Genomic DNA, 72,089 nt, shown 5'->3' with positions numbered 1-72,089 from the left:
TTCAAATTCAAATGGTTTTAAGAGTTAACGAGCTAAATAGAGTAATTAACTAAACTTAAGACCAACGAGTGATTTATTATTTATTTTAACTACGTATAATGCAATAATTGTCTGTAGTAAATTTTGATGTTGGTACAAAGAATTATTTGATTTAGAGTCTTACTCTATGAATATATATGTACTAAACAACGTTTATTAATTTGTTTGCAGAAGGAGTTAAAGGCGACGACATGGAATTAAAGCCCATGATTGGGAATGAATTAAGTTATCAAACAAAAGAATAAAAGGTCTTCTTAACCAGCAGCAAGTGGAGACCACAATTATTGGAGGCGGCGGTGGCTTCTGAAGGTCACGAAACCAGAAGAAGGGGCCACCCCTGGTGGTCGCAAAGAGGCTGTGGAGCTACGTTCGGAAACAAGAAAAAGAATTAAAGAAAGCAAGCATCTAGGCACGACAACTATTTCTTTTATGAACCTTAATACTTAATTTATATTTGTTTCGTTTATAATTATGATAGGCTAAACTTTTATACTGCCCGGGTTTGGATAAATACTTTTTAGACTCGTTTTATTTTTGGTTTTGGATTAATATTGATTGGTTCATGTTTTGGTAAAGTTTTTATTTTATTTGGTTATGATGCTTATGCGTATTTGGTATTAATTTATTATCAATTTATTGTTCCATATGCGTCTTTGTGAATGTCTTTCATGTATGGATGCATATTAGGTTGCTTACTGTGTGTTTGTAACTAGTTTATGGTTTATAGTTAACGTATTCCATAGGAACGGTAATTGAGAGTTTAGAGATACCTTATATTCTGCCACTTGAGAGATCGGGAGGTAATTAAGTGTCGTCTGTTTTGATCTTTTGTGGGTTTGGGTAGCGATTGCACGGGAGTGAGTTACCCTAGATTCCTTTAGATTCTTACAGATCCGAATTATAACCGAATTCAATAGAATACCCCTTTACGCCTTAGGGTGTTTTGTGATTAGAGAGACCGGAAGGTGATTTAATCTTTGGGTACCTTAGCATAGTTAGGTAAGGTGAGACCGGGAGGTGATCTGAACCATTAACCCGTTGAGCTTTACATGATATTTAGGGTTTTTAGGTATTGTTGGTGAGACCGGGAGGTGATCTAGCTTACTATAGTTATTCCTTAAATTTCATATTTTTAGAATACGGTACCATTCATAAATCCAATTCCGAAAGTTTACGAGTTGACTAATGGGATTCCTTGCCTAGGTAGTTATTTCCCCTATTTGAGTTCTAGTTCTATTTGTTCGTGTCTAGTTTAGAGTAAGTATTATTTATTTTATATTATTTAATATTTAATAATAAAAAAAGACAAAAAATCAATTAAATATATTTATTTAAGTTATTAGTCAGAGTTTAGTTTAGGTGTCGCTAGTGTCTCGTGGTTCGATATCCGAACTTCATTAGGCTTTACTACAGTCGATAGGTACACTTGCCTGTCTAGTGGTCTAGCATTAGATGAGTCTAGATTTATAAATTTAAAACTAGAGTGACTAAGTTAGGTTAGGTTTTTTAATAGACCGTTTTGCACATCAATATGGTAATTATTACATTCACACATTTTATTTTTAGTTTACATAATCTTCTAGATATTAATGTTAACATAAATTCATTGTGACATACATTAACATTGTAGTTTAATACTTAATTGAGTAGCATGGTTTGTTTTGTTTTCATAGAATAGTAACCAAGTTTCAAAAGTGTTCTAATTAGACCACTCAACTTAAAAAGTGTTCCAATTAATTCACTCAATTTTTATATTTTATTAAATTAAAGGTTTTAACATGTTTTTTTAGCCTTTCTCTTTTTTGTTTCATATAGGAATTTTGTTTAATGTTTTTTTATGTTGACATTGAGTGGCGAAGTGAATTTTTTTTTAATTCTAGTATAATAAATGTTTTTAAAAATTTTCTAAATTTAACTACATATATTGCAGATTCGACCCTCACATCTTATCCTCCATTTCTGTCTTGACGCATACAAATCGGTGAGACATTATTTGAAGATTTAGTGACCCGATTTGAAAAAAATATGCATGAGTGACCTAATTGGAACACTTTTGAAACTTGGTTACTATTCTATGAGATATTCCCTTTCAGTATCTATAGCAACATGCTTTTGTTTTTGGACGGAAATATTTGAAGTTCATACTAGGATAATTCGGTTTAGATATTTTCATGACTTTGCTAATATAGACAAGTTTGTGTAACTATTAACTTTTTATGTAGACAATGTCACTCTCTAATATTTTGTTTAGGCCATCATAATGTTAATATATGGTTGTCTATTTATGAAATTTTATAGTTGTCTATATTGATTTTGTTGCTTATCAGTTTTCAACCCGTCTGTAACACGAGTACTATCCTAGTTGAACATTACATTTATTACAATTCAATAGCCAAAGAAATAAAAATAATGACTAAGTTTCGGTGATTTACCACATTAATGATCGCCGGTCATAGTATAATGGGGATCAGAAAATCTTCATGCATCTTTAATGATCGCCGGTCATAGTATAATGGGGATCCCAGACAATCCAAAACCCAAAGAGACGACCCTTCTTTCATCCCAATTCCCAACACTCCACTCTCATGCAAGAAAGGAAAAGAAAAGAAAGGGAATGAATTTTTTCTTTTCATTTCCTTTCTTTCTTTTACCTTTTCCTTTCTTTCCTTCCATTTCCTTCCAAATTGGAAAGAAACATGTCCCATTCAATTTACTCTTTAAAACACCTCCTTTCCTTTCCTTCCTCTCTTAAATGAAACTAGGGAACACCCAACTTTTATATTTCTTTTCCTTTCTCTCCATAAAAAAACTAAGGAACACACTCAATCTTTTCATTCTCTCCATCTCCTTTCCTTTCTCTCCATAATTGGTACTTAGGAACACATCATCAAAGTTATGGGTCATCTACATGTCTAGTGATGGGCTTAACGTCATCATATGTATATATATGTGTATTAATTTATAGAATATTTTAAAACATAAGGATTGTAATTATCAAAGATATCCATTTTTGTATTCAAACAATTATCCTAATGAATGCCAACGAATGTCATCCAAACTAATTATAACTATTGTTTTAACATTAAACATGAAAATAAGTTGTGAATTAGTCTCTATTTGAGAAATCCTCTCACATCAAAAACAATCCTGAACACGTTATTCTTTTTCAAAAAGTTAATGAGTTATTAGTTGGTAAAAATAAGCAATCCCAGTCACCCCCTTAGTTTTCGAAACGGATCAACTTGACCTCTTTATTTTCCAAGATAGAATAAAATGTTTTGCCCGCATTATATGCTTTTCCAATCTTATCAATAACTTGTTATAATTGACCAAGTGAGATCTTGATTAGTTAGGGGTCTGCAAATGGGTTTGACTCGTGAGACCTGACCTGGGTGTGAGTCTTGAAGAAACACGGATCCGATCCCCTGGTATGGGTCCTGGATCCGATGAGTCCACAGGGTAAAAAATGCGATAACTACTAACACGGTATGAGTTTAACTTCCCAAAGTCTAGTGACCGAAACCTGCAAAACAGACACCGCGAGTCTCGTTACAGGAAGGACAAGAGGGGGGGGGGGTCTTCCTGTAACCACCCTCCGGCGTGAGAATCAGTAACGTTCGTAAATATAGAAGTACTGAAGTAAACACACTAAGAGTAGTCAGAGTATATATGAGTCAGAATGATTGTGAGTGAATGAATACCTCATGCAGGTTGACGAGGTATTTATAGCCGAAGGATGTAGGAAGGTGATGGGGCCAGCTGTCCTCTTTTAGAAGATCTTTGATAACTGCCTGGACGTGTGTCCTCTTATGATAGGTTGAGCTATACGTCCCATGTGCATGGGTATAACAACCTGTACACGCGTCGTCCAATGATAGGACAAATTGCACCCTGGCCTTGTGCACGGTTATAACAACCTGGCCAGGTGTCCTCTGCTCATTGGCTGGTAGGTCACGTATTCTTCAAGTAACAATCGTGGACATTCTTCTAGAGGATAGTTAATTGGTGACAACTATCCCGCTGGTATTGCCTTCCGGTCGTTTTAGAGGACAGATGTTCTGTCCTGCGGATGACTTCTGAGGGTGCCAAGATGCTTCCGCGCGTGGTATGAGGATGTTCTTCCTCTACCGTGATATGCGGGTGATACATATGTCCCATGGGTGGTATATGAGAGGCTCCTCTATGACCCGCGGGTGGTACTTAAGGGTATTTGGGTCTTTTTGGTACCCTACCTCTATAAGTCCCCCCAGTCCAGTGTTTCTTCCGTGTGAAGTCTTTATGCGGGTGAAATTCTGGACTTAATGTATGTTGGGGGTTTTTGAATTTTGAAGTTAGGTAAAAAATATCTTCTGTTGGTGTAGATAATCATGAAAAAAGGACAAGTTGACCATTCGTAGGCGCGTGAACCGGTGATGGAACGTTTTTGACGGCTGTCACTGTACCCGACTGTGCCACTTTTTCTCTTTTTCGAATTTCCCGCATGACGTGGCGGTTGCTGATTAGGCGATGAGTTTCTCTCTCCACTGTTCATATCCCATCGCATTAATTGCGATGGGTATAAATAGGAAGAGATATCTTCTAGTCGAAGTTTTATCGTCTATAATTCTTGATTATCTTCTTGCTTTCTCTCTGATACGATATTGATATTTTCGTATATCTTCACCAAAGCTTATTATAATGTCTAGCGTTCAAACCGAGGTTGACGAGATAGAAGTCTCATGGGATCACTCTGAGTATGAGAAGTTGCTGGAAACTTATGGCATTCCACCGGAGTGGGAGCCAGAATTTCCTTCTCCGGGCTCTATAGCCAGTCTGCCGCCGCCTGGCAAGATGGCTGTCTATTCTGATTATTTTGTCTATGAGAACTTCCGTTTTCCCATAACGAAATTTTTTATGAAGGTGCTAACTTCTTATGGGATCCATTTATCCCAATTGCACCCATGTGCTGTAATGCGGATTCGACATTATGAATTCGTGTGTATGGCACGTGACATGGTACCTCATTTTGATCGGTTCCCATTTTTTTATCGGCTTACCAACCGCGACAGTTGGATTACATGCCAAGGCTTTTCCGATAGGAGTCTTGGTTATGAAGTTGAGATTTTTTGGAATTTTTGGAACCTATTTTTGCTGACTTGAATGAACGTAAGTTGTCCTTTTGCCTTTTCTTTTCCTTGAATCTTTTTATGACTGATTTTCTATCTTTTCAGGTCGGAGTTCTATGCTTAACGCCCTTTTTGAGGATAGAGGTTGCGTCCGCAAATGCATCTGTGATGCAGGGGACCAACCTATTCTTGAGAAAACCAAGTCCCGATTCCTTTTTCCAAAGAAGGTGCGAGCTGAACCTATGATTTCGGATGCCACCTTTCAAACAGGTGCGTATGTTCTAAACCCGCCTCCACTTAATGCCATTAATTCTGATGGGATGATCGCCATTCTATCATCAAGCGATGATGATGACAACACCTCTGAATTCTCCACCTCTCAAGAGGGGGGAAACTCTAATGTCGATACGTCTGAATTTTCTTTAGTCTCGCACTTACTGGTAGAGTTAGAGAAGAAGAGGGGGTTCTCGTCCGTTCAAGCGAGCGATGCAGGTGCAAGCACCGTGGAGGCCGGGGAAGGATCTTCAAAAAAGAAAAGAAAAATCCATCGTCCCAAGAAGCCACAATAGTCTAGCTGAGCGCATTGATACGGTAGAAGGTATGTATTACCCTTTAAGTACTTTACTATTTTGGAGTGTTAGCTAAGTGTAGCTTTTTATGCAAATCTGTTGATATTTACGAACGATGTGTCTGAATGGTTTCCCACTCTGACTCCCCAAACTGAGAAGCAGCCATCTCCTCCTTCAGAGAGGAATTACGGAAGATTGGCCACCATCTCTACTGGTTGAGGTGGCAACAGAAGAATGGCAACCGACTCCCCCGGTTGATACTATATTTGAGGAGCCCAACATCCAGTCTGGAGCTGATAATCGTTATGACTATCTTTTTCAAATTAGAAGTGCTACTGGTGACCAGGAGGACAATCCTGCCGTGAATGCGGAGGGTTTTAGGATTAACGAGTCTCCTCCTCGTCCTCCTCCACAACAATCGTCTTCAATCCTGGTTCGCCTTGAACCTCAGGTTCCCGCTACTATGGGGACGCGAACCTGGGGGGATAAGTTTGATTTGTTTGTCCCTCCTTGGGATATTACTAATGGGTCCCGGTTTACTGACCCCCGGGTCTGCATGAGTTTTGTTAAGCACTGCGTGCCACCAGCCGAAATGGTGCCCCGGCGTGACCTTTCTGTAGGTTCCCAGCCGGATCTACACGAGATATCACGTACTACGCAGGTGCGGAATCCCTACGTAAGACGTTACGAGTATAGAAAACAATACGATTAACACACGATAATCAAACACGTTGTATACCAACCTTAAACACGTGATACGAAGATCACTTGATTACAGACTCTCTCTGACTCGAATACACGAAAACTGTAAAACTGAATTAATGATTAATAAGCCGTAACAGATGGCTTATATAATCACGACAACTTCGCCTGGCATGTTCAGGCGAAGTTGTCACTAACTTCGCTTGTCTAACAAGTTCGCCCATATCAGCGAACTTGTTAGCAACTTCGCTTATACAAAACATAAAATATTACAAACGCAATTACAGACACTAGACACTGAACTACTGACATTATGCACCAACAGACTCCCCCTTGGCAGTAGCTTCATCTCTTTTGCTTCAATCACGTGTCTTGTAATCTTCAACCTTGTATCTTCACGCATGCACTCCTTCTCGAACACAAACCGACACAACTCTTTGATATTTCCTCGCTTCGTCTTTCCAAGCAGGAATATAAAAGATTTTCTTCTCATTGAGCACCTGCAGATCAGCTTGCGATAAGTTTACCAAATGCATCGGATCGTAAACTCTTAGCACCTCTTGTTCATCCTCGTCTTCCATCACTGCCTCAGCTGTCTCACAATCTACAAACCACCACTTTAGGTCTTTAAGCACATCCTTGGGCATAAGCTTCATCGGTACTTCTTTCAAACACCGGATCGGTTTATACTTCATGACTATCCAAGGCTTTCCATCAGCTCTCAAACCTCTATCCTTGTCTTCAACAAGTTTTCCCTTCTGTGGTTTTAACAGCTCAAATTTCTTCTCTTTTATACTTTCTTTCCATACAATTTTCCCAATAACTCTAGCCATATTATCGTCACTTCGATTGATTAACCCCAATCTGGCTAAGTCTTTCACTTCACATTCCGGCAGTGTATTAAACGATCTTAACAGTCTTTTAAAATACTGAACACCGTCATACCTTTTAATCACGAAGAGACTCAACTGCTCATCATAGATCCAGCAAATAATCCCTTTCTTCGCTTCAGCATAGTCTTTAATGTTGTAACTCTTCTTAAACATTGTAGGGACCGCCAGTTTCTTCGTTTTGACGAACCACTGAGCATAGCCTTCCTTCCACCTAGGCTGCTCTTCCCATTCAGACTCATCGCTTCCAATCTGTTCACTCATATCGGCTTTCTCAACATCTGGAATGTCATGCTCCACATTCTCTTCTACTATCTCTCCCTCTTCAATCTCTGTATCCATCACAATCTCTTCACCAATTTTCTCTATCACATCACTCGGTAGAATATCATCATCACCAACCAAGTCATCAACCATCTCCTCTACGTCCACCACCACCACATCATCACCAGCTGCAGATGTCGACTCCCCCTGAGTTGTGGAAGTTCCAAGAGCTTGAGTAGTTCTTGGTAGCTCACCACCTGCATCTTTCGACGCATTGGGATCATCGTCTCTATCATTTCTTCTCTTTGTCCTCAACTCGTCGCCTTTACAGCTCGTCTCCCCCTGAGATGCCAAGAACTCCTTGAAAGCATCTATGATTTTTCCATGTTGTACCAGGAGGGACGACTGCATCTGATTCTCTGTAACTAGGCGCTGAATAGCCTGGGTCTGGATAAGATTAATCTTTGACTGTTCTGCCACGACCTGTTCCAGTGCTGCTATTCGTTCTGAGTCTGATAGGGTTGCATCGAAATCGAACCTCATATGCGATAAATCGTGAGTGTACTGAGGAGGAATTTCCGATGTCACAGGGACCTCAGAAGTAGAAATAGACGTAACCGCAGGTGGTATCGTCATTGATAACCCTGCAGTGGTCACAACAGTCGACTCGATAAAGCGTGCCACGACCTCCGATGGAGTAACGGTCGGAGGCGGCAACGAAACGATCACGGGAGTCACCGAGGTTTTAACGACAATGATTATACGAATATGGAACCCTACACACCTTTAATCGACAATGAAATCGAGAAAGAAACACAGAATGATTGATGATAATAGAATCGATAAGTTCGCCGAGGTTTCTGTGAGTATAAGTTCGCTGGGTTTTGAAATAAATGAACAGTTTGACCTTTAAAGTCCTTTACATAGGGTCACAGATGTATCGGCGAAGTTGTGGATAACTTCGCCTCAGGCGAAGTTATGCAGAACTTCGCTGAAATTAAAAATTTTTCAAAACAAACCCCATAATTTGAACAATTTGCAACTAGGTTAGAAAACATCCTTTAAAGCGTTAAATGAAACGATCAAGACCAAGTAACCAGGTATAAAATCATACAACTCCAAAAATAAAAAAAACTTTTAAAATAAAGGTACACGGGATCAAATTTCAGTCTCGACAGGGACTACCATGTTTTAGAAAAGATCCGAACAGAAATCATACTAATTTCATGACTGTCACACAGATCCGTGTTCAGCTGTATTATGACATAAAGAAACAGGTTGTAAGCAGGTAATCTACTTAGAATGGTTTTCATCGTTTTCGTGATACGAGTTAGGTTCAATTAAGCTCAAAACTTAAGTGGGCAACAACTCAGAGATTATGATGCCTCCTATCTATTCTCAAAGCGTATTTGGCTTTCCCCAAGTCACCCCGAATTGACCTTGACCCGTAGTGTCTGATTAAGTAGTGATTACACTTCGATCTTAGACTTTGTTTCCCGTTCACCTTCTTGCGTCTTGATTGAGAATCATTAACCTTATGAACTCTAGAATACACACATTTTTTTTTAATCTAACATATATATACACAACTTCAAGTAGAAAATACCTGCAAGCACCGAATCTGGATCACTGCAGTGTCTTGACACGCTATCTTCACGGGACTCAGAACACTCACGGGCTCGTGTATGACTGGGTAATCGCTTTTCTGCCTATCATTTGGAAAGATATGTATGAAGACATGCACAACTCTTAAGGAGTTTCCACATAAAATCGAGTAGATTTAGTTAGTATCACTTCTACTTTTACGCACCATAAAAGCTACCATGACATACAATGACTGTTCTAAAGACTTTTAAGCCTAATAACTTCACTAGTTAAGCACACAGAATCAGTATATCTATCACTTTCCAAGGTTGGACCAATTTTCTGTTAAACATAGTAAAGTAACTTCTTACGAAGTAGTAGACTTGAAAAATAATTTCATCTCCCGAAAAGAAAAATTTAACTTCTATCGCCCCGACCAAATCAAGGTCTTCAGGTTAACGGCTATCCCGAAGATCCAATGGATCAGCTGGACCGACCACATACTAGTATGTGTCCTTCTAACTAAGTATGATCGACTAATTTTCAGCGAAAGAATGAAAACTCATCATAAACCGCCCCGGTCACTTTCAGTCATCTGGTTAATGGCTATCCTCATATTCTACAAGTAGAATTGAGGACCAAACATATCCTAAGACATGTCCTTCAAACTGAGGCAACCGACATAATTCTAAGCGATAGTGACGTATTTTTTTTATTTTTTTTTAAACAAACATAAGAAAGCATGGTTACTCGGGATTGATCATCCCATTCAGCTCAACAAGGTTTTGAAATCTAGATTTGTCAAACGCTTTCGTGAATAAGTCAGCGAAATTATCTAACGTGTCAACCTTTTCGAGCTCAATCAGCTTCTTCTCAGCACAATCCCGTATAAAATGATGACGTATGTCAATATGTTTTGTTTTACTGTGCTTCACGGGATTGTTAGTTACTGAGATAGCAGCAGTGTTATCAATGCAAATAGGAGTAAGTGAGAAATTCAGACCATAGTCGCGCAACTGTTGTTGAATCCAAAGAACCTGGGAGCAGCAGTTGGATGCTGCCAAGTATTCTGCTTCACAGGTTGAAATTGCGACTGAAGTCTGCTTCTTGCATTGCCACGACACCAATCTGCCACCAAGAAACTGACATCCACCAGTTGTAGATTTCCGACTCTGATTGCACCCTCCATAATCAGAATCTGTGTAAGCGACTAGCTCCAAGTCTCCTCCTCTCGGGTACCACAACCCCAGCTTCGGCTTGCCCTTGAGATACCGCAGTATCCTCTTCGCACCCTTCAAATGAGATTCTTTTGGGTTTGCCTGAAAGCGTGCACAAAGACAAACAGCAAACATTATATCAGGCCTAGAAGCAGTTAAGTACATTAAAGAACCTATAATAGCCCGATATTGGGTTGGGTCCATGTCTGCATCGTTATCTGAATCAGCACCCAATTTGTGATTGACGCAGACTGGAGTTTCATATGGAGTGCTGTCCTCCATCTTGAAGCGTTTGAGAACATCATGGACATACTTCGTCTGATGAATGAACATCCCGTCTTTCTTCTGATCAACCTGCAATCCTAAAAAGAAAGTTAGTTCACCCATAGCACTCATTTCAAATCTCTTCTTCATGACGGCCTCAAACTCCTGACACATGGTGACCTTTGATGCAGCAAAGATAATGTCATCCACGTAGACTTGCACCAGCAGAAAGTCGCTTCCCTTTCTCTTGAAGAACAACGTGCTATCAATCCTACATCTTTCAAACTCATTCTCAAGCAAGTAATCGGATAACGTTGAGTACCAGGCACGAGGTGCCTGATGTAGTCCATACAGCGCTTTACTTAGCTTGTACACGTGATCGGGAAAGTCAGGGTCAGGAAAACCCGGAGGTTGCTCAACATACACAACCTCATCGACTTTACCGTTTAGGAACGCACTCTTCACATCCAACTGAAAAACTTTCATCTCTTTATGAGCAGCAAATGCCAAAAACAGCCGAATGGCTTCCAATCTTCCCACAGGAGCAAATACTTCATTGTAATCAATCCCCTCTTGTTGATTAAAGCCTTTAACAACCAGCCTCGCCTTATTCCTGATAACAACCCCTTTCTCATCTCTCTTACATTTGAAGACCCACTTCGTGCCTATCGCATGCACATTTCTTGGTTTTTCAACCAAATTCCATACTTCCATTTTCTTAAACTGAGCTAACTCTTCTTGCATGGCTTCGACCCACGAGCTGTCCTTCAGAGCCATTTGATAGTTCTTTGGTTCAATCTGGCTGATGAAGCAGGTGTACAAGCATTCGTTGATAATGCCCGTGTCTTTAATGCTTGTGTAAACACAGGTGTGCTCATTCACGCTTTTTCTTGTTTGTACACCGGCGGACAGATCACCTATCACATTCTCCAACGGGTGATTTTTGTGAATTCTCGTAGTCGGAACCGAACTGACATTTAGATTATCTTCCAAGTTCGAAGATAGCTCATCCATGGTTGATTGATGTTGAGAGTGAAACGGATTGATGAATTCCTCTTCAGTAGAGGCAGCAGGGGTATTGACAGCATTTGACGAGGAAGGCTGACATTCATCATACTGTGGTCTTTGCACCAAAGTGTCTTCCTCATCGCATATCATCTTCGTAGCAATTCGTTCCTCATCTTCTGCAAAATCCAAATAAGGCATGTTAAAAGATTTAAAAAGTCTATCATAGTCAAAAACCCCAGCGGGTCCCGTGCTTGGTTTTGGTGATTTGTAACTTGTGATATCAGTGTTACACACCACCTCAACCTTGCTGGTCGATGTATTAAAGACCCGTCTGTTGGGAGTCCCAACAACGTATCCGACTAAGATTCCTTCGTCGGCAACTTCACCAAATTTTGAATTGGTCTTTAATATCGAACACGGGGACCCGAATGGTTCAAGACCACTCAAGTTGGGCTTTCTCCCATGCATTAGTTCATAACAGGTTTTATTTAATCTTTTAACAGTTAACACTCTATTAAGGATATAACAGGCTGTTGCAACGGCTTCAGCACAGAACACCACGGGAAGTTTCGAATCAGCCAGCATGGTCCTGGCTCCTTCAATCAAAGTCCTGTTCTTCCTCTCAGCCACTCCATTTTGTTGCGGAGTGTACGGTGCGCTGTATTGGTGTTCAATCCCCTTCTGTAGGCAGAAGATCTCCATCTGATAGTTCTTGAACTCAGTCCCATTTTCACTCCTGATGTATTTAACTCTTTTTCCCATAATGTTCTCAACTTTGGTAATCAAATTTATTACCATCTGAACAGTTTCATCCTTCGACTTCAGGAAATATACCCACGAGTATCGAGAAAAATCATCAGTAATCACCAAGCAGTACGATGTTCCTCCTAGACTTTTTACATTCACGGGACCGAAGAGATCCATGTGAAGTAATTCTAGGGTACTGACAATTGAATTGACCTTCTTGGTGAGATGGGATTTCTTGTGTTGCTTTCCCTTCTTGCATGATAAGCATTTGTCTTCGAAGTTGAAATTCTTCAAGGGAACCCCCAACACAAGCCCATTTTTGACAAGGTAGTTCATCTTACGAAGATGAATGTGCCCCATTCTCCTATGCCATAATTCGGACTCTGATTTAGTCGCTTTCGACAAAAGACACGATTCTTCAGTGGCCATTTCAGCAGACCTCATATCCATGATATACGTATTCTTTGCTCTCGGAGCCTTCATAACAATCCAGTCCTCTGGTATCTTAAAACCAGGATACAACACTATCGCCTCATTCTTCGTGAAATGCACGGTATAATCCTTGTCACAGATCTGCGAAACACTCAGCAGATTGTGCTTCAGTTCTTCAACAAAGTTAACTTTCTCTAGCGTCATCTTCCCGTTAGTTACAGTCCCAATTCCTGTGATCTTTCCACCGCTCTCTCCTGCGAAACTCACTCTACCACCTTGAACAGGTTTCCAGTCTTGTAACAATTTCTTGTTACCCGTCATGTGCCGGGAACAGCCGCTATCCACAACCCATTGATTGTTGGCAGCCCTGTTCAACTGTTCCTGCACGATTAAAGCAGAGAGTTAAAATCTGGGGACCCAAGACCGATTGGTCTTGGGTCGATACATCCCGTACCTTGGCTGTCCAAAGTTAGTATCATAATCATTTCTGTGAGTCCTAACAGGATACCTTCTTGTGGATTGTCTATGAGGCCATCCATACCGTCTTGAATTAAATGAATTATTAGTTATGGTTTGGGTGTTACCAGTGAAAAACTGAGATCTATTTCTTTGAAAACCTGGATTAGTCCATTTTCTGAAATTCGATGGGTTTTCAGTTTTATCATTAAATTGATTACTGTTAGCTCTTTTCTCAGATTTTAAAGGCCTCACACCTCTGAATTTTTGCTTCAGAGGGCAACCAGCAACAAGATGTCCTTGTTGATTACATCTAAAACAACACCTGTTTTCAACTTTCTTATCAAAAGTTGTCTTAGATGTTGAGGCTGTATTACTGCCCGTTTGTCTCACATATGGTGGGACATACGGGTTTAGTGGAGACTTCTTTTCAGATGTTTTCTTTTTCTCTCCACTTTTTGGTAATACTTCCTCTTGATTTGTCTCACTCGACTCAGAAGACTTGTCCGAGTTAGATGAGACAGGACTCAGAGCAAAAATTTTAACACTTGCAACAGGCTTACTAACTTCTGGTTCTTTAGTAGTAACTGGAACTGGAACTGTCTGACCATAGTCAACATCGACAGATTTCTGATTACTAGGGTTAAAAGTGTAATTATGATTGAAAGGTGGTGGAACTTCATGATAACCAATTCCTCCCCTTTTTGGAGAACCTTGATCACTAACAAGGTGATCAAGTATAGCGGAGGAATTTCTGAATTGTTCCAGTTTCCTGTTAAGTTCCACCACTTTTACCTGGTGATCAGCTATCTGTTTTTCTCTTTCAGCTATTAGTTTGGTTTTTTCTTCTAGAACCTCATAGCTAAGATCAATCATATTAATTTTTTCAGCAAGCTTTGCTTTAAGACTTTTAATATCTGTTTCAATAGCTTTAATTTTTACTTTGTAACTATTTTCTCTAGCTTTAGTGAAGTGATGATCTTCTTTTAAAGTTTTATATTGCGCATCCAAACTAACAAACTGATCAGTTAGAGTTGTCAGTTGTTCAGACAGAAGTTCACACTTAGTACAAGGGAGTTCGGTACTTACCTCGGAGAGCCGGTCTGCTACATCTGCCATGTACGCTTCATCTTCGCCAGTTCCCTTCTCACTATCTACATTTTCGATGTTTGCCAAGTTAGCCTGTTCAAATACTTCTTCAACATGCAGATTCCAGTTGTACTCTTCATTCTGTCTGGAAATCATGGGTCTATAGTCATTACCACTACCACTTTGCTGTGTAGATCTGTTCTGACTGCGTTCTACACGTTCATTCTTGCATTCTTTTGCAAAGTGGCCATTCTGCTGACAGTTGTAGCAGCGAACCTTCGACTTATCAAACCCTGGCCTCTCACCGATAAACTTCCTGCCAGTCTTCTTCATGAACCTCTTCACCCTTCTGACAATCATAGCCATCTGCCACTGCAGATCCATCTCCTCCAGATCATCAGCATCGATCTGGTCATAGTCTTCATCCAAAACTGCAGGATCAACGATCTTACCCTGAATGTAGTTCTCATACGAAGCAATAAAAGATGCATAGAGAGCAAACTGCTGTTCAGCAGATTTGACACTCATGGGCATCTTCGAGTAGTTGTTGTTTGAAACACTTGGGGAATAATTACTCTTGGTCGCTTGTGGTTGAGAAGCATTTGACCCTCCAGCTACATAGCACACATCACCGTTCATGTTGAGAGATACATGTCCCTCATGTGTTGAGCTCGCGCCTGACTCTCCCTTAGAGTAATAAGCAGATGATTCCGTTTTCGAACTTGATCCCGAGTTAACCTTTGCACCATACATACTCGGATCTTGAACCTGATCGGTAGGTGTCTCCTTTCGTACCATGTTCAGTTCAAACGTTCTTAGCTTGTTAACTGCTGTCTCCAGGTCATAGTCAGCAAAGTCTTTATCTTCTCTCATCAACACTGTATACATCTCCCATTTTGGTGGGAGAGCATCAAGAAGCTTCTCAACAATCTCATCTTTTTTATATGCAATTGAATAGTTGCTGAGTTCGGTCATCAGATGATAATATCTGGTGGTAATATCATCAAGTGATTCGTTTTTCAGATACTTGAAGACAGAGAATTGGGTTTTTAGAAGTTTAATCTTCGAAGCACGAATTCCCACATTGCCCTCAAAACGGTTTTCAAGAGCTTCCCAAAGTTCTCTAGCAGTCTTGTACTTTCTGAAAGTGTGCAAAATTTCTTGTGGAAGAGCCATTGTAATTGCTGCATGAGCTTTACTTTCTGACTCATACATCTTCTTCTCTTCATCTTCCATCTCTTTGTACTTCTTGATCTGATCACGACCTTCATACTCAGTAGTAGGTGGAATGTAACCATCTTGTATACACACCCACATCTTGGCATCTTGATACTTGACATATTGTTCAAAACGATCTTTCCACGCTACATAATCAGTTTTCTTGAGCATCTTAGGTGCCTTTGTAGCCGAACCTGCTTCTACTTCCATCTTTACTAGTTCAGTAATGTTTATCGAAGACATTTTTCTCTAAACTCAAAGAAATCCGAAAATAAAAAATTTTATTTTCAAACAGCACTGTTGGCGAAGTTGCGGATAACTTCGCTTAAAGCTTAACTTCGCGTGAATTTGTAACGTCGCTCACTTTCTTAAATTCGCTGGATAGGCGAACTTGAGAATAACTTCGCTTAAGTTGAGCGAACTTGGGAGGTAGGCGAAGTTGTGGGTAATTTCGCTTGAGGTAAGCGAACTTGAAGAGGTAGGCGAAGTTGTGGATAACTTCGCTTAACCTTATATCTTCGCCGTAACCCTAGTAACAGTGACGGCAACTTCGCCTGATGAACACGAATCTTCTGCAGATTAGATTTCTGGGTTTTTCGAGGTTTGTGAAGGTGTTATAGGTTGTTTAAGCTTGTAGGAGGAGAGTATAACACTAAAACTCAGAAAACTCGTCCCGCGAATAGTCGAACGGAACGATTTCTATACCCGCGTGATAATCCCGAACCACACAATCGAGCAAGAGCTCTGATACCAATTGTAGATTCCCAGCCGGATCTACACGAGATATCACGTACTACGCAGGTGCGGAATCCCTACGTAAGACGTTACGAGTATAGAAAACAATACGATTAACACACGATAATCAAACACGTTGTATACCAACCTTAAACACGTGATACGAAGATCACTTGATTACAGACTCTCTCTGACTCGAATACACGAAAACTGTAAAACTGAATTAATGATTAATAAGCCGTAACAGATGGCTTATATAATCACGACAACTTCGCCTGGCATGTTCAGGCGAAGTTGTCACTAACTTCACTTGTCTAACAAGTTCGCCCATATCAGCGAACTTGTTAGCAACTTCGCTTATACAAAACATAAAATATTACAAACGCAATTACAGACACTAGACACTGAACTACTGACATTATGCACCAACACTTTCCCGCCTCGACCTTCATACAGACTTATCTTATCATCTGGCTAATGCTTTAGCCAGTAGTCAGGAAGTCTTACATGAATGGCGTACCATGGGCGGGAAGCTAGGAGACGCTTATCGAGCCGCTGAGGCTGCGGAAAAAGAAGCCGAGGAGCACCGTGTTGCGGCCAATACTGCTAAATGGAAGCAGACAGACGCGGAAAATGCCCTCAGGAGTGAGCAGGATTGCAACGCTACCGCTGCTCGTCGATGGAAGGAAGCCTATGAAAAGCAGAACTCCCTTCTTGAGGCTGCCCGGGCAAAGGCTCAAAAAGAAAAAGATGATTTGGCCCGGGCTCAAGAAGCAAATTCGGCTCTGGAAAATCAAGTGGCCCTTCAAGGCACTCGAATCCAAGAGCTCGAAGCAGAAATGAAGTTACAGAGGGAGCAAGTTGAGCTCAGAGACAAAAGTGCTGCAGAGGTGCAAGCTGCTTATGACTCCCTCCTGCACGCTCGGAGGAAACAACTGCGGAATCCCAAGCGTTCCGGATGCAAGCTGAGCGCGCGGAACAAGACCGTCAGTGGTTCCTCACTCGGGGAGTTGATGCTGTAAGTTTTCCCACTTTGATGATCATCCCCTATCTCGCACTTTGATATTCAATACTTATGTTTTTATTCTGACAGGTCATCCGTCACATCAAGGGAAGTGAGGAGCTAACTGATAGCTTTGCCAATCTGATGGCTGCTTCCTCCTCGCTCGGATGTGTGAGAGTTTTTCATGAAGGGATGACTTATGCTTAGAGTAATCGCACATTCAAGGATCATCCGCTTCATGGCCATGACGTCAAGCAGGAACGCGCCGTGCGTATCAAAGAACACGATGATTTAATCTTCCCGTTGCAGAATATGCTTCCGGAGTTTGCTTCCGTTGCTGATGGTGTGCAACAGTTGAAGAGTTACCTAGGTGATGAGTCTGAGGACGATTCTTCTGAGGACACTTCAACGAAGGCTCCGGAAGATACAGTGGTTTAAACACGTAGACTAGGATAGGCTAGATTTTTAAGCTTTGTAATTGTTCTTCCATCTACTTTGTATCTATCTTTTGACTATTAAATGTAAATGAACTGTTTTTATCTTTTGTGAATATTCAATTGTTTAAGGAAAATATCCTTAGAAGATATTTTTGAAATTTGAAACTTTGCAAGTTGATTAATCATGATGACGTGGCGAAGAGAGAAACTTCCTGGGAGCAACTGACAAGACGTGCATGACGCCCTTGACAGCCTGTTCACACTTTCTTGAATCTCCCGCCTGACATGTCGACCATCTAATGGTCCGTGGTTTCTCTCTCCTATGGCACTCAATCCGTCGCATTAATTGCGATGAGTATAAATAAACAACTCGTGGCTTCCATTCAACTCTTAACACTTTCAAATTCTCTTTCTCTCAAACATTCAAGACTTAAAGTTTCTGAAATTTCTTTTGTTCTTCTTACTTAAATGGCAGGAGAGAAGAAATGTACCCCCACTATTCATGACGTTGTTTTGGCTCTTAAGGAGAAAGACTTTGACGACGTCGTTAACATCTATGGATTAGCGACAGAATGGGAGCCGGAGCGTCCGGCGAAGGGTTCTATTGCCACCCGTCCACCGCCGAAGAAGATGGCTGTGTACATGGACCATTTCACGATCGGGAACTTCCGTATTCCGGTGACGAAATTCGTCCAATCGATCTTGACAACCTATGGGATTCATATATCTCAGATTTATCCTTTTGGGATGCTGAGGATTCGACACTTCGAATTCTGTTGTCAAGTTCGAAATTTTGAACCCTCTGTCGGCATGTTTTCCGTTTTCTACAAAATGACCTTCCGCGATGGATGGTATAGTTATGCTTCCACCGGGAAGAATGTTATAGGTACGGAATGGATCCGTATCCTACATGGCTGGAAGCCAAAGTTTTTATGGATTAGGGAGGATGTTATCCCGTTCCCGATGTCCCGTTGTAAGGCGGAAGAGGCCATGCCAGTGATTTTGGCTTCTGCTCATGAGGGTCAGCCATGGTTCACGACCCTGACCGCCACGCCAACTCCCATGCGCCGTATCCATGAGGGGGGAATGGTGAGTGCGAAGATGAGCCGTCTGTGGCCGTTCCCCAAATTAGAGCCTTACAATGAGAGAACCGACAAGAGTAATTCCGATAACACTCTTACTCTTCCTTTAATCAGATGTCTAATCTCTGACTTTTATCATTATTTGTGTAGGTGATGGTTCCGCCTTTGATACGCTACTGGACCAGGAAGGGGGAATGATGGTGCGCCGATCAATTGATCCAAGGGATGTGCCCCTTTTAGAGCGCACCAGTTCTAACTTCCTGTTTCCCACCGCGTTTCGCTCGGAACCATTGGTCTCCGAAGAGATGTACGCCAAAGGTGAGGATTATGTTAAGGAATGCATCCAAAAAGGTGAGGGCATTCTACAACCCCGACCTGTGACTGCTATTACTTCCAGCGTAGTGATTGTACTATTTTCATCCAACGAAGAGTCGTCGCTCTGCGAAGGAAATTTTCCAGTTGATGCTATTAACGCTGTGGACTCACCTGCAGGTCTCACCTGCCTCCGAGCCACTACCAGCCAGGCAACAGATCAAGACGATGCTGCTACTACTGTAGAAGGGAATCATCCCGCGTCTGATGATGTCACGACTGAGGGTGAGCATCACACTGGTGATGCGGGTGCTTCCAAAGTGGCTGGGAAGTGTAAGGTTAACCCAACCAAGGCCGCCCCCGAAGAAGAAGTCCAAGAAGGCAAAGTCTGCTGTCTTGGAAGCGCGTCTGAACCAACTTGACGCGGAAGACGCTTCCTTGGGTGAGTTAAATGTTCCTTATATTTATTAACTGTTATAAGTTAAATACATTTCTAACCAACTGTTAACATTTGTTCAGTGGACCTGGATGACCTTACTGAAGGTGCTTCAGGTTTGAAGAGTTCGACTCCTCTTCTGCCACCACCATCTCTGCCTCCCAACACTTCCAAAGATCCAATCTTTGTGGCTGATGACTCTCCATTGAAGGACAAGGAGACTGACAATACTGATCATGTCAGTATGTCACCTTCTTATAATGTTCATCATTTTAGAGATCAAGGAGGTGTGAGCATGTTTCCCCATGGTCCTCAGACCTCCCCGGCTCCTCAAGAGGAGGATCCTACTCCGCATCGTCCACGTTGGTCTTTACTTCGAGACTCAACGTTGACGTGGACGTATGCTTCGAGTATTTTCAGGAGAGTCTTCCTCCTGCTGAGAAGGAGTGTCGTCGTTGCAGTATCCGCCAAGAGTTGTTAAATTCAAACTCTTATCACATGGCGAATACTATTTCCACCAGTCGGGAAATAACTCGAGACTGGCTAGCGATGAACGAGGAATGGGATGAACAGGCGGCCTCAACATTCTATGCCAAGGAGGAAGCTCTTAAGGCTTTGAACGAGGCTAGAGAGAGCCGCCAAGCTCTGGAAGTGGAGAAGGTCGATCGGTCCGCCGCCGAGGAAGCCAGGGTTGTTCTCCAAAAGCAATTGGATGAACATGCCAAATTAGTGGAGACTCTACGAGCTGAATCGGCAGCCAAGGACAAGCGTTTATCTGACCTTAATGCTAAGAACCGAGATCAAGCCTTAGAGTGTGCTGGACACAAGATGGAACTTGTCCGGGCCAAGGCAGACAAAAAATGGCTGCTAGCGGAGGGAATTCCCAAGGTAAAAATGATTTCTTTTATTTTAAATAATCTAAGTGTTTGAATTTACTTATATACAATTATTTCAACAGGTCATCGACGATGTCCGGGCGAGTGATGAACTTGGGAACTGTGTCGCCGTCCTCCTGAAAGCTTCCAAACAAGCTGGTCGCCAGCTAGGTTTCCAGGAAGGTTATAAGTTTGGTTCAACTTCCAAACTCCCTGAGGAATATATTTTGGCTGGCCAAGATACTGCTGCTGTCCTCATCCAAAAAACAAAGGATTTTGATTCCTTGAAATTTTCTTTGGCAGAGCAAATATCCGATCTTGCGGACAAGGAAGACATCATCGAGAAATTAAAATTCCTTCTTGACCTTGATGAAGAAGATGGAGAAGATGCCGATGATGCAGGAGACCAGGATGTGGGACATAATAATGTCGCGCCATAGATAGATTTTTTTCCTTTTTATTTGTAATTAAACTCTCCTTGTTGTAACCCCTTTTGCATGAATGAAGAAGTTTTTTGTTGTATCTGATACACTTTGTTTTATTTTTATAATATAAGTGTTTGTAGGATCTTCTTTGTATGCCAATAAAGGATTTCATAACAATACAAGTCGTGAATGACTTAAATGAAAATTTCCATAAATGAGGCATAAGCCGAATTACAAAAGATGAAATTACATAGGTTGTGAATATCTATTTAGGCATGCAGACCAAAAAGAAAAACATACTATATGTAACACTTCCTCAGTTGGGCCCTGTTCCAAGTTCTAGGGATTTCGGTCTCATCCAACTTTTCTAACTTGTAGGCACCTTTAGATAGTACTTTCTGAATTCTTTAAGGTCTTTCCCAAGTTGAGGCAAACTTGCCCGGAGGCTTCATTATTGCGGAAGACAAAGTCTCCCGCATCGAATTTACATCTCTTGACCCGCGAGTTATAGTACTTTTGCAACTGGCGTTTGTAATTGTGCTCGCGGATTGATGCAAATTCTCTCCTCTCCTCAAGGAGGTCGAGGTTCATCCGGAGTTTATGATCATTATCATCAATCAATAGAACTCTGGCGGATGGAATTCCAATCTCAGCCGGCATCATGGCCTCTGTGCCGTAGGTTAGACTAAAGGGGGTTTCAGAATTATTGGAATTCTTTTGGGTGCGGAAGGCCCATAGAACAGGGGGAAATTCGTCGATCCAACCTGTCCTTTTAGTCCCTAACCGTGCTTTGATTCCTTCTTTGATGGTCCGCTTGGTTCTCTCAACCTGACCATTTGCTTGCGGGTGGGCTACAGATGTGAAAATTTGAGTAATGTTCGCGAACTGAGTTCCATTATCACTAACGAGTTCTAGTGGAAGACCAAACCGGCATATTATGAATTCCCATAGGAACTTTTTAACACTTGCTCCTGTGATGGAAGCAACCGGTCTGGCTTCCACCCACTTCGTGAAGTATTCGATAACTACTATCAAGAATTTGGCGCGTCCAGGGGCTTCAGGGAAAGGTCCCATTATGTCAATAGCCCATTTCTGGAACGGCCAAGCCGAAGTGACTGGAATGAACTCGTTCTTTGGTCGCAGCGTATTAGGAACATGACGTTGGCATGAATCACACTTTCTGATTTCGTGCACAGCATCTAGATGCATACCCGGCCAATAATATCCGGCATTCATTAATTTTGCTACGACCATGCGTGGGCCAGCGTGAAGACCACATATGCCTTCATGAACTTCTCTGATTAAATAGTTCGCGTCCTCGGCATCCACACATCGGAGTAGTGGTCCGAGGAAGGACCATCGGTATGAAGCACCGTCATGTATCTGATAGTTCAAGGCTTTATGTTTTACCTTCCGGGCCGCAATTTTTCCCTCCGGGAGGATTCCGGATGACAAGTATGCTGTAATGGGTGTCATCCAAGATTCTACTCCCGTTTGGATCACTAAAACTTGATGTTGCGGAACAGAAGGGCGGTCCAATATTTCGATGCGGATGTCTTTAGCAAAAGGTTCAAAGTTTGTTGAAGCCAATTTGCTAAGAGCATCTGCTGATTTGTTCTCGCTTCTCTTTATGTGGATGACCTTGCATGAGGGGAACTGAAGCATCAAATCTTTCGCCTGCGACACATATGAAGCCATTATGTCATTCTTTGCTTCATATGTTCCGTTGATCTGTCCCGCAATTAACATGGAATCCACGCGGGCTTCCAAATGTTTAACCCCAAGCTTTTTGGCTATTCGTAAGCCTGCCAAGAAAGCTTCATATTCTGCCTCGTTGTTAGTACTTTTGAAGACTAACTTTATGGTGTATGTAAACTCATGGCCTTCGGGATTGACTAGCCTGAGGCATGCGCCTGATCCCTCACTGCTTGAAGCCCCGTCCGTGAACAAAGACCAAATCTGTCCTAGTTTCGGAGGTGCTTGGGGTTGTTGTTCAATCAAACATTCCTTTTCTTTGTGTTGCGGGACTTCAGTGACAAAGTCCGCTAACACCTGTCCCTTAATTGCTGGCCTAGGTTTATATTCTATCGCATGTTCACCTAGCTCGATGGCCCACTTTGCTAATCGTCCAGACAATTCTGGCTTGCTGAGGACGTTCTTGAGCTTATATCCGGTTAAAACGTTGATGGGATGCCCCTGGAAGTACCTGCGGAGGCGTCGGGAAGCATAGAGCAATGCTAGGACAAGTTTTTCTAACATTGAATATCTTGTCTCCGGGTCTGACAGTGTTCTGCTGATGTAGTAAATCGGTGTTTGAATGTTTTTCCTATCCGTCAGGAGGACAACCCCGATAGCAATGTCTGATGCTGACAAGTACATCGTTAAAGTCTCTCCCGCATAAGGTGCTGTTAACTTAGGCAGTTCCTTCAAACATTTTTTAACCTCCAAGAAAGCTTGTTCCGCTTCCGCGGTCCATTTGAATTGTGCTTTCTTGAGGCAGTTCCTTAGTGTTGAAACAAAAGGATAAGATTTGGCTGCGTGGTTTGCCAAGAAACGATTTAAAGCAACCAATCGACCATTGAGCGTTTGAACTTCCTTGAGGGAGGAAGGAGAAGGCATGCGGGCTACAGCTTGGACTTTTTCTGGATTAGCTTTGAAGCCCGCTCCCGTGACAATTACTCCGAGGAACTTTCCTTCTTCCATCCCAAACGAACATTTAGCTGGGTTCAGCTTCATGTTGATACGTTTCAAGGTTTCAAACGTTTCTTCGATATCCCTCAAGATCTGGTCTTCCTCAACACTTTTAATCACGAGGTCGTCCATATAAACCTCCAAATTTCGACCAATTTGACCTTTAAATGCTATGTCCATTAATCGTTGATATGTGGCTCCCGCATTCTTCAGTCCTAAAGGCATCATCTTGTAACAAAAGGTGCATTGATCGGTACGAAATGCTATTTTATCTTCGTCACCCGTGGCCATGCGGATCTGATGATAGCCTTTGTAGGCGTCCAGAAAGCATTTGAATTTAAAGGGTGCCACAGCATCAACCTTCAGGGAGATTTCAGGTAATGGATAACAGTCCTTGGGGCACGCCTTGTTTAGATCCTTGAAATCTATACACATCCGCCATGTCCCGTTGCTTTTGGGAACAATAATCGGATTGACAACCCATGTCTGATATTGAATTGGTCGGATGATTCCAGACTGTAAGAGGTCTTGAACTTGCTCATTCATTGTTTTTGTTTGTTCCGGACCTATCTTACGTTGTTTTTGAACAATCGGTGTAAACATAGGGTTTACCCTCAATTTATGCTCCGCAATGCTCCGCGGAACACCAGTCATGTCCGCGTGTTGCCATGCGAAGACATCAATGTTCTTTGACAGCAACTGTTTCAAAAAAGTCCTTACTATCTCAGAGATAGCAGGTCCAATTGTTACAGTTTTCTCATGAAACTTTTTGTTCAAAACCCATTTCTCCGGTTCAGTCCTCAGAGATTGTTTTGGAATCTTGTTGGGCTTTGAACTTTCAGTTGCAAAGCAATGTCGATTGTCATGGATTATTGCTACGCCGGTGCTGGTTGGAACTCCCACCGCACCGTGAGCTGTGGATGGGTGAGCATTGAAATCTCCAATTTCTTCTCGCCCCAGGATGATATCATGTTTTGACGTTGCAGGTAAAACTAAGAATTCGACCTCCTCGGTCCTTGAGTGAACTCCATCTCTCAGGGTGACCGGGAAAGAAATCACCCCACGCGGATGCATTATTTCCCCTCCAAATCCTGATACCGGAGCATGGATGGGTTTTAACCTTTCTTTATCCCCGTCATTAAGTTGTTCAAAGCACTGTTCATACATGATGTCCTATGTACTTCCAGTGTCAAAGAACACATATTGAGAACGGTAGTGACCGAAGAGGGCGGTAATAATCAGGGGATTTTTATTACTTGGACCACCTTTCACTTGTGGAAAAATTACTGGTTCATTTTCCACTCCTCTTCATCACACTCTCTTCTCTTTCCTCCCGCCTTACGTCCGCCCTGGATCATATGGACGTTCAAGTCCTTGACTTGCTTTTGGATGGGAGCTTTACCAGTCCCGGGCTTTCCATCTTTTACCAGGTGTTCAAGTTTCCCGGACTTCACAGCCACCTCAATTTCATTTTTCAAAGCATTACATTCGTTCGTATTATGACCAATGTCATTATGATACGAACAATGTTTTTTAGTATCAAGGAACGACCTCCTTGTGAGTGGTTGTGGCTTCCGGAAGTTTACATTCTCTGTGGTGAGAATTTCAGCGGGGTTTTTTGAAAGAGGAGTCCACCTGTGAGGACCTTGATTTGAGGGTCCTGTTTTGTTCTTATTGCCAATGAGGGATCTTTCATCAAATGGTTTTGATGCTTCGGTGTTCGGCTGAAGTCTTGACCAAATTGGGCCTTTTGCCTATTTATTGGGTCGTGGAGTTTGAAACTCAACTTTGAATTTTTGTTTCGAACTGTTATCCCCCAATATATTCTCGGTGTTGGCAAATAACTTTGCCGAAGTCATAAGGTCGTCCCACTCCTTTGGCATTCCATCCCTACCAGTGAGTGTGCGTATTAACTCGTCACACTTGACATTCTTGCGGAAGGCACCGCGAAGCATATCCTTGCTTATCCCACCAATGTTCAGACTTTCGTCATTGAACCTGGTAATAAAATCTTCGTTGGATTCATTATCTCGGCGGATAACATCCAGAATCTCTGATTGGTCACGCGTATGTTGTTGGGTTTTATACAAGTTTATCAAAGTCAAGTTAACCATATTTAACTAGAAAAACGCAACGGAAGCTAAGATTTTAAATCTTGTTATGGACATACCAATATGTTAATACTAAAACCCAATGAACAAGGATCAAAATTACAAGAACAATATGCTCACAAAATGTAAATTGTACCTTCTTCTACCTTTAGAAGAATAAGTAAGATGTTGAAGATGATGTTGGATGAATGGCAAGCCTCCAAAGAAGAAGACCTCAAGATAGTGATACCCCAAGCTTTTGTGACAACACCAAGTGATTGCTAGGATTTAAGAACACTTAAACAAGCTCACCAAGCTCTCCCAAAATCCCCTCTTTGGCCGTGAGTTTTTGGAGGAGGAAGAGAGAGTTTTTTGTTATTTTTCTTTTAACTCACTTGAATTCAAAAAAAAATAACAAAGAGAGGATTGATTTGCATGTCTTTTGATTGGAGGTCTATATGGAGGTTGTCAACACAAAAGGACAAAATATGTTTGGACAAAACTACCACCCACATGGGTGGCCGGTTTTACCTTTTTTTTTTTTTTTTTTTTTTTGTGTTTTTGTTTTAACCATTTAAAACATCTCCTAATTTATATATAAACAAATTACCCAGATAATTTATTTAAATCCTCAACTGTGTTTGTTTAGAAAACCAATTTTCTAAACACGTAGTGTTCGGTATTCATTTAAATGACCAACTCATTAAAAGAATACATTTGGTGTCGTCTAGCTTGTTATTGGGTATGACCCGACTTGGATCAAACACAGTTAGCCACATTAGTATAAGTATGTGTCTCGGGCATACGTAATTCCAACATATGTTTCTTCTGTTGGCTGAACTGTTGTGAGAATTTCTTCACCAGATCATCCCAACTAGAGATTTGACCATCAGGGAGTTTTTCGAACCATTCCCTCCCTGCCCCTGTTAGTGTCAATGCGAACATGTGACACCAATATGGGAGTGTCCATCCGCTTACACCACCTATCGCCACGAAGTTCTGCAGATGATCACTTGAATCAGTCATGCCATTGTATCTACCCACCGTTGTAGGTATCTTAGCATTGACAGGAAAGGGTGCTGTCGCAATGCTAGCTATAAATTTTGACTTCTCGGCAAAGGCTGCCGGACGGTATGACTTGGTGAAGTCTTCCTCAGCATCGCTGTGATACTCGGTATGGCGGACAACATCACGCGGACGACTGCTTCTTGCCCTTGAACTCATCCTGCTATCACCCGTGTAAAAACTGTAGTCTCCCGGGTGATACGTTGAGTCGGAACTATCATATTCATCAAAGTGAGAAGGCATCCTCATGTCCATGCGAGGACGAGGGCGTAGCCTTCGTGGCTCAACAAATTCATGCTCGGTTTGTTGACTGTAGCGGATCTGACTTCCCCTCACTGTTGGAGGAGGAGAAAGAGATCTCCGAGGAGATTATTCGTAAGTCAGAGCGCAAGCGTGAAGATGTGCATTCCACACCCTACGCTCATATTCCGCTCTCAGACTCTCTTGTTGAGCTTGAAGCCATTCATCCGGGGACAACAGTCCACCGGATCTGGAATTATGATGGTGGAATCTCTCCATATCAGAATCACCGGAATCACCTTCCAGATCTAATAATGAGTGAGTTCGGAGAGTCTCCCTCATAATTCGTCCAAGGTCTCCTAGATTAGAACCTTCTGGAGCCGTAACGTGACCTAACTCAGGAGGAGTTGGTCCAGTTGGAGCGATGACACGCTCAAGGGTACGACCACCAAGAATTGTACCAGTGGCTCGTGAACCTGTAGCTGTACCACATGCAAATATACTGGACGCAATACCCTCAGGTGCTTCAGTATTAATGACACGTGATGTTTGTGCAGGAGTTCCCATCGGCTTTTCAGGAAGTTTACTCATACTTTAAACGAACCGAAAAACCAACGAAAAGAAAATTTTGCTGTTTTAACACCAAAACGGATGACGCCAATTAAGAAATACGGATCCGATCCCCTGGTATGGGTCCTGGATCTGATGAGTCCACAGGGTAAAATGCGATAACTACTAACACGGTATGAGTGTAACTTCCCAAAGTCCAGTGACCGGAACCTGCAAAACAGACACCGTGAGTCTCATTACAGGAAGGACAAGAGGGGGGGGGGGTCTTCCTGTAACCAACCTCCGGCGTGAGAATCAGTAACGTTCGTAAAGAGAGAAGTACTGAAGTAAACAGACTAAGAGGAGTCAGAGTATATATGAGTCAGAATGATTGTGAGTGAATGAATACCTCATGCAGGTTGACGAGGTATTTATAGCCGAAGGATGTAGGAAGGTGATTGGGCCAGCTGTCCTCTTCTAGAAGATCTTTGATAACTGCCTGAACACGTGTCCTCTTATGATAGGTTGAGCTATACGTTCCTTGTGCATGGGTATAACAACCTGGACACGCGTCGTCCAATGATAGGACAAATTGCACCCTGGCCATGTGCACGGTTATAACAACCTGGCCAGGTGTCCTCTGCTCATTGGCTGGTAGGTCACGTATTCTTCAAGTAACAATCGTGGACATTCTTCTAGAGGATAGTTAATTGGTGACAACTGTCCCGCTGGTATTGCCTTCCGGTCGTTTTAGCAGACAGATGTCCTGTCCTGCGGATGACTTCTGAGGGTGCCAGGATGCTTCCGCGCGTGGTATGAGGATGTTCTTCCTCTACCGTGATATGCGGGTGATCCATATATCCCGCGGGTGGCATATGAGAGGCTCCTCTATAACCCGCGGGTGGTACTTAAGGGTTTTTGGGTCTTTTTGATGCCCTACCTCTATAAGTCTATTGCAAATAATCCGAGATCAGACCCGTAAGACTTGAAAATCAATTTTATTGTAAATAGGCAATTCTGATCCATTTTAGATGTTGTGGTCTTACCCGGTTTATACTATTAATAAAGGTTAATCTATAATTGCGTGTAAATAGGTAAGTTCGTGTTTGACTCACCACGCGATTCTTGCCGTGTTATTAGAGTACGTCAATTCTACTAAATAATTGCAACAACACAACACAACACAACACAACACAACACGATCATAATTCATAAACATAAACCCTATTCATTCTCTCTCTCAGGTACTTTCTTCTTCTCAAATTTTTATATGCATATTAGAAATCATATTCTATATTATATTGTTATGTTGTAAATTTGTAATTGATTTTTAACTTTTGACGTAGAGATTATTAACTGTCATCCAATCATTGGTGGAAGTTCAATTGATGATGATTGGGAGTTCACATACCCTTCGGTTGCACTTAGAACCCTGGTTTTGGTAGGAAGAACAGGTAATGGGAAAAGTGCAACGGGTAACAGCATACTTGGAAAGAAAGAGTTTGTATCGAAAGCAAGCTCGGCTGGTGTAACCAGTACTTCTGAGCTTAGAACCGCTGTGTTGAATGATGGACAGATGCTTAATGTTATAGATACTCCTGGTATTTTAACTCTTTTTTAAGAATTTGAATGATTACTGATTGTTGTTGTTTGGTTCTAGACTGCCTTGTTGTATAACTCGCTAGGGCTCGGTCAGTCGGTGGGTACTGACTAGCGATTAATCGGCATTGGACTTTTATATGTAATGTTTTAAAATGAGTATAATTTTTCAAATACTTCAAACGATTTTAACCAAATTTTGATCCATTTATTCTGACCGATTATTGACATTTTTTTTTTATCGATTTTCACTAGTACCGATTATAGGGGCCGAATAGGACAAATTGAATTGGCAGCCCTATGATATCTGATTAATCAGCGCCTAATTTTGAATTTTACAACACTGTTTGACTGATAATGACTGGTATAATGATAGGATTGTTTGATTCTTCTGTTGATACTGAGTTTATTGGGAAGGAGATCGTTAGATGTATCAATATGGCGAGAGACGGTATCCATGCGGTTCTTGTGGTACTCTCGGTGAGAAACCGGTTTTCTAAAGAAGAAGAATCTGCGATAAGCAGTTTGAGGACTTTGTTTGGAAGCAAAATTAATGATTATATGATTGTGGTGTTTACTGGTGGTGATGAACTTGAGGAGAATGAACAGACTTTGAAAGAGTTTTTAGAAGATTGTCCTGAGTCGTTAAAGGTTAGATTGTTTGAAACTTGATGGTTATTAAACAGTTGAATGTTATTAATACTTGATATTGGTTTTCAGGAATTCGTGGAGAAGTAGGATTAAAGCTAAGGATTCCTAGAGAGAATTGAATACCTTAGGGCTTAGACTTAACTTATTTAGGTCACTTACCATAATGGTATTTCCCTTACATATTTTATTATTATTATTATTAGCTTTTATATTGCGGTTAAACTGCGACCTTATTATTAATATTATTATAATTAGTAGTAGTTTTTTTTTTATATAACTGTTAAACTTTTTTTTTTTTTTTTTTTTTTTTTTTTTTTTTTCATACACATGTTCTTAGAGCCGAGGGTCTCTCTGGAAGCCACCTCTTTATTCCTTTGGATAGAGGTACGGTGTGCCTACATCCCACCCTCCCCAGACCCTACCTATAGCTCTGCTGTCGGTGGGATTTTACTGGGTATGATTGATTGATTGATTGATTGATATTGGTTTTCAGGAAACACTTAGCCAATGTGGGGATAGATGTGCTGTTTTTGATAACCGGACAAAAGATCAAAGGAAGAAAATGCTACAAGTACAAGAACTTTTATCGTTGGTCAACATGGTGTTGACCAAGACTAACGGGAAGCCGTATACCGATGAAATTTTTTGTGAATTACAGGTGAACACATTATTTGTTTTTGACCAATCACTAATGTTACACAGTCACAAAGTTTGCATATTCTTAGGTCTTAAACGAACCAAACTTTAAGTGAACCGTTAAACGGGAAGTTTGTTTATGTTCGTTTACTTAATAAACGAATGATCTTGAACAGTTTCTTTTTGTTCGTTTAGTTAAATGAACGAACATGAACACATGTCCTCATTTATGTTCGTGAACCTTTGTTCATGTACGCTCGATTATGTTTTTTCGTTTATATTCATTTATGTTCTTTAGTTTACGCTTGTTTAAGTAACTTAGCCTAGTTATATTAATTTTTAGGTCCGATTGATTCTTGTTCATGTTTACCTTTAAAGTTTTAATTGATGTTCACTTGGTTATGTTCGTTCATGAACCATTTATTTACACTCTCAAAATGAACACGAACATGAACAAGAGAACCCCCTTCGTTTAATTGTTCGTGTTTGTTTATTTGTTCAGTTAAAGTTACAGGAACGAACACGCACATATTTCAGTTATTTTTGTTCAGTTTGTTTACACGCTTATATATGTTTGACAGAGAGGGACTCAGAGGCTCCATGAACAAACGGAACAAGTTCAATCTTTACAAGGATATACAAAACAAGAAATCTCTGAACTGACAGAACAAATGCACAAATCATATGAAGAGCAACTTAAACGGATTACTGAACTGGTAGTCTTACTTATTTGTAATTTAGTTATTTTACTTATTTGAGATTAAAACATAATAATTTTGGTTTATTTGATGATATAAAGGTGGAGTCCAGGTTGAGGGAAACAACTACAAGACTTGAACAGCAATTGGCTGAAGAACAGGTGGCTCGGTTGAAGGCTGAAGAAATGGCTTATGCTGCTCAAACGAAATCGAATGATGAAATTCGGAAGCTTAGAGAAAATTTAGAAAGAGCACAAAAGGAGACTGAGGAGCTTAGAAAGAGAGCTGAAAGTGGCAAAGGTGCTATATTGTGAAAATTTAAGGTTGGTGGCTTGTTTCTACTGAAAAATATGTATTATATTTATCTTCAGAACTGCTGGATAACCTAAACCTTGTTTCGATTGTTTGGTTAAACTTACTTGGATTTCTAGTTTATTATTATATGAGATATATTTTGCATATATGTCTGATAATAAGTCATTTGTTATCATAGTGTTTTAATGTTTTATTTTGGTATTATAACTATGCACAGATAAACATGCGGGTTGGGTTGGGTGGTCAAATGAGATCGGAGTAAAATTAGCTAGGTTGAAATGAGTTGCTTTATAAAAAAGTATCAAAACGTGTTCATTCTCGATATTTATATTTAAGACAGCCTGTGGTGATGCTATTGGCGGTGGGGAGCCTTGCGTAGGAGGTAGTGCCGATAGTGGTGGAGGTGGCAGTCGTGGTATTCACTGCAGTCTTGATGGCGGCTGCCGACAGTGGCAGTTCTGGTGGTGCTCTCAAGCCTGCCGAGTGCCCATCCATAATTTAAACAATTTTATCTATGAGCTAGTCTATATAATTACAAATTATCTAATGGTATTTGATATCAAGAAAATCAGTATGGTTGTAACTAGGCGGTGGCGGTGACAGTGACGATGTGTGCAGGTCATGGTGGCTGTGTGTCCCGGTTTTAAGTTAACAATGATACTTGGCTCATCAATTAAGTTAACAAATTGCATTATAGCTGACTATAATGACATTGACTATATAGTTTGAGTAGACTAAGATTGACCTTTAACTAATTTGAGATGATTTAAATGAATCTATATGTAGTTCATTTATGTACCAAATCAACTTATATTTATATGAGAAATGGTCATGATTGCCACCTCAACTATAATATGCATTTAGAGGGGGGAAAACAGGGTAGGCTTACTCAAAAAACATACATATTAGTTCATTTAAGTTAGACAACATAGCAATTGAGTCTATTCAATCTATGCAACCGATCAAAAAGAGATACTCTAGTAATAAACCACAATTGACCATTATTGACTTCATTTATCGAATACTTAAGTCAATATTAGTTCATCCTTTTCTTAAAAATGTGATACAAAAATTCGTTTGTTAATACACAACGCTTAAAGAAAAACTTTTTGTAAGTTTTTTCCTAAACGAGTCAAGCTTGAGGTTAGACGAGTTGTAATGCAGATCTTCCCCCCCCCCCCCCGCGCGCCCCCCCCGTGCTTGAGCCCACATTATTTCATCTCATTTTATCCTTATGATTATTTATTTCTTTATATTTCAAACTAAGATACACTAATGCCATGTAATATCAAACAAACATATATAGGATCATGAAAGAAAATTCTACCTCATGAATTTGATATGCTAACATATATCCTAAGATCGAAAATGATCTCCCTCGACAAGATTGAATTTATATAAAAAACTACGTCGACACGAACTTCATTTCACAACTACAAGTTGCTCGGTTTGAGATGAAGACGGGTTTCATTTGCTTGTGATCACATGAGTTAACAGATTACACAGTTATGCTAAAAAAGTCAAAATTAGAGTCATAATCATAGTTAATATCTTTACACACACAAAAAGTTTCATACTAAATAAGGGTTATAAATTCTTAAAACCAATATTAACACTAAAGGCTAAATAACCCCAAAATAACAAACTACATAGATCCAAGTAAACATTATTCTAGATTTCTAGTACGCCTTTTGTCAATCAGCCATCATGGATGCATGGCACATGTTCACCTATAGAAAGTACAAAGTTATAAGTGTAAAATCTATATATTGGGTAAGAATTATTACAAAACGTAATATTTACCGGATGTTAATTGAAGAGACTTGTTGGAAATGAAGGTAGTGTTAGGAGTGAAGGTAAGGGCGCCCTCTAACGGCACCCCTATATTAAGCTGAAGGCCGTTCCTAGCAAGGTATTCTTCTATTGCACGATATCCCTTATCAGCTATCACCTTCTCAATCTCATGAATCTACAAATTATTTGCAACTGTAAAATATTTGCAATGGAAATTGTTGGAAAACCATATGCCCGAGACACATAATTAGGTTAATGTGGCTAGTTGTGTTTGATCCAAGTCGGGTCATACCCAATAACGAGTTAGACACACACCAATTATGTATTTGTTAAGATAAGATTCTATGAGACAAATACAGAACACGATACATTCAGAAAATCGGGTTTCTGAATACTTACTTGAAAGTGTTAAATAAATTATTGGTTAATTATTTATTCAAATAATTATTATTGGAATGATTATTTAACTATGTGTTCTTTTATAAAATGGTTTATAAAAGATGGGGTGTTTATATATTTTATAAAGTATAAAATAAATAAAAAAAAAAAAAAATATAAATATATTTGGGGCCGGTTTTGGGTGGGCCCCACACCCCATGATTTTGGTCAATATCTTGTCATGCATTTGGTATGGGTTAAGTGACCAAAATACCTAACATCATGTTTGGATTTGATGGAGTGATGATAAAAAGAAAAAGATCAAGATCATAAGTAACTTTCAAGTAACCAAAAACCAAACAACTCTTTCTTTTCTTTCTTCTTGGTTTTCGGCCAAGACAAAAAGGAGAGGCTCGGGTCTCGGTTTTTGGTGTTCAAGTTCCCTAACATAGCTCGGTGTGTGTTGGAGGCTCGGGGTATATTCCGTTTGAGGATTTTCCTTTGAAAGTCTAGCATCAACATCATCATCTTCTTCAACCATCAACTACATCTCTTAAAGGTTTAAGAATGTAAGTTTTACAAGCTTTGATAGTTTAGTTTTTCCGTATTACTTGATCCTTGCCTCGGGTTCTAACATATAGATTATTGGTAATCTTATGACATGAATAAACTAGGTTGTTCATGAACACATATCATATAAACTTGTAATATATATATATATATATATATATACATATGGATAGATATGTTTAGTTTGTAAATATCACGCTTCCGCCTTAATTGTGACTAGTTAAATGGTTAACTAAGTATATATTATCCATAGAAACCCAACAATGGCATCAAGAGCCGGGATACGGGAAACTAAGCTTCGGGTTTTCGGTTTTATATTTTTCCCCTTGAAAGATTCTATACAAAAATAAACATGCATGATTTTTTGTATTTAATCTTGTTATTATTTTTGGCTTTGATCAAAAAAAAAAAAAAAAAAAAATATATAAAACCGAGTTCATGGGCCGAAGCCCAATTCGGATGTGATTGGGCCGAAGCCCACTCTTTAGGTTAATGGGTTAACCGAGAAGAAAAATAAAGGAGGGAAGAAAGTTAAATGGGCCGAAGCCCATTTTGGTTAAATGGGCCGAAGCCCATTAGACTTTTTAATGGGCCGAAGCCCATGTGTTTTGCACATGTGGGCCGAAGCCCATAATCAAGTTATTGGGTCAAGCCCAAATGGGTTGGGCTAGGCCCGATAAGGTCAAGGGGTTTTGGAACGGGTTCCTAAGACATATCGGGTTATGTTTGTTAAAACTAGACCGAGCCGTAGACCAAATGGATGTTTGTTGTGATTGTTATTAATTATTCAAAGTTTCGGTTTGTAATAATTAATTAGGGGCAATTTGTAATTATTTATTCATATGGGTATGTAATAAATAGTTTATTTGTAATATCTTTATTTATAGAAAAAATGTATTAGGACATTTGTTATGTAATTTAAAGAAGATTGCAAAATTGGAAGTTTGGGCCTTATTGGGCCGGGTATGGTGATAATGGGTTCTCACAAGCCCATTTAAAGGGATTCAAGCCCAAATGGACCTAAGCCCACCCAATGAGCCCAAATGGAAGCTTATGGAAGCTAAGGCCCAAGTTCAAGCCCAATGGATCACAACGGGGTTGAAGAAGATGCTCGAAGCATTTGGATGCGGGATCGAGTGGGAGCTACAACATCCATGTGTCATGTGTCCCTTAGGATTGGACCTAAGACACACACTTGTTTCGGCTAACAAGTGTGGTCTAACTTAGTGGCTCGTGTCTAGTATAATTATGTATGCTTGTTAATTGATTGCTTGATTGTGTGGTTGTTAGATATTAGGATATCAACTTCGTCACATAGAATTAATTAACAAAGCATAAAACGGGTTCTAATAATTATCGGTAATTACGTGACACGTAGTTTAATAAAATGGATTTATTAACTAGCCGTCTCACGCCCATAATAAAATGGTTTTATTATAAATAGAATTTTGAAAATGGTTCCAAAATAATCATGTTACTAAATGCATGTTAGAACATGATTTAAAGTTTTATAACTAGAATTATTAAAACTAAAAATCCCTTTTAAAATTAAGGATAAAAGGTTAAACACCATCCTTTTGTATTAACGCTTAACATATTAGTAAGCTCTTAGTGGGAAAAAGGTCACCTAACCGCGTAGAGTAAATTAATATGTTGAGGTAATATTGGCATATAAATGGGAAAAAGGTCACCTAACCGTTTATATGTTAATATTACAAGTTGATACAAGTAGGACGACTTAAATTAGAACCATGTGAAGAGGGTCACCCAAGCATGGGGTCTAATAGGTGTTGATGGGATAAACATGCCGACACGAAATATGATTTCGAACCGGTCCCATAAACTCTAGAAGTTGCAAAAGGGTTTGCAATTGTTATGAATAACTACCTTGATAAACCGACAATGGGAAAAAGGTCACCTAACCGGAGGTCGGGTTTATCGTTGGATTCTAGATTTTAATTATTAATTATATTTGGTATATATAAAAGGGTATTAATAATTAAAAAGGTAAAACACTAAAATGAACTTAATTAAAATTCTGCAGATGGCCGCACACATCGATGACAACATAATCCCTAACGTCCAAAATGTATCTCTCCGATCTATTCTCGCTAAAGACCGTCTTAACCACAATAACTTTTCGGATTGGTTCCGAAATTTAAGGATTGTTCTAAAACAAGAAAAATTATATCATGTTTTGGAAACACCTATCCCCAATGAACCGGAAGAGGGAAGTGAGGTCGAATATATGAATTGGGTCCAACACACGGAAGATTCCATTCAAGTGTCATGCCTCATGTTGGCGACTATGGTTCCCGAAATCCAAAAGGATTTCGAAAACCATAATGCGTACGACATGATTACTCAACTTAAGGAAATGTTCCTTAAGCAATCAAGAGTTGAAAGGTTCGAAACGGTTCGAGCCTTGCATGCATGTAGAATGGATGATAATCAACCAGTTTCAACTTATGTGCTTAAGATGAAAAGTTACATTGATCGCCTCGCCAAGCTCAATTGTCCCATCTCAAAAGAGTTAGCTACGGATTTGATCCTTAACTCTTTGTCGAAAAGGTTCGACACTTTCGTGTTAAATTATAACATGAACGGGTGGGACAAAAACATTGGAGAACTTCACTCAATGCTTAAAACAGCCGAGGCGAGCATGGGTAAAAGGGTTTTACCCATGTTTGCGATCAATGAAGGTAGATCCAAGAATCGATCTCAACCCAATCCTAAGGCTAAGGTAGCAAAAAGAAAGGGTCCTCCTGTGCATCTTAAGGGTAAGGGCAAATCACCGGTTATGGCAAAGAAACAAAAGGTTATGGAACCGAAGGGTCATAAGGATGATCCTTGTTTTGGTTGTGGGGAAACCGGACATTGGAAACGCAATTGCCCGGTCTACCTAAAGGAGCTAAGAGACAAGAGGAATGCGGGGCATGCCTCGGGTAATGTCTTTATGATTAATATTGAGCTAAATCTTATTTCTTCTAACACATGGGTATTGGATACCGGATGTGGAACTCATATTTGCAATTGGTTGCAGGGGTTCAAAAGGAATGAAGACTTGAAGAAGGGCGAAGTGAGTCTTTTCATGGGCAACGGTGCAAGGGTGCACGTGGTCGCTAGAGGAGACTTCACTTTATCGCTTCCAAGTGGTTTGGAAGTTGTTTTGAGAAATGTTTTGTATGCTCCTAGTTTGACTAGGAACATTATTTCTGTGCACCTTCTTAGACAATGTAACTTTGACTTTAAATTTGTAAACTCAGAAATGCATGTATCATCTAATGGTATCTTTTATTTTAAAGCTGTACCAAACAACGGTATTTATGAATTGGTTCATGACAATACCTTAAATAGCTCATTATATCAAACTTCCACTAAAAGACTCAAAAAGGATTTGAGTGATTCCTACATTTGGCATTGTCGTCTTGGACACATAAACAAGAATCGTGTAAAAACTCTCCAAAAGAATGGTCTTTTGAAAACAAATGAGTTAGGTTCGTTTGATGAGTGTGAATCTTGTATTCAAGGCAAGATGACCAAAGAACCTTTTAAAGGTACAAATGAAAGGGCTAAGGACTTGTTAGGTATCATACATACGGATGTATGCGGACCTCTCAAGCCCACTAGTAGGAATAGTGAAAGGTACTTCATTACCTTTACCGACGATTTTAGTCGATATGGGTATGTGTATCTAATGAAACACAAACATGAAGCCTTTGAAATGTTCAAGGAATTTCAAAATGAAGTACAAAATCAGCTCGACCGAACAATCAAGGTACTCCGCTCCGATAGAGGAGGCGAATACCTAAGTGATGCTTTTCAAAGTCATCTTAGAGATTGTGGAATTATTTCACAGCTCACTCCTCCTGGTACTCCTCAACATAACGGAGTATCCGAGAGGAGGAATCGAACACTGTTGGACATGGTTCGATCAATGATGGCACGAAGCTCACTACCACCATCATTTTGGGGATATGCGCTACTTACAGCGGCTCGTATTTTGAATATGGCCCCGACCAAAAAGGTGGATCGAATACCCTATGAAGTGTGGCATGGAAAGGTTCCATCCTTTTCATATTTAAGGGTATGGGGATGCATAGTTTATGTTAAACGTGACACCCCAAATAAGCTTGAGGCTCGATCCATCAGGTGTATCTTCATAGGATACCCAAAGGATGATATAGGATATATATTCTATGATCCTAGTGAACAAAAGGTGTTTGTTTCACGCAAAGGATACTTCTTAGAAACTAAGTTCCTTATGGAAGGACCTAGTGAAAAGAGAGTGGAACTTGAAGAGGTTCAAGAATCACTGGATGATACACAGTTGGTCGATACTAGTTTTCAACACGAGGATGTTGAAAGTGATCAAATGGTTGATCATACACACGTTGCTCGCAGATCTAGTAGGATTAGTCGACCTCCCAAGAAATATGGATTTCTCGTGGATGATTGCTACTTGGTCGATTCGGATGAACCGATCTCCTACAAAGATGCTATGTCACAACCTGATTGTGACAAGTGGCTTTAAGCCATGAGCGCCGAGATGCAATCCATGCACGATAACCAAGTTTGGGAATTGGTTGATCGTCCACTTAACTCCAAACTGGTTGGATGTAAGTGGGTCTTCAAGAAGAAGACCGATATGCATGGAAATCTAGATACTTACAAAGCACGACTTGTAGCAAAAGGTTTCACACAAACTCAAGGGATTGATTATGATGAAACCTTCTCGCCGGTCGCGATGCTTAAGTCGATCAGGATATTATTTGCCATTGCAGCTCATTTTGATTATGAGATATGGCAAATGGATGTCAAGACCGCTTTTCTTAATGGATATCTTGAGGAAGATGTCCATATGGTTCAACCTGAAGGTTTTGTCGATCCATCTAATCCTGATAAAGTATGTAAGTTAAGGAAATCAATCTACGGGTTGAAACAAGCATCACGGATGTGGAATCATCGTTTTAATGAAGAAATCAAAGCGTTTGGTTTCGTCCAAAACGGTGATGAGGCGTGTGTGTATAAATGGGCTAGTGGGAGTATAGTCATGTTCCTTATTTTGTATGTCGATGATATACTTTTATTTGGAAATGATATACCAAGTATGGAAAGCGTTAAAGCGTGGTTAAGTAGTCGTTTCTCAATTAAGGATCTTGGAGAAGCGACATATATCTTGGGAATAAAGGTCTATAGGGATAGACAAAGGAAATTGATCGGACTCAATCAAAGTGCATACATTGATAAAATCCTGAAAAGGTTCAGGATGGAAAACTCTAAGAAAGGTTTGGTACCTATTCCTAGAGGAACCGTGTTAAGCTCATCCCAAAGTCCTAGCTCTAAGGAAGAGCAGGATAGGATGAAGCATGTTCCTTATGCTTCGGCAATAGGATTTATTATGTATGCAATGATGTGCACTAGACCGGACGTCTCGTATGCTTTAAGCATAACGAGTAGATACCAGCACAACCCAGGTGACAGTCATTGGATGGCTGTCAAGAATATATTAAAATACCTTAGAAGGACTAAGGATATGTTTTTAATATATGGGTCTGGTGAGGAGGAACTCGTCGTAAAGGGTTACGTGGATGCGAGTTTCCAAACTGACCGAGATGATTCTCGGTCACAGTCGGGATATGTCTTCATTTTGAATGGAGGCGCTGTTTCTTGGAAGAGTTCGAAGCAGGATGTTGTCGCGTTATCCACTACAGAATCTGAGTACATCGCCGCTTCAATGGCAGCCCAAGAGGCTGCATGGATGAAAAAGTTCATCATGGATCTAGGGATTATCTCTACCATTCAGGAGCCCCTAGAGATATTCTGTGACAATGAAGGTGCTATTGCACAGATCAAGGAGCCTCGTGCTCATCAGAAAACGAGGCACATTGAGCGCAGATTCAACTACATAAGGGATGAAGTTGAAAAGAGAAAGATATGTATTCATAAAGTTCATACCGATCAAAATATTGCGGACCCACTCACGAAGCTCCTCGATAGGCCAAAGCATGAGGGTCATGTTTGTGCATTAGGACTTCGGTATTCTAGTGAGTGGATTTAATCTGTATTTAGTGTTTGTATAAGAACGAATGTAATGGGTATCTCATGAAAATTAATTATGTTTTAATTATTCAATGAGTTATGTTCTATATTTGCATGTTTAATCCATGAATGACTTATGTTGTTCTAAACGTCCGTAGTCGATCATACTTGTGGGAACAAGTATGAAGTTAAGACTATTATGAACCCGGATTGGTTGATATTCATGTGATGAATATAGGGCATAGGTTTGCCACCAAGGTTCATAGATATTTGTGGGATACAAATATTGGAAATGATCCGCTCTCAAGGATCACTGCATGGAGTTAGTGCAACTGATCATAAGTGATCCTTGAGTAAAGGCGAGTATCATTGTGTCCTTTGACCTGAGATGCATATCGGATCTGGTTTTTCATCAAGTCTGATATCTTGACTCTCTTCTTTGTTATTTCAGTAACACGATGACGTGTAAGAAAGAGCTCAGATATCATATGAGATGTCAACGAGGATGTATGCAGTCAAGATGGAATTTGTTCCTCTTATGTGTTGAGAGTTTAGATGTCTAAGGCCTGTTAAGTTAAATCATTGAGAGAATGATCACTCTGTGTCTCTTCGATTTGACAGGACATCTAGCAACAAAGGGATATAATGATAAGACTTACCTATATCATATCAAGTATGGACTTGAAGGGGATGATGTTATTGAATGTCACTTAGTCAAACACACTAGGGGTGGTGACCTGTCGTTAGGCGGTATTCACCATTAGCATTAACTTCTTATGAGTCACGTGCAAGTGGGAGATTGTTGGAAAACCATATGCCCGAGACACATAATTAGGTTAATGTGGCTAGTTGTGTTTGATCCAATTCGGGTCATACCCAATAACGAGTTAGACACACACCAATTATGTATTTGTTAAGATAAGATCTATGAGACAAATACAGAACACGATACATTCAGAAAATCGGGTTTCTGAATACTTACTTGAAAGTGTTAAATAAATTAATTGGTTAATTTATTTATTCAAATAATTATTATTGGAATGATTATTTAACTATGTGTTCTTTTATAAAATGGTTTATAAAAGATGGGGTGTTTATATATTTTATAAAGTATAAAATAAATAAAAAAAAATATATATATAAATATATTTGGGGCCGGTTTTGGGTGGGCCCCACACCCCATGATTTTGGTCAATATCTTGTCATGCATTTGGTATGGGTTAAGTGACCAAAATACCTAACATCATGTTTGGATTTGATGGAGTGATGATAAAAAGAAAAAGATCAAGATCATAAGTAACTTTCAAGTAACCAAAAACCAAACAACTCTTTCTTTTCTTTCTTCTTGTTTTCGGCCAAGACAAAAAGGAAGAGGCTCGGGTCTCGGTTTTTGGTGTTCAAGTTCCCTAACATAGCTCGGTGTGTGTTGGAGGCTCGGGGTATATTCCGTTTGAGGATTTTCCTTTGAAAGTCTAGCATCAACATCATCATCTTCTTCAACCATCAACTACATCTCTTAAAGGTTTAAGAATGTAAGTTTTACAAGCTTTGATAGTTTAGTTTTTCCGTATTACTTGATCCTTGCCTCGAGTTTCTAACATATAGATTTTTGGTAATCTTATGACATGAATAAACTAGGTTGTTCATGAACACATATCATATAAACTTGTAATATATATATATATATATATACATATGGATAGATATGTTTAGTTTGTAAATATCACGCTTCCGCCTTAATTGTGACTAGTTAAATGGTTAACTAAGTATATATTATCCATAGAAACCCAACAGAAATTACACCTTTTTGTAGTAGTGTGGTGTTTTCCGTGTACTTTTAAATTTGTTAAGTATAACCAAAACACATCTTACCTTGGAGTGAAGGACTTTGTTGTCACATTCATGCTTAATATTCTGTTACAATTGAAGAGAAAGTTAGATAGATCTAATCCGAAAAGGAACAAAGGGGCTATTTTTTGAGGCCAGACATTTTCTATAGCTAAATATTTGAAAATTTTAGTCCGGTTCGGGTTGGGTTAGGATAGGCCACAAATAAAACAAATTTCGATAATATAAAAATCAATTCATAAACTAGTATTGATTTACAAGCTATATATCACACATAGTAACATTCAAACAATCAAGATAATAATTCAGATAACTTAATCCACTAATCAGTAATTATCTAACAACTAGCAAATAAGCAACTAGGTAGTAAAATAAAATGGTTTGAGAATAAGTTTTATAAATTGGCTCTATCCAATTTAATTTTTTAAATAGGACCGAATAACCTAATTAATCGAGGTGTTTGAGACTAAAAAACTTATGGTGCACCTACTGCGCATCTCCAAAAGCTAGGTTCGCCAATGGGTTCACGAGGCTCATGCATGTCAGGCCAACGTAGGCCTGACGTGCAAATCATTACCTGACATCTAGGTCATGTGAAAACAACATGCTTACCAAAAGGATATGTATAAGCTGGTTAAGAATAATTAAGACTTACCCTTTCCTCTGTGGTTTTGATATCAGCAAGTATCTTGTCAGCCTGTAATTGGTCAAACAAGATGTGTACAAATTAAGGTTATTTATGTTAATGAGTTTTATAATATGCTTGATTAGCTGGTTATACCATCTTTTGCCTGATCTTTGAGATTGCTTTCTCAAGTCTCATCTCCAGCTGGTCCAGTTCTGTAAGGTCCAAACTATCCAATCCTTCACCCTTCAGGTTCCTGAAAATAATTCATTATTATATTAATATATTTAATGTTCATGTTTCTTTGTTAAATTCTAGAAGAAGTTAACGGGTTGTGTTTGCGGGTCCAATTCAACACGAGCTTGAAAATCGTGTCAGATATATGAACCCAGACATGCACGGATATTGTCATGAAACACCCCCGACGTCTAACCCAAATCGACGCAAGTATGTCGATTTTTTAAACTAAAAGCTCAATAGAAGGTTCTGCCAAGACGCCTACTGTCACAGGTTGTAGGAGTGTGTGTGGGTCGATTTTGGGCTCAAAACAAACCAAAACCAGAAATTCGGGTTTTAAAAAACCATTCATAAAAAGGCATAATTTTTAAAAACTGTAATAGAACGATTTTTCAAAATAAAAGTGAACGTGAAAACTTGGTTTATCCTTCTATTATGTGATCCGATCCAATCCAAATCGAAAAATTAATATTTAGTGGTATACAATCAACCCTATAAAATTTCGGACGCCCTTGAAAATTATTCATGGGTTTGCCATCTATGAGCCCGCTGAGTGACATGAACATGCACGACATGTTTAGCTAAACATATTCACGGATCATTAGACTCGATCGAACCTGTGAACTTCGTGTTAGATTGTTTACCTGTTAGAATTCTGGCACACTCGTATCTGCTTGCGAAGCTTCTTGGCCTCCTTCTCATAAACCTGCATGCGCTAGACATGAACTAATCTCTGTTAGAATGAAAAACTTGCATGGTTCCTTATAGAACAAATGTATGCACAGTTGTGGATTTTAATAGTTCTACATGTATATAAATAATAATATTAATAATTAATATTTGTCACAATATTAAATTAAAGAGCTCATAATATATTGAAGTTCTTACTTCCTCCTTATCCTCTTGAGGCGTTGAAATGTTTAATTCAACTGACATTGTCTTCCTGTACCTCTCTATGGTTGATGCCATGCTTTTAGATCAAATACACAGTACAAGTTAGTACATACATACATAACTACAAACATATATGCATGTGTACACCTTTACACGCATACACACTACAAGCTAGATATCTTTGTACCCTATAGGTGTCCAAAAACTGAAAGACAGAAAACCATTTTGTTTTAAGGAGAAGAAATGATCAGAAACAATAATTTCCATTTATGTTTCCAACACACAAAATTCTATTAAGACTGAGGGGTGTGGGGGCTTCAAAGGGGGCGTTAGAGCCCCTCCCCTCGCGCCCCCAGGCGCTAATACAATACCACCAGGGGCGCTAGAGAGAGCCGTGAGCATGGTAGCGGGAGAAGAGAGAGAGGAGGGCACAATTTTTGAGGGTTTTTCACCCGTTGGGCCTTTTGACCAGCCGAAAAAAACAAAACAAAAAAATATTTTCTATATAAACTATACTCCATTTCACCCATTTTTATACCAAAACTTCAAACCTTCACCCAAAATCAATTCATCTTCTCAACTTTTTTTAAAAAAATGGCTGGAAATTGGTTCCCAAACCTTGATTCAGATTATCTTGACGATTCATTGAACACGTTTATGGGTTTCTCACCGCACCAACCGATGTTTTATTCGGAGCCACAAGAATCATCCGGCTTTCAACCATCCAACACACAACCGTCTCCTAACTTTGTTGTTCCGGAGACACAAGAATCACAAGGTGAAGCTCCGGAACCAAAAAGACGCGTCCACCGGAAAAAACCAGTTGCAACGGACGGGTCGGAACCGGCTCGGACGACGAAACGGAAAACCACTCCGTGGTCATCGGATGAGAAGGAAGCCTTGTGTCGGGCTTGGATAGTCATTTCTGAGGATCGGCATTGCAGTAATTGTTTTAACGTTTTTATTTTAGATTTTTAATAAAAAAGTTAAATGAAAATCTAATTTATTTATTCATTTTGCAGCCGACTACCAACAGAGAAAGATTTTTGGACAAAGGTTAGGGAGACGTTCCACATGCTCGTTGGGAGTATAGAGCGGAACGCCGATATGATTTCGGGTCGGTGGTCCGAAATCAGAAAATTTGTCGGCTTGTTTACTAATCTTTTCAACAGGAACAGCGGTCGTATGAGACCAAGTGGCAGTGATGATTTGGCGGTTTACAATTTCACGGTCGAAGAGTGGAAGTAGGAGTGTTTGCGGAGGTATGGGGTGGTGAAGACGTGGGATGATTTAAAGTTGTGGGACAGGTTGAAAAAGTGTTCCAAGTGGGTTGAGCTGGTGGCGCCGGACTTTGATGCGGAAGTAGGGCCGAAACGGACTAAAACTAGTTCGCCTGGAGCGTATAGCACTTCAACCGGGTCGGATTGCCGCGTTAGATTTGACCTAAACATTGCGGAGGAGGAAACGTCTTCACCACCGAGGAGACGGCCATTGGGAAGGGACGCCAAGGGGAAAAAACCGGCTGAGGGGGAAGCCGTAAACATCGCCAATCTTGTTGAATCCCTCAATAAATTCAACAAAACCATGGAGGTGGTCTCTTATGACAAAAAGAAAAAAACTCGAATGAGAGATTTGGACTTTCTTACTAGAGACTTCAGTAACCTCCATCCGGTCGATCAAATGCTAATGGAAAAGCAAAAGGAACGTATCCGAAAGAGGTTGATCGAAGAAGTCCAAGCTGAAGAATAAGAAGAATGTTTATTTTTAGTACTTTAATTTTTATTTTATTTTTAGATATCAATGTGTTTTTTTTAATGTGTGTTTTTTTAATAATTTATGTGTTTTTTTAATAATATGTTTGAATATATTTATAAAAAAAATAAAAAAAAAATTTCACTGGAGCCCCTGCTGGAGCCCCTCCACACCAGGGGCCAGGGGCTCCACCAGAGGCTCCAACACCCCCCTTATCCAGTTTCTCTCTGTCACACGTCATAATATTATTGGTTCTTGGCTCTGCTGGAGCCCCACTGAAACCCCCACACCCCATAGTCTAACATGCAAGGTTTTGCAAAAGCAAAAGGACTTGAGTATCACTGTGGCACTGATAGTGGCCTTGTACCAACAAGGAAACTATATATTACAAATTCAAACACTTACCAAGAACTTGTAGTTCCAAAAATACTACATAGTTTTACTTTTTTTTTTCTTTTCTAATTATGTTCCTTGAAAAATATTCTAAAGAAGCTCATTTGGTGTGTGTATGGTATTATGTTTACATTTTATAAAATAAAATAATTAAGCACATTACTTGTTACTTGCATATTCGTAGAGGCGTCCGCGCGCAGAGAACACGATCAAAGCAATTTCAGCATCACAGAGAACCGAAAGCACAAAAGCTTTCTTGAGAAGCCCACCCCTCCTCTTGCAGAATGTGACCTGTCGAGCCATGTTGTTTTCGATCCTTCTGATCTTTATCTTTCCTCTACCCATCTTTTAGTTTTCCTGTTATTTTTTCACACAATACAATAGAAATTAATACTCTCAACTTTTTTTTTCCTGAATTTTAAATGTTCTCATAGAAAATATACATCATGAGAGTATTAACAATCCACAAATCAAATTTAGAATACACACCAGAAATCTAAGCTGATCCAAACACATATCATGATTAAACAAACAAAAAGAGCTTTTATTATCTTAAAATCCTCTAGAACAAAATGAAACACATGTGATTTTATACACAACAACATCAAGTAATCAATTAGATTAAAGAAAAACATATATACCATTCTTTATAAAGATAAGAAATTGCAAACTTAAACTTGGTGTTTCCCTTTACATTTAAAAACAAGATATTTTGTTAATTAGAACTAAGAGACAAGAAATATTCTCATTTTTTTAAAATTCAAGATTCTCATCGATCGACGATGTTAGTTAATAAGGAAAACAAAATCGACAAAACCATGTAGATTTAGAACATACATCTCACATATCTTACTTGATCAATATATATCAAGAATATTTAATTTATAAACAAAAAAACCTTTTAATTTTCTTAAAATACCGAGGAACAAAATATTAATGATTTTAGATACACAACCATATCTAGTGATCAGTTAGATCAAAGAAACATACCAATTTTAATGAAGATTAGAAATTTCAAACTTAGGGTTTTTTTTTATAATTTAAAAACAAAAACATTTTGTTAAGAAATGAGAAAGAAAAGCAGACACACACACACACAACTGTCTCTCTCTCTCTAGATCAGTATTGTAGTACGACCAATCTGATCAGATGAAGAAGTTCAGAAATAAACTGATCCTCCATGCTGTTGTTTATGGAACTATACAAGTACATATTCCATAAAATGATCAAATAACCTAACTGAAGAAACACTAACCGGACCCCGGGCAGGTTACTGGTAACCTAGGGGTTGGAGAGCTGTTTCCCACGAGGGGTTAGACCCTTGGAAGATGGTTCTTCTGATAACCTGCAAAACAGACACCGTGAGCTCGTCACTGAGAAGGGGGGGGTTCCTCCTTGTGACCACCCTCCGGCGTGAGAATCAGACTAGATTGCTCTTTAAATATAAAAGTATATTAAGAGATTGCTAGAGCAGATATCAGGTACATATGATGATAATATGATAAGATATGATAAGATGAGATGATCATACCATTTGTGGTATTTATAGCCGAAGGTAGGTTTCCAAGGGGTTTAGCCGGCCCAACACGCTACCAACTGTAACCTATGCACGTGCCCTGCCTGTGAGTGGTGGATAGGTAGCGGCTGACACAGAGCAGGCGTGTCGTGCACTCTTCCTCTTCTGCCAACTACAGGCTAGGCACGTGGTATGGCAGGAGTTGGTGGGTAGGCGGCGGCTATTGGTCACAGTGCTGTGGCGTGCTGTCTGCCATGCTGCTGTCAGTGAGCTGTCGCATCTCTGATCAGATCTTTTGCCCATACCTCGTCAGGTACAGTAAAAGATCCTTCAGTATACGGACTGGCTTATTTGGGCGGGAGTATTCCCCCTCCCGCCTCTGTGCGGGATTGCTCCCGGCTTGGCTCATTCCTTCAGGTGACACTGAACGATTGAGAGCTAAGTGCCTTGTGCGTGTAGCCATGCTGCGCGGGTGGCCTTCCCTAATGGCTTGTATCCGAGGCTGCGGGGACAGGCGGAGTCCTTCACCATTGGGAGGCATTTCCTGCGGGACCAGCTTGCGTACTGCGCGTAAGGACGTTACGTCTCTGAGCATGGTTGGTCCTGCGGATCCAGTTGGTCTCTGCGCAGACGTCCCTGTTTAAGGTGAGTCTTGCGGGTCCGACTGGGCTCTGCTGGGACCTACCTCTTCAAGTCCCCCCAGTCCAATGTTCTTCTCATGAGTGTTTAATGAAGTGAGGTGAACTTTTGGACTTGAGCAAAGGGTTTTGAAAAGGGTTTTGTAAGGTTTTCCATGGGGATTCTTTCCGCGGAAGTCCTTGTCACTTGCAGAAATGCCCGAGTTTCCTGCTTGGTCTTTGGGTATGATGCGGGTAGGTCTGTAACCTCCTCGCAAGTCAGGAGCATTGAGTCCCAGTTGTATGTATTTTCCATGAGGTTTTGGTAGTTTTGAACATAGTGATCAATTATGTTAAGACCACCAATTCCATCCTGGAGCTTCAAACAACGTAGTTCTCGATGTTCCCGCTATGCGGGGATGCTATTTCCGTTTCCGCAAGCATTGCCCAGAAGATCCTTCTTGGTTTCAATTCCCAGCGGAGCGCTAGGTATGTGAAGGGTTTTGCCTTAACACTGTACCTGCGCTCGTCTTACGGTTACTTTACTCAAGGTATTCCTGGCGTCAATTCCCTGCGGGTGCTAGGTATGTGAAGGGTTTTGCCTTAACACTGTACCCGCATCCGTCTTACGGTTACTTGTTCACCAAGGTTCTTGGCTTCAATTCCCTGCAGGTGTTAGGTATGTGAAGGGTTTTGCCTTAACACTGTACCAGCAGCCGGCTTACGGTTACTTGTTTGCCAAGGTTTATTTGGCTTCAATTCCCTGCGGGTGCTAGGTATGTGAAGGGTTTTGCCTTTACACTGTACCCGCATCCGTCTTACGGTTACTTGCTTGCCAAGGGGTAAGGGGTATTTTCCCGCTTACTTTTTAATACTTTCGAATTTTGAATTTTGAAATTCGAAGAGTTGGTGAAAAGATAAACCTCTGAAACGTCGTGCGACGGTTTCTTCTGACTGTGTCAGGACGTGCAGGAAGTTATGGTGACGTGACAGAACATGGTCATTCCAGTCGCTTTTTCAGGCGCGTGGGAGCGATTTTTCGGGCGCGTGGCCGCGAAATTACTGGCACACGTCCTTTCAACAGCTGTTGCCAGCTTGCTTTTTGCCACGTGTCATAGTTTCATTGCACATTTGATTTCTCTCTCCTCCGCATTAAATTCACCGCATTAATTGCGATTACTATATAAAGGGGGAGAGGGTTATTTGCAATTCACACTTTCCACTTTCATCTCTTCTTCTCAAGTAATTTCCGGCGAATTTTTCTGTTCAGTAAAGCATTACCCTGAAATCTCTTTTCGTCTTTCTTCCACCATGTCTTCTCATGATGCTGATGACCAGAAGACTGCTGGCGAATGCCAGTGCTCTCTTCCTGTCGATCTGTACCAGTATATCATCAGGAAGTTCATGCTCGAGTCTCTCGAGCCTGAGTTTCCTGAACCCCACCATACTGTGTACGATGCCCCTAGTGGCAAGATCGGGGTTTATGCTGCATTCTTTGTCTACGGGAACCTTAGGTTTCCGTTGACAAAGTTTGTGTACCGTGTCCTAGAGAGGCACGGTGTGCACCTGACAGAGGTGCACCCCATGGCCATTGCCAAGGTCCGGCACTTTGAGTGGGGTGTGCCGGATACTGGGCCTTGAGCCCCTCGTTGATCGCCTGATGACCTTCTATACATGGAGGTGCATCCAAGGGTGGTACACTCTTACAACCCGTATCAAGGGTTTAAAGATTTGTACCACCGAGCGGAGTCTTCGCTCATGGAGAAGAGAGTTCTTCTTCATATCCGCTCGCGCCATCCCCATCGCCATGAAGTTCAAGAATGGCCAGGCGCTTCCGAACCTTCCCGCCCTCAACTACGAGGAGGCGGAATGGTTCTCGAAGATTTCCCGGGTCCAGTCCCCGGTTTTCCGTTTTCCGGAGTCGGCGATGGTGATGTTGGGGATGAGCCGGGTGTGGAAGGCGGCGAATGCGGATAAGGTTCCGATCGTCCTTGAATATGGTTCGAACTCTGTCCCTTATGGTACGTCTTGTTTCATTTTGCTGACTTCGATTTTTACTAACTTTCTTGTTGATTTCAGAGGGGAACGATCTTCAGTCGCTCCTGAACCCGCGGGAGGAAGATGGTCCCGCGCGGATGGGTACTCGTGCTCTGGACGAGAACGAGTTGCCCATCTTAGAGCAGACCGCGGGTCGGTTCGTGGAGGTTTACCCGCCAGGCCAAGAGATCCTGAGCCACCGACGGCCAGGTAAGCCTATCTTCTACCCTGAACCTCTCAATGCTGTGCCTGCTGCTGGAGTTCATGACATTTCTTCTTCTGAGGAATCCGCAGAAGGTCCTCCACTGGTGCAGAAGAAAAAGGCTGCCGTCGGGAAGGGCAAGGAGAAGGTGGCCTCTACGGCCGACCCGGGTAGTCCTATCTGACTCGGAGTCAGATAATGCAGAGGTGGCGGGGAAGCCCGGTGGTGAGGAGACCACCGCTCCGGAGGCTGCAGGTGTTACCTCCGGGGAGGCAGCGACGACGACGGTTACCGGTGTCAAGAGGCCGGCTCCATCGGGTTCGCCCCCGCTCGTCCGTGCGTTCAAGCTCAAGAAACCCCGTGAGTACCCCCATAATTCTTGTCTAGATTTGTTGTTTCAAATAAATTTTTCTAACACTTTTGCTTGTGCAGGTGTGGATGTTGACGCATTCCAGGGTGGAGTTTGAGCAAGTATTCCCCCGCCAATGACGGTAGGCTCGGTCAGCCTTCCCGAGGCGTCGACCCAGGCGTCTACGCCTGCTTCCGCTGGTTCCAGCCTTCCTGAGGCTGTTCCAGCTGAGAAGGTGTCTCCGCCGGCCGTGAGTGCAATTTTTACAGCATCTTTCACGGAGCCGGCGGTTACTGTTGCTGAGGAGGTGGCGCCAAACATGGCTACCACAGCGGCTGCCACTATACCTGCGCCACCGGCACCGACGGCCGGACCATCAGGTATGCGCCAGGTTTCCCGCCGATCTATGCCACCTTCCCGTCTGCCTGACCTGTTGGATGGATTTCCTTTAGGTTCAGGTGATGGGTTTGGCGGCTATCGGCCTGTTATTGACCCTACAGGTACGTAGGGTTCTTTTTCCCTTATATATTTTTATCATCTTTTCCTAACTGCCTTTGTTTCTTTTGCAGTGTCGGATTCCAATGAAGTGTATGTTCCAAGATGGAACATACGCCGAGGAACAACCCTTCGTACCCCTGTGGAGTGCGTGGACTGGGCTCGCCACGCTGCTCCTCATGGTGCGTTGGGGGAAGCCATGGCTAGCTACCAAGAGGGTAGGCTAACCAATGAGCTTCGGGTTCTCCAGGCCCGGACGCAGCCCCGCGTCGAGCTGCTTTGTCGTGAAAACGACAAGTTAAAAGCAGCTCGCGCCAAAGATGTATCTGAAGCGCGGGCTCTTCGGGAGGAGAACCGGCAGTTGGCCGCTGCCGCAGCCGAGAAGGAGAAGGCATTCAAGGCCCTCGAGGTTGAAGTCCAGGCGCGACTCGAGGCCCGCTCCAAGGCTGCCCAAGCTGTGAATGAACAGCTTCGGCTGGCCAAGGAGACTGCGCGAAACTCAACTGAGAGGGCTGCCAAGGCTGAAGCTGTTGTTGAGCCGCTTCGCGAAGAGAATGAGCAGCTTAAATGCAAATTAAAGGCTCTTCAGCATGCTCATGACGCCTTGGCAATGGAAGATGCCAAGAAGCTGCAAGAGATCCTTGACCAGAGGGGGGTGCTTGACCGCACTGAAAGGAAACTCAAAAGCGTCGAAGAGGCTGCCGCCAAGGAAGTTCAACTTGCCAACCTTGATAAAAACGGAGCTGAACGTGCTTACAAAGAAAGTCAAGCTACCCTCCTATGGCTGCTTCGAGAAGCGTTGCCTCAGGTATCTTTATCTTTTTCTTTACGCTTTCCGCTCGTAATTAGAAAATGTTCTAACTTGTATTCTTTTGTAGGTTGCGCGTCGGGTCCTTTCAGAGACCTCTTATGACGATGCGATGAGCGCAGCCCTCAACGCTTCTCATGAGGATGGGGAGAAGACTGGCTTCCTGCTTGGTCTAGGGTTTGCTGAGAGAGGCTTTCCGCCCTCCAACTTCCCTTTATTCAATGTTAATACTGAAGCTGCTTATGACCAAGCTGTGAACCAGTACGCTGCCTTCCCGCATCCAGTGGTGGAGAAGGTGAATGAGGCTGCTGCTGCTGATGATGGGCTAAACATCCTTAAGGCTTTCCTTGGGCAGCCACGCTCAGACGGTGCTGGTCCAAGCGGAGGTGGCCCTGAAGCCTGATCCTGAAGATCTCTTCCCACCGCTAGGATAGACTTAGCTTTGTATAGATTTCTTTTAGGCGGGTAGTTACCCGGCCACTGTTGTAATACATCATTGAAATATTAATCTTTTTGCGTATAAGACTGTTATTTCCTTCTTTGGGTTCCTTGCTTTATAAACTTATGACTTGCATACTTAGTTTAAATTAGCAATTTTCCAAGTGTTCAGAATAAGAACCTTTGAACGTGGTTGATAGTGGGTTAAAGTTTCGCTTCCTCCTTCGTGATTGTGCGGGTAGAACCGTCACTTGCACTTGGTAGGATGGCTAAATTTTAACTTTTATCTAACCTGCGTGCTGGTTTTTCTTACTTTTTTTAGGATAAGTTAACCTTTGAACGTGGTTGATAATAGGTGTGAAGTTTTGCTTCCTCTTTCGTGATTGTGCGGGTAGAACCGTCACTTGCACTTAGTAGGATGGCAGAACTTTACCCTTATCTGACCTGCGTGTAGGTTTCTCATCTTTTGAGGATAAGTTAACCTTTGAACGTGGTTGATAATAGGTGTGAAGTTTTGCTTCCTCTTTCGTGATTGTGCGGGTAGAACCGTCACTTGCACTTAGTAGGATGGCAGAACTTTACCCTTATCTGACCTGCGTGTAGGTTTTTCTCATCTTTTGAGGATAAGTTAACCTTTGAACGTGGTTGATAATAGGTGTGAAGTTTTGCTTCCTCTTTCGTGATTGTGCGGGTAGAACCGTCACTTGCACTTAGTAGGATGGCAGAACTTTACCCTTATCTGACCTGCGTGTAGGTTCTTCTCATCTTTTTAAGAATTTTGTTTTGAACCGTTCGACGCGCGGTTGTCGATAGGTTAGTGTTCATTTTCCTCATGATTCATGCGGATGGACCGGCACTTTCATTTAATGGGATGAACTCTTTCAACTGACCTGCGTGAAGGTTTGCCACGTTATTGGGTTCGTGCGGGTAAGACCGCCTTCCCACGCAACGACTTCACGTAATGTGAATGTCGTCACCAGTGTTGGATAGTTTTAACCGTTCGACGCGCGGTTGTTGACAGATTATTCAGTTTCCTTAATGATTCATGCGGATAGACCGGCACTTTCATTTTTGGGTGCTGAACTTTTTCCCCTTCAACTGACCTGCGTGAAGGTTTGTCACGTTATTGGGTTCGTGCGGGTAGGACCGCCTTCCCATGCAATGACTTCACGTAATTATGCGGTGAAAGCCGGCATATTAGTGTCCAGAAAAGTATAAATGTAAAATCATCAGCTTCGATATTCTTAAAGAGAATCATTTCCATTAGAAGTGGCTCTTGGCCTTCTCTTTACATATTGGAATTGATTACATGCAAACTGTGTAATTGAACTCCCTTCCATGTTGGGATGGGAGTGCCATCGAGCCGATACGCACCTGGTTCGGGATCTCGTTCTTTACGCAGCATGTAGTCTCGTTTTTGAAGCTGGAATTGGTTCGTGTTTTCCCCAGCTGGGGTTCTATACGCACTCGCCTGCCTAGCTTTTATTTCGCCACGAGGTGCGCGAGCGTCCCATCTCTGACGAATGTTTCGACCATGTCTTTTACGTCTATGCATTCTTCAGTGTTGTGGCCTTTTGTTCTGTGATAGTCACAGTACTTGCTCCGATCAGCATCGTGACGATGCCGGATTACTGGAGGCTTTGGCCATGGGAGCTCCTCAGTAGCAAATATGTCAGTGACGCTTTTGGTAAGTGGCGTCCATCTGGAGTTCCGGTGCGGCTTTACATCATCCCTTTCACCCAATCGGTGCTGTAAGCCGGATGAGGTGTCAAAGTTTACCCTTGACTGCCAAATGCCTTGCTTCCGTTTTTTGTTCAATCGGGCGGTGAGGACGTTGTCCTCTCTCGTCCTCTGGGTGTAAAGGTTTGTGTTCTGCGGAAGGTCTCTACCCAGTTGCTTCTCCGTTTCCGCATAGCGTTTGGCTGCTGTCATGATGCCATCCCATGTGGATGGCATTCCATCTTTACCCGTTAGGGTGCGGATAAGCTCTGGGTCTTGCGCGCCCTGGATGAAGGCTGCGCGAACAAGATCCTCGCTGATATTGCCCAAACTTAACTTCTTTGAGTTGAAGCGAGTGATGAAGTTTGGCAGAGATTCATCTTCTTCCCGTGTGCATTTGAGGATTGTCCATTGCTCCTCGGTATACTTTCGCTGCTGGCTGAAGTGTTGGCTAAACTTCTGCTGGAAGTCTGCCCAGTCGTAAATGTGGTTAACCGGTAAACGATCAAACCAAGCCCTAGCAGCCCCCACCAGCGTCATTTGGAACATGTAACACCACGTGGGTTCCGTCCAATTGCTAACGGTTGCCCCCGCTATGAACCTGTTCAAATGATCGTCTGGATCAGATAGGCCGTCATATGTGCCTATGTTAGGCATTTGTTTAGCACTTTTCGGGGCAATTGCTTCAGCAATGTCCCTTGCAAATTTGGACGTTCCTGCATTTGTAACGTTTGGTCTGAACGTTTTAGAGAAGTCTCGTGGACTTCCATCTATGCTTTTTGGTTTGAAGGCTTGTCCAAAATGCCTTTTCGGTTGGGTTTCCGTTTCTTTACGCTTCCCTTTTGCCTTATGACGAGGGTTCGCGTCGGAGTCGGATTCCTCCGAGTCATCCTCCCAGTATTCGAATTCGTCGGCCTGTTGCACGGAACGCAAGCGTTCGTTCAACTCAGCCTGGAATTCCTTTTGTCGTGCCTCCGCCCATGCCTTGACTTCGTCGAGAGTCTGGCGGGGGAGTCTTCGTTTTTCAAACTGGGTATCGGTGGATCCCAGTAGGCGGTCATTTACTGCACTTGCCCCTGCTTTAGTAAGTGGGGTAGTGTTCGTAAAATTTACTTCACTTGCTCCGGCTTCGGTAGCCGGAGTAGTGTTTGTAAAAACTGTGTTGCCGGTATTCCCCCCAATAGCTGGGGTTGTGGTTACCGGAATTTCTCTAACCATCTTTTGTATAAAGTTTTGAAAAAACTGGAGAAAATTGTAGTTCTAGCTTTATGCACGGATGGCGCCAATGAAGAAACACTAACCGGACCCCGGGCAGGTTACTGGTAACCTAGGGGTTGGAGAGCTGTTTCCCACGAGGGGTTAGACCCTTGGAAGATGGTTCTTCTGATAACCTGCAAAACAGACACCGTGAGCTCGTCACTGAGAAGGGGGGGGGTTCCTCCTTGTGACCACCCTCCGGCGTGAGAATCAGACTAGATTGCTCTTTAAATATAAAAGTATATTAAGAGATTGCTAGAGCAGATATCAGGTACATATGATGATAATATGATAAGATATGATAAGATGAGATGATCATACCATTTGTGGTATTTATAGCCGAAGGTAGGTTTCCAAGGGGTTTAGCCGGCCCAACACGCTACCAACTGTAACCTATGCACGTGCCCTGCCTGTGAGTGGTGGATAGGTAGCGGCTGACACAGAGCAGGCGTGTCGTGCACTCTTCCTCTTCTGCCAACTACAGGCTAGGCACGTGGTATGGCAGGAGTTGGTGGGTAGGCGGCGGCTATTGGTCACAGTGCTGTGGCGTGCTGTCTGCCATGCTGCTGTCAGTGAGCTGTCGCATCTCTGATCAGATCTTTTGCCCATACCTCGTCAGGTACAGTAAAAGATCCTTCAGTATACGGACTGGCTTATTTGGGCGGGAGTATTCCCCCTCCCGCCTCTGTGCGGGATTGCTCCCGGCTTGGCTCATTCCTTCAGGTGACACTGAACGATTGAGAGCTAAGTGCCTTGTGCGTGTAGCCATGCTGCGCGGGTGGCCTTCCCTAATGGCTTGTATCCGAGGCTGCGGGGACAGGCGGAGTCCACCATTGGGAGGCATTTCCTGCGGGACCAGCTTGCGTACTGCGCGTAAGGACGTTACGTCTCTGAGCATGGTTGGTCCTGCGGATCCAGTTGGTCTCTGCGCAGACGTCCCTGTTTAAGGTGAGTCTTGCGGGTCCGACTGGGCTCTGCTGGGACCTACCTCTTCAGATTTAGAAGATACATCTCACATATCTTACTTGATCATGTAGATTTAGAACATACATCTCACATATCTTACTTGATCAATATATATCAAGAATATTTAATTTATAAACAAAAAAACCTTTTAATTTTCTTAAAATACCGAGGAACAAAATATTAATGATTTTAGATACACAACCATATCTAGTGATCAGTTAGATCAAAGAAACATACCAATTTTAATGAAGATTAGAAATTTCAAACTTAGGGTTTTTTTTTTATAATTTAAAAACAAAAACATTTTGTTAAGAAATGAGAAAGAAAAGCAGACACACACACACACAACTGTCTCTCTCTCTCTAGATCAGTATTGTAGTACGACCAATCTGATCAGATGAAGAAGTTCAGAAATAAACTGATCCTCCATGCTGTTGTTTATGGAACTATACAAGTACATATTCCATAAAATGATCAAATAACCTAACCTATATATTACCCTTTTTCTTTACATAATTAGGTAGCATGAATTAATTACAAGAAAATAGAAGATATATATATATAATCAGACAAGAAACAGTACCTTTGAAGAAGAAACAACACCCTAGACTCTCTCAAATGGAAGGAAGGTATGGTGGTCTTTAAATGTTAAAAACCCTAAAAAAGCATCTGCACTACTCTCATCATGTTGTGTTGTGTTGTGTTGTGTAGCTAGCTAGCTGGCCAAGACTAAGACGTTTACCAAGTTTAATATTCATGATGTTAGTTTTGCAGAAAAGTAACATGGCTTGATACTTACCCTAAACTGAAATTCAATATTACTTTTTCAAGTTACTGTTATACCCTTCTCTTTAATCTCTATTTACTTACCATTCAATAATGCATAACAAATAATGATCACTATATATAATACAGGATTTCATTTTCATCATTGTGTATAAATTATAAGTATTAATTTGATCATATCAATTGAGTATAATGAAATACAAATGAAACTAGCTTATATACATATAAAACCAATTTCAGTGTATATATATATAAGCCAATATTGAGCTAGAAGTTCAAATATAGATTAATTGCCGTCGCTTAAGCTTATAGTCTATTGGTACCAAGGCGTGATGTAAAGATGTGTCTCCCCACTTGAGGAGGTGAGTCCGTGATACATAAAAAAATTGTCATACATGTATAAATATAAAAATAGGTAATCAACCATTAAAAAAAAACAAATGAGTCGAGCCCGAGTTTAAAAACTAATCATGATCGCCTCGAGTTTGATGTTTAACAAAAGAACTCGAAATTAATAAGCCAAACTCAAGATTAGAAAAGAGCTCAAACTACGCGAGCCAAACTGATCTTAGAGGACGTTATTACACATTACACGTACATGGCATATATATATATGCACCCCTACTTAAGCCCATACTCTTTCATCTCATTGCGAATTTTATGTCTACTATATTTAGCTCAGAATAAGACACATTAATGACGTAGACTATCAACAAACTAACATGAACTAATTGGTCAATTTGAGTGAAGACGGGTTCCACAAGTTCAAGACTACACAAACATATATGCTATTAAGAAAGTCAAATTTATTGGGTCATAATCGTAGGGTTATAAATGCCCAAAACCAATACAAATACCTCAAAGTTTTCATACTAAATTAGGGTTATAAATGCCCAAAACCAAACTTCATGAAATCCTTAAATTAACAAACAATAGACGGAAGTAAACTTTATTCTAGTACTTTGTTTCTCAACCAGCCATCATGTATGGCACGTACCAGTGCACCTGAAAAGCATACATAATTACAATTGTGAAATATATCTATATATATATAGATATTAGATAGGGAGATAATCATTACATAAAACAAGTGTGCAATCATTAATACCAGATATGAAGGGACTTGTTGGTATTAAAGATAGGTGAAGGTGGGAGTAGCCTCGGCCATTGGCACCTCTATATTAAGCTGAAGGGCGCTCCTAGCAAGGTAATCTTCTATTACGCGATACCCCTGCTGATTTTCCATCCTCTCATTCTCAGCAGTCTACAATTATTCGGAAACAAATTATTTAACTCGCGTATTCTATAGTAAGAAAAGTATGATTAAACGTTCCGTGGTTGAAAAGTAAGATAGATCGAGTATGAAAGGAATATTAATTAAACTAGTTTAGGATAGTTAATGACTTACCCTTTTCTCCCAGGATTCGGTTTCTGCACGTAGCATGTCATCCTATAGATCAAACAAGATGACAACATTAGTAAAAATTAAGGTTAATATATAAATGAATGTTACAATATGGTTGTGGTTTGCTACCTTCTTTGACCTGCTCTTTGAGATTGCTTTCTCAAGTCTTGTCTCCAGCTGGTGTAGTCCCTTAAGGTCCAAACCATCCAATCCTTCACCAATAAGGTGCCTGAAATTAAATAAGACAACATGAAAATAGTTGGGAAAGTAACGACTTCTTGGTCTTTATACTAAAACATAACTGCCAAAAATGGAACAACCTTATGTCTAATGATAAAGGGGTCGTGCCTGTGGGTCCCAGCAACCCAACATGAAACCGAAGAATTGACACCAACTAAAAAATCGTGTGCTATATATGAACCAAACCACAATACTAATACGAATGTTCATTGTTCATGGGTTGACACAAACACTACCCATTTAACACAATTTATTTTTATTTTTCCTTTTTACCTTTGTACTTTATATAAAGTTTCCATTTTACTTCCATACATTTACTATTTAATTACAAACATTTCCTCACTTTCTCTTCTAAGTTCTAAATTTTTGCATAAAATACAAATAATAAAACAAATTCAAAAAATAAAAAAGATACATGGGTTATGTGGGTCAAGTCATGAACTAGTTGGGTGACATGAACACAACACGTTTAGCTAAATTTGTTCAAAGGTTCTTTCTTCTCATGTTGGAAATTCACAGTGTATGACTACCTGTTAGAGATCTGGTGTGCTCGTATCTGCTTCCGAAGCTTCTTGGCCTCACGCTGGTAAAACTACATGCACCAAAGCACGAATTAATCTCTATCATAATTAAAAAAATATCCGTAGAAGTTTATATAACAAATACACAGTCGAAGTATTATTAACTATGCGTCTTGTAACCGCAAACATATAAATATTAATATTAGTCACAATTGAAAAAACATATATATTAAAGAGATCTTACATCAACATTCATCTCTTGAGGTGTTAAATTGTTTGTATCAGCTGATACTGCTTTCTTGTACCTTTCTATGGTTGAGTTCATGCTGTTGGATCAAACACACACGTCAGGTGATCATACATACATGTACATGCATACACACATACCCGTACACGCAACCTAGGTTCTTTTTTACCCTTGTGTGTGTCTGTAGTGTCTAAAAATGGAAAGGCAGAAGACCAATGTGTTTTAAGGAGAAGAACTTAGAAATCATGATTTCCCATTTATGTTTCCAACACAAATTCTATTAGCATGCAAGTTTCTGCTAAAGCAAAAGCCCTTTCAATGTCATTGTGTCACTGATAGTGCCTTGTACCAACAAGGAAACTGCTACAAATTCAAATACTCACCAAGAACTTGTAGTTCCAAAATACTACATAACTTTACTCTTTTTTTTCCTAATATAATTATGTTTGTATGTTTGAATAACATAAAACAATACAAGTATATATGTTTTTAATGGTTTTTTTGGCATTAATGCTTGTAGTTATTTGTAAACTAACAAAATAAAAATATTTAAAATTTAAAGGCTCATTTGATGCAATATGGTGTTGTGTTCAGTGTTCACATTTTAAAAATAAAATAATTAAGTGCATTACTTGTTATTTGCATACTCGTAGAGGCGTCCTCGCGTAGAGAAGATGATCAAAGCAATTTCAGCATCACAGAGTATCGAAAGCTCACAAGCTTTCTTGAGAAGCCCACCCTTCCTCTTGCAGAAGGTCACCTGTCGAGCCGTGTTATTTTTGATCCTTTTGATCTGGATCTTTCCTCTACCCATGCTTCAGTTTTCCTGTTATATACACTCAGTATTAACAATACATAGAGAACACCTAAGACACACAAACTAAACTAATTAGGGGAACAATCTACAAAACCATGTACATTTAGCATATGATCGGAGAACTAGATATATAAATCAGGATTAAGCAAAAAAACTTTTGGTTAATTATCTAAAAATTCTCAAGAAGAAAACACTTATGATTGTACATACCAAAAGAATCTAGTGATCAATTAGATTAAATAAAACACCAATCTTTATAAAGATTACAAATTGCAAACTTAATTAGGGGTTTCTTTATCATTTTAAAACAAAAGCATTTTGTTAGAACATGAGAATTCTCAATATTTTTGAAATTCAAGATTCTCATCAACAATATAATACGTACATACGATTAACATGGGAGTAATAATTAAGCTAATTAGGAAAACAAAATATACAACTCACAAATCTAAGTTGATCTCAAGACATATAAATCAAGATTAACCAAAAAAAGCTTTTAATCATCTTAAAATTCTCAAGACAAACCACACACATATATGATTGTAAATTTGTAATACACAAAAAGCATAATAATCTAGATTAAAGAAAAATATCAATCTTTAGAAAGATTATAAATTTCTAACATAGGGTTTTGCTTCATTTTTGTTAAGACACGAAAAATTAGAAAAGCAAAGACACACATACACAACCCCTCTTTCTCTCTCTAGATCTATTACCGTACGGCCAACCATGTAGATTTATAATATGCATCTCACGATATCTAAGTTGTTCTAAACACATCTATATCAATTATCAAGATTAATAACAAAAAAGGAACTTTTGATTGTCTTAAAATAAAGAACAAAACACATATGTTTTAAAAAAAAAACACAACATCTAGTCAACAGTTAGAATTCAAAACACCAGTATTTATAAAGATCATAACTTTTCATTTAAAAACAAAAACATTTTGTAAAGACACAAGAGAAAGAAAAGCAAGAACACACACAAAACTCTCTCTCTCTCTCTAGATCTGTTGTAGCATGGACAACCTGATCACATGTTGAATATTAATTAGAAATAATCTCCTCCATGCTGTTGTAATTTTATAGAATCTGTATGCATATATATAATCAGACCAAGAACAGTACTACCTTTGAGTTAGAAACTATACCGCTCTTTCAAGAAATTAAAATGATCTTTCTCCAACTGAAGGTATGGTGGTCTTAAAATTAAAACCCTAGTCTTATGATCATGTTGTATAGGTAGCTGGCCAAGACTACGACGTTTACCACATTTGAGACCCAAGATGTTGAGTTTGCAGAAAAGTAACATGGGTTGAAATTTGCCCTAAACTGAAAGTTGAAGCTTACTTTTCAATTTACTGTTATACCCTTCTCTTGAATCTATATTTACTTTCAAACCATTGGTACCACTCACTTCTGCATGCATAATCTGCACTTTCTTGCATTAGGGGTTGTACAAACTGATAGTATTTAGAGAATGGCTGGTGATCATATATGGACACAAAAATAAACAAGTATATAATGATCACAATGTTATATGATCTTATTCACGAATTAGAGGGTTTGTATGGATTATAAGAACATAATCATTGAGACCATAAACCAATGTAACTGGAAGTTCAAGTATTAATTAGTGGTGTAAACTTTAATGTTTTTATCATATAAACACATATTTTGTTAAATATGTTCTCTTATAAATCATTTTTACAATCAATTCTCAAGTTTGTACGTATTTGGAATTTGGAAAAGAACAGAAGTACAAACTCGATCACAGCCAAAAGTATAAATAAATCGGTAACATATAAACATATGTCCCTAGTCTATAACTCTATAATTAAACTCTCATGAGGTTGGTGGAAATATATAAGGTATCATTTAAAGCATGCAACATAAACACCCTTTTGGTAACTTGAGTTGAATATATATAGGTGTAAACGGATCTAACAACACAAGTTTTTGAATCAATCTAAGTTTTAGCTAGCGGAAATCAATAAAGCTAACACAGATCTCGGAACTTGTTTTTGGTAAGACCGTGAGTTATTAATGAGAAAGAGTAGAAAGAAAAGCTAGAAGATATTATGTTAAAAGGTTATGTAATATTCCATGTCATGCTTCCTTATATATGGGAAGCATGGTCCAAGTTAACTCATGTCCAATGAGCTTACATTAAGTGGCCTAGGCCCAAACATTACGAACACAAATGGATACACACATGTTTAAGTTTGGGAATAATACATAAGACTTAATAAATAAAATGGGCTCTACAATCTCCCTCTAGTTTTCTCGTATTATTCCTCAGCACCGGTCTTCAATCGGTCTCATAATCAGGAACTTCGTCATGGTCAAATGGTTGATTCTCAACAAGAAAGCGTACAAACTTGTTGAATTTCTCAACAATATGATCGGTGTTGTCGCGGCGGTAGTCCTCTACAGTTGACGTGGGTGACTTGTAAAGCTTGAGCAAGTCTTCGTTGCTGAGACCAGCCAATTCATGCTCATCGAAGAAGTAGACGTGATGCATACTATCATAGTGAATAATCACCTCACTGCTGCTGTTGTCGAATTCCCACTAGATGAAGTCATAGAAGATGTTGGGATTGAAAGTCTTGCCATGGGATTGGTTCACCATGGTTGTCAGACATCCTATATCTCCACCCTTTTCTCTTCTCACCAGTGACCAGATTGACCTCTCTAGGGAGTGTGTATGACCTACCTGGGTTCAGAGTAAAATTTGGGTAGTCATTCTCCCACTCGTGGTTCAGAAACCTCTTGAACCAACCCTCTAAAGTATCTTCATCCTCGTTACGACCCACTATCATTCGAAAATAGTTCATATCAAACTAGGACAGAGTGTGTTTATCTGAGTAGCTTAGATATGTAAGGCGTCGACATTTTCATATCTGACAAGCCAGCTTTTACGGTCCTTGTGCCACCAAGCATAAAGAATGGGAGAGTCGTTATGATATGGCTTCCGTCTCCACCTAAGGCTTGCCACCTTGCTCACTATGTATTGCTTGTTATCCGCTTTCCTCTCTTTTGAGCAACACCAGCAGCAGGCATAGCGACAACGGGTTCTTCCACTGGCTCCCTAGTATCCCTTTCCAGAGTGTCCGGATTGGGAGAGTAGTTTATTTCGTCATCTTCTTCCATGGCTTCTTGAAATGAATACTTGAAACTTGCACATTCATCAACATTGAAAATAGATGGGTACTCGGCTTCAAGAGCCACGTCAGACTCCATGACCTTCTTCACTTGATCAACGGATTGAGGATCCTATTCAAACGCATCAGTTTGGGAAGCAGTCTGATCCCCTGCTCCCGCGCCATGTGCACCCCATCACCATCATGACGACCACCGTCATCAAAGCTATCATGAGGACTGTGTTCGTCCTCATCATCATCAACATTCTCTTCATCTTCCTCATCATCATCAGAGTCTCCCGACTCATCTCCATCATCACCAGAAGGAGCTACTCCTACTCCAAAAATCAAAGCAGTTGCCGAAACAACTTGTTGGACTAGTGTTCCAACTATAGTTGCATCATTGCTAGAGACAACTCCTACACCACTTGCACCAACTCCACCAACACCGATCTTTTTACAAAGAGTATGTGCATCTGACACAATGTTGGCAAGAGCGGTGCGCTTCTTCTGACCCTACACATTTTCCGCATCAAGATCTTGTACCCAAAATTTATAAGTAGAAAGCAGCCTTAACTTCAAGTCTTCTACATCATTGTTAGTCATTTGTAGAACTTCAGTAGTCGCCAAGTATCGATTGAACAAGGCCTCATTGATAGAGTCTTGATGGTTGACGCCTTTGTCTTTTTATCTCAGCATGTAAACGGCCAATCTCGGTTCTAAGTTTGGAGTTATCAACACCACTCCTTGACGACGAAGGCTCACTCTCTAACAACCCAAATCAAGACTCCAACCATTCATATTCAGCAGTGTGGAATCAATCCCAGATCTCAACTTTTTCCTCAGATTTTTCAGTGAGGTTCAAGGAGGATGGCAAGTTCCTTTCCAAGTGAGACACCCGAGATTCTTTCAGCTCTCTAAAGAGCTTCTTGTGAAATCAAATCTTGCTGACTGTCAACTCGGTGTTGGAGGTTCTCAATCCACTGCCTCTGGCTCTTAATTATAGCTCTGTCTAGTTCCCCTACTTTCCTCTAGCTTGGCCACTCATGTAGCCAACTCATCTCTTTCCTTCACTACCTTCTCATTCACATTCTGCTGATCCTTGACGAACCTGATCATAATATGTTCCCTCTTAACCCTTAAATCATGCGAGACCTCCAGTGCTTTAATTCTATCAAGGATAGGATCATGGAAAACTGCAGGTTGCCTTGACATTTCTTTGGAAATAGGCCTAGGTGTAAGGATAGTTGAGTGTGTAGATTGAACGGTTGTTTGTGTGGGCATAGTGATGATTTGGCTTTAGAGAGTTGAGGGTATGGCTATAGGTAAACTAGCGGTTTGGGTTTATGTGGTTGTGGATGCGGGCATGGCTTGAGTAATGGGTGAAGATAAGAAAGTAGAGTCCCAATGTGAGGGATGTTTTATAGGTGAGGTTAGGGAAAATGTTGGGGATCCTAAGGTTTGGTTAGGTGGAGGAGAGGATATGGTTTGAGCTGGTTGTGTAGTGGTTATAGGTGCAGGGTTGAATAAGGGATGGAATCACACGAAGGTTGTTTCGGGTATGTTAGGTAAGGTGGATCCTTGGATAGGTTGGTCTCTATGTGAAAGTGAGAGTTCCGGAGGTGTTATGGGTTCATCCTGAAGGTTTAAAGGGATGTATTTGGCTTTGGTCTTGGTTTTGACTTTGGATTTGGCTTTTGGAACCTTTAATTGCTTTTCTTTCATTGCAGTTAAGGTTCGGGTTAAGGCCTCGGTTGTTCCTACGTAGAGATTAGGTTAAGGGGTGGCTAAGGTCTCAGTTGGAATGGAAGGCACTGAAGTAAAGATTAGCTTTAGTGAAGTCAGAATCTTCTCATGAGCTGACTTATGGCAGTCAGCTAGCTTCTTCAGTCGCTTAAGTGGCATTGCAGGTTCATCAGCAACAATAGCAGCATGACCACCTGCAGACGGCTTGCTGGCAACCTTCCTCTTCTTTGCTTCCAACCTCTAATCCCTAAGCTTCTTCGTTCTATGTTCTCTCTCAATTTCCATATCCGTTTCCGTGGCCTCATCATCACCACTCTCATCACCGCTATCACCGTCACCACCTTCACCTTCATCGCCATCACTATCATCATCCCCTTCACCCTCAACTTCTTCATTATCTGGATCAGTCTTAGTAAACGGGCCAAACTTACGACCTGAGGATTCACCTTGATACACGTAACCACTTCTGACAGGTGGTTTCAACATTGCCTTGAAACTAGTCTGTCTCACCAAACGACTATAATTAAAAAAAATTAATTAATATATTATATAAATATAAAGAAAACAATCATACACTAAACCATTTAAACCAAAACAATCTAAACACAAATCACCATTTACAAAATTTTAGCATGAATCGATCATCTTCATCCAAGGATACGGATTTTTTGGTTGAAGCAGTGAGTTTTACGATCGACTTATTATTTGACGATGAGTATACAACGTGTTTGAGAACAAGAAAATCTTGATTTAATCGGGATCGTAAGGGTACACATGAACGTTTGATAATTGACTACTTTGTTGAAGACGCGATCAACTTTCACATATGTACGATTTTGGAGGTGGTTCACAGATGACCAAGGGGTCCAACTCGACAATGTTTCCGGGTGCAAGTTCCATCCAAATGCCAAAAAAACAAAACATATCTTACAAAACTATTAGACCATCCTCTATGGTGAGGGGCTTCGAAGCCCCTCCCCAGTGCCACGTCAGCGCCACGTGGGCACTGGGGGCTTCAAAACCCCACCCCAAAGATGCCCCTCTATGGTGAGGGGGATTCTAAACCTTAATTTATTTATTTATTTTTAATTTAATAAACCAACAAATTTATTAAATACAATAAAATTAAAACATAAATTAAAATAATTATCAAATACAAACTAAACATATTTTTAGTCGCCGTCGTCGCCGCCGTTTTCTGTTTGTTTTTCCAAATATGTTCAACCAAATCCGCTCGAAGACTGAAATTCGTTTCCTTTTTTCGAGTTTTTAATATAATAGCAAATCTCTCATCTTCGTTTAGTGTTGTCATCGGATCCGGCGCATCGTCGTACTCGCCTTGACATATTTCTCTACCCGAGTCCTCCGGTATCATATTATGCAAGATAATACAAGTGTACATTACATTTCTTAAACTATCCATTTGCTGAATACGAGCCGGATGTCTAACTATAGACCAACGTCTCTTTAATACCCCGAATTCCCTTTCGATGTCCTTTCTGGCAGACTCGTGTTTTTTCTTGTAATATTTTCGTTTATCATCAGTCGGGCACGTAAAGCTATGAACCAACGTGGCCCAATCCGGATAAATGTCGTCGACTAAATAACATCCGTATTCGTAGTTGACACCATTCGTGGAAAATGGCGACTCATCCAAAAAAAGCATAATCGCGTTCTAAATCACCAACAATTCGTAAAAAAAGTTGGCGACTCATCCGAAAACGCCGCCTGAAATGTTCCGAATCAAAAGTCGCGTTCGGCGAAAAATAATCTTGCATCAACCGTTCATGAGCACCGACACGATTCCGTTGTCGATGAGGACGTCTTGATTGCGGTTGTGAGCTTTCGCAATGCTCAACTAAGATTCAGGCAACATATAGAATAGCACTAAAGATTACCTCATTCCCTGAATCCGAGTCTGAATTAACGTCAGGATCGGGGTAGAAGTCGGGTGTCAAAGATGAACCGGAAGACATTTTTTTAAAGAAAATTATATAAAGTTTGTAGAGATTGAAAATGGTTTTAGTTTGAGTGATATATATATGTGTGTGTGTGTGATATATATATGTATAATATATATAACGGTCAAAAGGGCCGTTGAAGGGGAGGGGGGCCACACAAATTCACTCACCGCGCCGGCCGTTGCATTGCCTAATCCATCGGCGCCCTTGGTTGGTCCGCGCCCCATGCCGGTGTTCGGCGCCCAAAAAATCCCCCGAAGGGCGCCCTATAGCGATGAGTCTTAAAACAATACAATATTTCACATGGCATTCAACTAGGATGTCCACATCATTGTCAAGTCACATATTTTCTTTCTTATTATTGCCAAATCATCTCAAAACTTTTTTTATTAAATCAAAAATACTTGACGAAGACGGGATTCGAATCCGGGTGTGAAACAAAGATAAAAGTTTTTAGAAATTCCCCTCTAGCCATTCCACCAGACTCTAATGATGTCTTTCTCTAGAAAAATAAACATACATATTTAACATACGGTGTGATGTACATGTCCTATAAATGGAAAATTGAACATTAATCCTAAAAAGGAAATGAATCCAATATATTAAATGGTTCAAAATCAATAAAATAAATACAAAATCTTGAGAAAATAATAAACAAATGGATATTAACCCAAAAAAGGAAAAACTCATTATATATAACAATTTGTTATATTACGCACTATTATTTATTACGTCATCCGGGTCAAGGTCCGGTCCGCACTCCTGGGTCGGTCCGACCTGTGACCCGGTAAGGAGTCGGGTTCTGAAAAATTGCATACACCATATTTAAACCTTAAGATTTTCCAACCCTAATCATTTTAATCTCTCTCTCTCTCTCTCGGCTTATTACCTCCATAATCTCCTATATTCTGGTAATGTAGATGGGGATTAATCGTTTTCCGGTAAGGTTATATTTTATACTCTAATGGCCAACAATGTTACATGATTTTCCGGTAAGGTTATATCTTTTTCCTGAAATGTTTTAAATTTATTTTAATTGTTATATGATTTTGTATGATCTCTTTAGGTTGTTTATTAAAATCAAAGATTGAATTGATATTTTGAAGTTATTACGTTTTTCCGGTAAGGTTTTTATTTGCTACTCTTCCGAATAATTTTCCTTATTACATTTACAATGTTTTTGTTTTTATTTATATTAATTATTATATTATTTCCTTATAATCTTTTAAGGTTCTATATCAAAATCGAAGGTACAATGGAGATTTTCCCTATTTTGTTTTTCCGGTAACGCGATTCAAATATTCCGGTTATCAATTAGAACACCAATTTTACATTTGTTTACATAATTCAAATCTTCCATAATTGGTAATTTATTTATTATGTGATATTAATATTAATATTTAATTATCTCATTTCAATTTATGTCCCCTAACTTGATATAGCTAATTTTATGGATTGAGGATTTGTTGATAAGATTTCGTAGTTTTTGTTTAATATTGATGTATATTTTTGTTATTATTCATGTATTTATGCATTTTCACAATTCATGTAATTTTTTTATAATCAATCATATATTGTTGTTGGTCAAAGTCCATTTAATATATTTTAATCAGTTTGATTCATTTGAAATTTAATATAATAGCCATTTAAATCACCAATGTCAACGCAAATTAAAACATTATTATACTTTCCAATATTATTGTCCTTTATATATAAAATAATGCACATTTAATATGACATTTTAGAAATCGATTTTCACCATTCAAATTAAGATTCTCACCATTTATATGAAGTTTACAAAAATATGTTATATAGTTTGACTTTCACCAGTTATTCAAAAGCCGAATTTTAATGAATTTGACTATTTCATATTGTTTCAATATTCATGTCTTAAATAAAAAAATATGTTTAATAACCATTTCTAAATATTTCAAGTTATTATGATTTTAATGTCACTTTCAACTAAATTCATTAATATATTTATTCCTAGATGTCAAAAATAAAAAAAAATATATATCTAACCGAATATCAAATTTGAATTCTCAAAATAATAAAAATTTAAACTTAAAACTATAAAGTTAATAAACTACTAAATATTTCCTTATAAATCATATTTGATTATTTTTGTGAAATATTTCCTTATGAAATTATTCAATATGAGCATATTCCAAAAAAGAAAAAAAAAAGGAAAAATATTTTAAAAAATGCAACAATTTCGTCATAAATAAATAATCCTTTTTCATATCTTCAATTTTTTTATCCATATATCAATCATTTATCAAAACAAACTATTAGTATATACAAAATAATGCTCCATGACAATAGGTAAGATAACATAGATTATCGACCACAAATGATTTATCAATCATTTCGTTAACTGCGTTAGTAACTACATACACTTTCACCGTATTTTCTGCATACAAATACACAAAAGGTAAGTTAATAATAAAACAACATACATTAAATTAAGTTTTTTGATATTGTTTATGCTTTATTTAAACATTTAATAATGTTTAATCCTTATTTCGGTTTTACTAAGCAAACATCCGAGTATATGACAATAACACTGACATTAATTATTCATTAATTTTAAATTTAAATAATTTGACTTCATATCACTTCTTAATTACAAACTTTATATAATCATTCAATTATTTTCTTATATTTGAAAACAACTAAAAATAAGTTATGAAATAATTCTTATATGTTTAGAATTCTGAAAACTCGGATCACTCATAGTGTTAAATTGCTGAAATTAATAGCATTATCTCATTATGTTATTATATATTAAATTCTCTGATCAATATGTATTAACTTTAATTTATAATTACAATTACAAAATTAATTAATTTTTATGCTCCATTGTCAATATTTCATGATTTTAACAAGGTAGATACTTTATTTTATAAAGAAAGCAAATAACTTCTGAAAATCAAAATATAGCTGTTTTTTGTTATAATTTCTAGAAAATCCAACTGTTTTTTGAATTATTTGTTGGTGTTTGTTATACAGGGAATGACTCGACCCGCTCATTAGCATGCACTTCTAGATTATTGGGTTCTCTGCAAATGACTTGCAAGAGCCGGTGCTTGCGTTATCCCATGTGTAAGTCATTTAACTAATTAACCGATTCAGATGAAGTTTAACTTCAATATTAGTGATATGTGCATAAGTAGTTACACTAGATTATGTAGGCATTAAAAGATAACAATTGCCATATCTATAACTAAATATGGTAATGAAACACTTTTATGTATTTTCTTTAGGTGGGAAACTTCTTGTATTTGCTAGATTAAAATGCTATTATTAATTATGATAAAACTAGAAATTAGATATCCGAATTCCAGATGATGTGGCTTTTAGGGAATGGAAGTTTGATTAGATGATGTGGCTTTTAGGGAATGGAAGTTTGATTAGATGATGTGGCTTTTAGGGAATGGAAGTTTGATTAGGGAATTGATGCAAACAAAAGCAATAAGGGGAATGAATGAAAAAGTGACATTTGGGCATGAATTGTTAGTTTGATTATCTAAGGTCTAATTTGAAGGTTCTTCATACATAACAATATTCGATTTATAAACAAGATATTTTTGGATTTAACAAATTTACCCTTGCATATTTGTGTCTTCTTTTGCTATAGAATGATAAATTTTGTCAAACTTATTTAGTTTTGTTGTGTATAAATCATATTGTGTTACATACAAATCTTCCAAATTTACCTACTAACATTTTGTTTTAAACACAACTCGGAACTTTAACTCCCATTCAAGAAAATGAAACATTTTCTTCATAGTTTTGTTATTTTTGGTATTTCTTCTATTCATTCCTTTATTAATAATATATGATTATGTAACATAGTTTTGGTTTCTTGATTTGGAGGTTTGCAATCGTCTTTCTCAAGATGGAAGGATACATAAGACCTGATTGTGTAGTTCAATTTATTTATCCATGTCATATTTTTCTTGGGATCAAGTAAGTTATTAAATAAACATAATAAATTACACAAAAGGTTCATGTGGTATGCATGAATTACGGATTTGTTCCCTACGTATTAAATATTACTGAATATGTTCGGTAACTTTGCGTTCAAGATGGTTTGGTACAAAATGGTTTAGTATAATCATTTTGAAGAAGTGACAATAGCTTATTTATCTGTTACTTTTGTACAACTCATTTTGGTTGGTGAAAATTATTAACTGTAACTGGTTTAAAAAAATTTACTTTGTGTTGGTAAAAGTTATAAAGTGACAGTAGTTGGTTTAATAAAAATTATATTGAAATTTTACATTATTGTTTGAGTGTTCATCTTCAATTCTTCCAACGTTATAGAAAGACATTTTTTAATATGTGATAACATTTTGTTCTAAAAATTATTTTTATACACATAACATATATAATAATATCGGTATGCATGTTTTGTTTTAAAATACATCAAACACCAAGGTTTGGTTTGCAAATTATAATTTATAATTAATAGTGTATAAATATGTTAAAAACTTATTATAAAAGTCATAAATAAAAATCATTATATAATATAACTCAATTTACGTATTACATGTAATATTTTTTTTATTTTATTATAACTTTCATTTTGTATAACACGGTCTTTCATTAATAAGCATGTTATTATTTTAATGGTATATTTAATTTGGATGATATTGTTTTTTTAAATTTTCAGGTGGTGAAGCAAAATGAGTTTATTTTGTTAGAATATTTGAAGAAGTTGATGGTGGTTTAATATGAAAGAACATGTTTAGGTCTTTTGTTGATGTGTTTTGGTGGTTTGGTGTACACTAACTTATTGTAACTTTAAACTTTTAATATCTAGACATTGTTAATGGTTAATGTTTTGGTCTGAAAG

General features: G+C 39.7%; 2 protein-coding genes across 2 annotated transcripts; one reads left to right on the top strand and one right to left on the bottom strand.

Annotated features, from left to right (window-relative positions):
- Positions 1–27,626: 27,626 nt before the first annotated feature.
- LOC143555949 (immune-associated nucleotide-binding protein 9-like) lies at positions 27,627–31,661 on the top strand. Its single transcript, XM_077045408.1, has 6 exons — positions 27,627–27,693; positions 28,871–29,125; positions 29,500–29,774; positions 30,268–30,432; positions 30,992–31,126; positions 31,210–31,661. Exons 1-6 carry the CDS (start codon positions 27,627–27,629, stop codon positions 31,420–31,422), a joined length of 1,110 nt encoding a protein of 369 aa, XP_076901523.1. The 3' UTR covers positions 31,423–31,661.
- Positions 31,662–33,121: 1,460 nt separating this feature from the next.
- LOC143555948 (agamous-like MADS-box protein AGL11) lies at positions 33,122–60,373 on the bottom strand. The gene is made up of 7 exons (XM_077045406.1): positions 60,192–60,373; positions 59,557–59,638; positions 43,562–43,623; positions 42,837–42,936; positions 42,711–42,752; positions 33,227–33,392; positions 33,122–33,153 (listed from the first exon to the last, which is right to left on the bottom strand). Exons 1-7 carry the CDS (start codon positions 60,371–60,373, stop codon positions 33,122–33,124), a joined length of 666 nt encoding a protein of 221 aa, XP_076901521.1.
- Between the last annotated feature and the right edge of the window lie 11,716 nt (positions 60,374–72,089).

Source organism: Bidens hawaiensis, unplaced genomic scaffold (genome assembly GCF_021521415.1).
Source record: "Bidens hawaiensis isolate Kalapana, Puna unplaced genomic scaffold, B.hawaiensis_p1.1 tig00018419_1, whole genome shotgun sequence".
Lineage (NCBI taxonomy): Eukaryota > Viridiplantae > Streptophyta > Magnoliopsida > Asterales > Asteraceae > Bidens > Bidens hawaiensis.
This window is presented reverse-complemented; position numbering and strand designations above follow the sequence as displayed.

Excerpts from the sequence above, each read along its gene's own strand:
- LOC143555948 (XM_077045406.1), bottom strand. The coding sequence starts at position 60,373 with ATGGGTAGAGGAAAGATCCAGATCAAAAGGATCAAAAATAACACGGCT. Across the intron at positions 43,624-59,556 it reads CTCAAGAGATGAATGTTGAT|GTTTATGAGAAGGAGGCCAA; the intron begins GTAAGATCTCTT and ends TAGCGCATGCAG. Across the intron at positions 33,393-42,710 it reads TCAAAACCACAGAGGAAAGG|ATTCATGAGATTGAGAAGGT; the intron begins GTAAGTCTTAAT and ends AATAATTTGTAG.
- LOC143555949 (XM_077045408.1), top strand. The coding sequence starts at position 27,627 with ATGACGCCAATTAAGAAATACGGATCCGATCCCCTGGTATGGGTCCTG. Across the intron at positions 29,775-30,267 it reads ATTGTCCTGAGTCGTTAAAG|GAAACACTTAGCCAATGTGG; the intron begins GTTAGATTGTTT and ends ATTGGTTTTCAG. Across the intron at positions 31,127-31,209 it reads TTAAACGGATTACTGAACTG|GTGGAGTCCAGGTTGAGGGA; the intron begins GTAGTCTTACTT and ends GATGATATAAAG.